Raw genomic sequence first — 60,948 nt, 5'->3', positions numbered from 1 at the left:
GTATTTACCCCCTATAGCATTAACCATACTATAGCTTAGGTTCGTCTTGCCTAAGTTAGCCTCTATACCTTTAACTCCCATTCACCTCTCCAACGTTGGTCCAACCAGTATTATATTACGGTAGATAGTTTCCCGGCGTTCTTATGTGTTCTACTTTAGCTCCTTTCTCTATCTTACTATCTTTACTAACCTCTTACGTGTCTCCCTTTCTCCTCTATATAGGCCTAGGCCCTAAAGCGGCACTATTCTTCTTCTACTTTCTTTACCTGTTTCTCTAATATCTCTTCCCTACTTTAGGGTTATTGGTTTATTCTCCTACAGGGCACCCTAGGGTCCCTCTATAGTTTACTTAGGCGTATCTTAATATACTTTATAATATTAGAGTTACGTTTATTTTGCGTCCTTTATATTACAGCGGCTTTAATATATAACTATAGGGGGGGAATATTGGATTCCTTCTTAAGCAGTGCTGTGGCCGTTCGCTTATACCCGCCTATAATACTCCAGAGGTAGGCTGTCTAGACCTTTTAAAGTAGTTTAAGGAGTAATTTAGGGGGGCCCTTCTTAGTTTCTCTAATGGCCCAAATACTGGATCTGTATGTTATGGTTAGCCGGACAACTGCTATATATAGTAGGCGTAACCTCTAGAAGCATAGACCCTATATAGAATTAACAATCCTAAATAAAGCAATAAACTATGCTTGGCCTTTATGGGCCGCTTACGCCGCATATACGCTCCACCGGAGCTTGCTATCTACCTATACTCCTAATACCCTTAGGCCCTAAACTAGTTAACCCCTAAAGCCTTAAATGCAAATTATATACTAGAGATCTACAAATTAGTTACGTTTTCTTATAAAATGGATTAGCTGGTATTTCTCTAGTAAGAATTAGACTCTATAACGTTTTGCCCATTCTATATAAGTATTATAGGCTTTCTCTAGTATTTTGCAATTCTCTGCGGCTATTAGCCCGTATATAATTAGGTTTATATCGTTAACAAAGCCTATCCCCTAGGTCGCCCCTTCCTTAAAGAAGTCAAGTAGGTTGCTTATAAAGAAAAGGAAGAGTATAGGCGAGAGGGGTGATCCTTATGGTATTCCTATTATAACTGCAATAGGGGGGCTCTGGTATCCGCTGAAGACCAGTAATATTTCTTTCTGGCCTATAAACCCTTAGATAAATTATATAATCTATTCTAGAAAGCCCTTTACCCTAAGGATATATAGGAGACGCTTATGGGGTATATTATTGTAGGCACTACTAATATCTAGGCTAAGCATTAATACTACGAAGTTCTTTTACATCGCCCATGCAGATTTAATAGTGGTAGCGAGTAGCGTAAATACTAATAGTGTTAAGCGGTTCTTTCTTGCCCCTATTTAGCTTTATAGTAGTAGGGCGTATTCCTCTACTATATCTGCCATACGTTCTACTATTACCCTTTCTAAGATCTTACTAAGGGTGTTTTCTAAGGCAATAGGGCGGTAGCTTCCTGGGATTAAGTAATCTACTTTACCTTCTTTTTATAGGATAACCGTTGTTATAGATCTTCCGAGTCGCGGGTAGTAGCCTATAGTAAAGTATACTCTAGCTACATCTATAAGCTAAGGTGCTATAAGTGGCCTACAGGTTTTTAAGGCTTTATTTAGAATCCCATCTAGTCCTAATACTGTATTATTTAAAAGGCGGCTAATAGTTTTAGCCATTTCCTCTATTATTATGTCGCTGTTAACCCACAGGCAAGCCACCAGTATTTCGCCTATAATATCACTAAGGTCTGCTAGAGCCGGTTAGGGGAAGAACCTTTTTATAAAGATCTTTACCTTCTTATTATTGTCGTTTATAGCCTATAATTCTCCTACTCTTTATAGGGGTAGTAGGTATAGGTCTTCTGCTAAGCGCCCTACCTTTTTCTTTACCTATTTTGCTATAGCCCAAAGGCCCTTATTATAGAGGAGGCTTAGGTTAGAAGTATACTCGTTTATAAACCGTCTCCAGTTATTCCTTACTTCTTTTTTTAGGGTATTCTTTAGCTAGTTTCTTATGTCTTTATATCGTCTCTTATCTTTAGGGTTATGGCTACTTATATATTTCCTTCTTGCTCGTCATTAGCTAGCAACCAAAACTGCGCATTATATAGACTATGCGTATCGCGCGTAGGGGCCCAGTTTTAAGATCGGGTAGTGCTCTTCCAGCCCATTTTTAATTGCTGCCTAGATCCTTTTTAGTCTTTAGTTAATTTCCTTAGGGGTAGCTAATAAGCCTCGCTCGTTTAGTATTAGGTGGATTTCTTCTAGGTTTTAAAGTTATTGTTTAACTACATTAAGGAAACTGTCTATCTTAAGCTTCCTTATTACATATCTTTTTCTATTTAGTTGCGCTTTGGTATCTAGGTCTAGCTATATCTAGATAGGGATATAGTCTAGGGTAAGTGCCTATTCTTCTTTGGGGTTGCACCTTTTAAGTCTCTAGTATAGGCCTTCGTCTATAAATATAAGGTTAATTATACTTCTAGCGGTGCCTTATTACCATATAATTACTCCTAGGGGGGTGGCTAGCTTAAGGCCCTAGATATTTATAGCTCTTAGTAGGCACTTTAACTATTAATCTACAGTAATATAAATACCCCCCTACCGCAGGTAATAGAGGTTTATGTCTCCTAGTAAGATAAACTCTATACCTTTGGTTTCTAGTAAGCTTATTACTAATATAATATTCTCTATTTATAGGACCCCTTTAACCCTAGGGTTATATACATTAATAATTTGTACCGGTCCCCTATATATTTAGATTATTATAACTATAATATCTAGGTTAACTGCCTACCATAACCATAAGAATAGGCTAATAGCCTTACTAATCATAAAGCACACGCGTATGGCTACTTTTGGTTTATATAAGAGCTGGAATCCTTAGGGGCAGTATATTAATTATATAAAGGTATTATAATACGGTTCTTATATAGTAAGGATATAGTATTTCTCTAGGTCTAGACTGTCTAGTAGGGGCCTTATAAGGCGGTAGTTTGTATTGCCGCAGTTATACTATATAATAGATAGGTAGCGGACCCCTAGTAAGGGTCCTTTAACTTTCCTTTATTTCTTACTTCTTCTATTTCTACTTTTTCTAGGATATTTAGAGCTTTTATCTCTTATATCTATACCCTAGTTACTACTTATTTTATATAGAGCTTTCCATTCCCGTATCTTATGTTCCTATTAGCGCTTCTATATCTAAATCTATTATTATTACCAGTTCTTTCCCTATTTTTACTAGTCGGCTATATACCCTTTATAGGTTAGCTGCGAATATTATATTTACCGCATTAAGTTTAATTCTTAATTATCCTAGTCTTAAGCCTGCTATTACTATCTATAGGGGTCTTCCTACGGGGCATCCTCTCCCTTATGTCCCCTGTGACCCTTATATCCCTAATTAGTCTAGTAATATTATATAGCATCGCTTCTAGCCCGTTAAGGCTTGGGATAGCTAGCCTAGCCCTCTAGTATTAAAGGTAGAAAACACTAAAAAGGCGCCTGCGTCCCCCTAGCTTATTACCTATTATTTCCATTTATATAACCTAGCGTGTAGTTATTCCCATAGCTATTAAGCCCTTACCTTCCGTCTCCTATATTTAATACAGTCTTCTCTCTCTTACGCCTTATATATGCTTCGGTAGCAGTTTACGCATTTTATTTAGTCTTAATTTAAGTAATGTCTCGTATTATAGGGGCCTATATAGTAGCCGCAGCACATCTATACTACGTATATAGATTAGGTGTGTCCCTATTATATATAGCAATAGTATTATTTTAAGCGTAGTCTATAGTTATAGAGCCTTATATTATATATAAGGCCATTTATAATTATTCCTTTTTAGATAAGGAGTTTTTACATTTCTAGTGTATATATACTAATAATAAGGGAGCTATGCGTTTATCTGGCGTCTTCTTAGTAAGTCTTTAGCGACCCTTATATCCTCTTATTATTCTTATTATATACTTAGTTTATATTTTCCTATTAAAGCCATTAGATTTAGGTGATTTTAAGTCCTAGTATAAGGCGTTCCGTTTATCTTACTATCTCCTATATAATTGCTATATTATCCGCCTAGCGTCTCTTTTCTACCCTAAGGCTTATAGGAACCGCTAGGACTTTAACTAGGTAATCCTTATAGAGTACTTTTATGCCAATATATTCTCCTAGCCTATCCTCTACCCTTATAGCTTATTCCTTTGCCTATTAGTCCTTTAGAATAACTCTAATATCTCCACTCTTAAGGTGTTAGACTATAATAGCGTTATAAACCTCTTTATGTATCTTTATAAGGACTTCTATTTCTAATTATCCCCTAAGCCCCTCTACTTATTCTATATTTGGTTATATTATAATTATATACCCAATTATTAACTTAAGAGGGGTGGGTTCCCTATGCTATAAAAGCGCAGCTACAGCGGCCTAGGTGCGGTTTGCTAGTAAGGGGAAGTTATACTTATTTTTAATTTTACTTAGCTATTAGAGGATTTAATTAAGGGTTTACTAGAGGGGCACCTAAGATTCGCTAGACTAGCGGAGCTATTTTGCTAGCTATATTAGTTCATTATAGCTAACGGTTACTCCCCTATAATTTTAGATACTAGACGCGTCTAATAGGCTTTATATTTTATTAGATGCCTTCTTAATAGAGGTATTTCCGCTTTNTNGTGTGGTATTCGCCCGTCTTTATTNTGGAGGGCCATTGCTAGGCGTAGTTCTAGCGGTCGCGCGCGAGTGCGAGCCACCGTCGTTCGACGTGTGCCTCCCCTGCGATGCATGCATCTCAGGGGGATTCTCTGGGTGTTTTTCAGGGTTCTTTTGGTTGGTTTTGGTCTTTTTGGGCCGGGTGCAGCAAGAGCTCCTTTTGAATAGATCTAGGGAGATAAGGTAATTATTAAGTTATATATATAAAGGCTTTATAATACTTCTATATCCTACTATATTACTCTCTATATTGTATACGGTTCGTTGCCTAATACTAAGCTCCTTAGCAATTATATTAGGCCGCTACCTAAGCTAAAGGTATATAATAATCCGTGCTCGTTTTAAAGGAAGGCCGCGATGTAGGCGAGGACGCGTAGAAACGATATCCATAGCTATAAAAACACTAAAAGTTAGTATATAAGCTCTATTTTATATATAGACTTAAGCCTCACGCGTAAATTAAGTAATTGCTGACAATAAAGTTGATTAACCGCAGGTGTTGGCATCTCCATGTTTTTGGCGCGGGAAAACGGGGGAAATCGTGCCAAGGATTGCGGGAATTTACGCGTACGCTAACTGCGCAAGTTGCTACCCCGGATTCTCCCCTTTCAAGGGTCAGCCCAAACCAACAGAGTCTTTGTCAAACCAAATATTAAAATCTTGGAGACACCTTGCCTCCAGAAGATGCTGTGGCAGCACTTCCTCCGACTGTTATACGATCAGGTTTACGAGCAGGTTTACGAGCAGGGTTAAGGGTTAGGGTTGGATATACGATGACCTCCTATCACGGGATTCCCCAGGACGCAAGCAATCAATATCCTCAATCTCCAAGTCTCACCGCACAAGCTGTTCGACTAACTCATATCGTTGCCGTTCACCACATCCTACTAGCCATTTCGAGCACGGCACAGCAATGCAGAGCTGGATTACATGGGCGCTGGAATTTGCGCAGTTTCCTAACGCTTGGAAAAATTCTAACAGTGATGTGGTTTCTTTTGCTCTACTGGGGTGAACGTTCCATCTTCAGAAATAGTGTAGACAGCTGCGAGTGGAGCAACTGGGAGAATTGGGTATGTTGCAGTATCCTAAACTTTCCAGTTCGAGTAATTAATTATGGACCAAGGCTCCAGATGCTTCGCCTCACAGACTCATATTCATCGCGGATCCTCAACTAGTAGACCCTCACACATACCCTGGCCGACCCTGGCCTCTTTCAACACTCACCGTTCGCCATACAGATATCTACTTGCGCCGCTCGTACTCGCGTATTCAAAAGGTTTTATATCCAGATACAATCTTTTTCTTAGGAGACCTTTTCGATGGCGGGCGAGAATGGTCGACACGGTCAACCACAAGCCCAGAAGTACGATGGAGGAAGTATGGAGACAGTTTCTGGCTAAGGGAATATGACCGTTTTGGCCGAATATTCTTTAATCATTGGGGAGATGGTGGGATGACACCGAGACCTGGTCAGCCAGGACGCAAAATTATCAGCAGTTTGCCAGGAAATCATGACCTTGGGTTCGGAACCGGCATTCAAGCATCAGTCAGAAAGAGATTCAATGCGTATTTTGGAGATGGGAGCCGGATTGACGTTATTGGTAATCACACATTCGTGTCAGTGGATACAGTTTCATTAAGTGCACTAGGACAGCCGCAGTCTGTTGAGGAAATATGGCGGCCCACTATGGAATTTCTAGACAATGCGCAGGCACAGAAAAAACGAGCAGTGATGCGGGAATTGCGGGTACAGCAAGGTCTTGCACCAAATCTACCGTTCAAGCACGCTTTGATAGATACCAAGGATCTGGCGAAGGCTGGGTTGCCGCATTATGAGGAGACTGACGCCGAGTTTCCTACGATTCTACTCACCCATGTGCCGCTGTATAGATCTGAAGGAACGCCTTGCGGACCTTTGAGGGAACATTGGCCACCATCTACCCCACCGAAAGGTCAGACTGAACCTGTTGACCCAGACGAGCGCAATGCGATTGCGGTACGGGGAGGGTATCAATACCAAAACGTCCTCACCAAGGAAATATCCAAGGACATCACAGAGAAGATTGGTAACATTGAGTACGCATTTTCGGGAGATGATCACGATTACTGTGAGGTTGTACACCGCGGATACCCTTCCGCAGGCGCCGGCATCCGCGAAATTACTGTCAAATCAATCTCATGGGCCATGGGGGTCCATAAGCCTGGCATAGTAATGCTTAGCTTATGGAATCCTGTTGACAGCCATGGCAACCAAATACTCACAAAGGAGAGCACCCGCTTTCCTACTGTTCAGACGCACCTATGTCTACTCCCGGACCAACTCGGCATTTTCATTCGCTACGCTCTCCTGTTCGGCTGGACAATCACCCTCCTAACAATACGGGCGGTGCTAGTAGCATTTGGTGGTCTAAAATCCAGCCTCACTGATGCTGAAAGCCCCGTGCTACCTGTCTCCGAACACGCCTCCTCCGCTGAAACAGAGAAAGCAGAACTCTACTCCCGCCGTCCTAGCTCCCCAGATGGCATATCCTCAAAGTCGTCTACATCTTCCGATCGTGGAAAGCTCGCCATCCGTAACTCCAACGCGCGGACACGCAGCGTAAGCCCTTCCGGTGGCTATGGGCTGCCTGCAGCGCAATCGAAATATAATTATCCTTTGATTCAGCATGCTGGATATTTCCCGCCAGCGAAAGGCGCTAGGGAGGTTGAACAGTGGGATACTGTCAATACTAGCAGCAAGAAGAAACTGAAGAAATTAAAGGGATGTGGGCTGTTCTTTGCGGAGTTAAAGCGTAGTATCATACGGGTGGCATCGGTGGTATTCATATGGTATTTTTGGTTGACATGGAACGGGTAAAGATAGCTGTCTAGATCTCATGTTTATCAGATGTAGAATATTATCAGCGATCTAGTATTGAATTGTATGAAAAACCACACAAAAGTGTGGTATTAATATTGCTGGGCATGCAAACCCCGCTCTCCAAGCTTCTTGGAACTCCGCGCCACTTCCGCTCCTCCAACTTTTTTGCCCGGCCCTACGAGAATTTCTCGAACAGAGATGTCCGAACTTGCGTAAATAAATTTATTGAGATATTCTTCGATGATTAACCCTTTATTTTCTCGCATTCCATAGCCAGTATGCCTCCGTCAAACGATGACGACGACCTATTCGCCCGCCTCAATACCCTGAAAAAATCACGCATTAGCCTCTCTGATGCCCCTATTATACCGTACTCTACATCTTCCCCCTCTCCTCCAGCCGCCCAACAGCCTGATGGCGATCTAGCTGCGCGATTTCGCCGGCTAGGGAACCCCACTACCAAAGACGCCAATGCCTCGGCCCCAACTATTGCGCCTGGCGCACCAAGTTATTTGGAGGGGATAGCGGAAGGATTAGGAGGCGACACGGACCATAATGAAGAAGATGAGAAGAGTTTAGAAGAATTACTAAAAGAGCTAGGGCCTGGAGCGAGGTGGGACGTTAGTGGGAAGGAGGAGGTCGAAGTAGAGAAGTTGATTCAGGAGGCTCGGAAGATACTACCGGAAGTCAAGGAAGGTAGTACGGAGAAGGATGGGAAGGGAGAAAACAGTGGTCATTTTGGAGAGGCTGGAGGGGAGCATGAGCGAGATGAGCAGGATGAAGCCGCGGATGCCTTAGACGAGCAAGGTGCAGATGAATATATTGCTCAAGTACTTGCAGAGCTAGAGCTCAACAAGAAATACGGCAAACGAGGAGAAGATAACTTGGCCTCTGAGAGCGACGACAATAGTGACGATGGGCAAAATAAGGGAACCTCTAAGGATCAAGCTGAGCACGAAGGCAAACGTTCTAAAGACTCTACACACAAAGGTGCAGATATGAAGGACGAAACAAGCCTGGCTCTCGGCCTTCCCACGCCTCCCTCTGCACAACCCGCCACTCCCCCGGCTGCTGAAGAAGACGACCTCGACCGTGCGACTGCAATCGAAGATGCGCTAACTGCTCGACTTAATGCACTCTCCCTCCCTTCTGTGCCCTCCTTTTCACCATCTAAGAAGTCCATCAAGGTCACCAAAGCTAAAGCCAAAACCCATTTCTCAGACGAAGATATTGACAGTTGGTGCATTATCTGTAATGACGATGCTGCAGTCAAGTGCATTGGGTGCGATGGTGATTTATATTGCAGACAGTGTTGGGAAGAAGGTCATATGGGGGAAAGCGCCGGGTTTGATGAGAGGAAGCATCACTGGGTAAAATATGAGAAGGGGAAAGGATGAGAAAGGGCATTCGATGTTCACAGACTCGACTCAACCATGGATCAGTTCAATCTCTCAGTACACCGTTGCTTCACTTTATCAGTATCTCCAATCAAGGTCAATTTAACCATCGTAAGTTTCTAGTCCTTCTATTCCCATCATTCGAGATACACCTCAGTTGGCTCGCTGAACCGCACCCTTAGATCATATTCCGACACTCGAAACAATGGCCAGACCCAGGCCTAGTCACACCTATCCTTGGCCGCTGCTCGATGTCCCTTTTAGTCTATGCCGCTGGGAGGTTTCTTGTGGTTATTGCAAAGCTGGTCCCTTCGCCCGTCCCATCTCCTTCAGGAACACGTTTCCGAGAATCATCGCCCATTTGACCTGCAATTATTATACTGCGGGGAAGGGCCTGTCGTGGGTGGAATGCAAGTATTTAATTTCTGATGATTAGATCTACTCCTCTCATTGTTTCTAGATGTTTGGATTGTGAAATTTATCGAGAGCAGCAAGGTATTCTAGGTACCGTATCCAACTGGAGGGCCACGGTACTCCCAGGACGGCCAATTATAGAAACGAGTATGCGGGCTTAAATCATTGGTATCACATTGTAGCAGGACTAAGTATTTTACAGATAACTATACGCCATGTGTTCGATGTATCCAATATTCCATCGGTTCGACGATAGTTGACCTTCCCCTTGGCCTGAAATTCAAATCAGGCCTAAAGGAAATGATCACACGATCAAACTCATGGGCATTGGAGCGCGACCAATTTTGGCGGAGCTTCGAAGAAGAAAAGCTGTGGTTGGCACAGGCTATGTCATTTGACTCGGTTGCCAGCCGGACTTGACGTCCTATCGCTGATGATATCCGACTTACCGTTCATCGACGTACCTTTCACTAAACACCCAAAACTATAAATGAGACGAAATCCCGCGGTCTTTTACGAGCCATACTCATTTTTGTCCTGACAGCTGGCTTAGCATACGACGAGGTGTAGAGTCGTTTTATGAAGTACATGGAAATGTTCGCCTGAGCGTGAGTAGGAGAGGGCCGAATAGTTGATATGTTTTATAAGGCGCTTGAGTATATCCCTTGAGCTCACAGATTAGGTAGATTCAGCTGGCTCAGTTGCTCTCCAGTTGTAGTGGTACCGGCACGTTAGATAGCGATGAATCGGCTTCTATCGCCTAATCTCCTATTTCACTATGAATCCGTCAACTTCACCCACTTCACCTTCACTCGCAGATTACTAAGAGTCTTCCATCTTCCATCCAACCTCCCACACCATCTCATCGCCGTCAAACAGTACCGCGCCTCCCACCATGCCTGCCCACCCTTTCCCTAACCACTCTCAAGCCTGGCCACTCGCCGGCCAACTATCGCTTTGCCGCTGGGAGCGTGCATGCGGCTACTGCACAGAGAGCCCGTTCCCCGACTTCAGGAGCTTACACCTACATGTGCTGGACAAGCACGCCATCCCGGGATGGCGAACCATAGTCGTCAAGGTGGAGGAAGAAGGTGAAGACGGCGAGACGTGAGCCTCCACATACACCCCCCAATACTAGGATAGGAGAAAGTCCAATACAGCCACTAACACCCAGCAGAGCCTGCGACTACCTAACCGCGCATCCCACTCCCCCCCCCCCCCTCTAGGGTTGCTAACCAGAAAAAAGCCAGCGGCCCAAACCCAAAGAGCCCCAATCGAAAGAAACTAGTCCTAAAGGACCCAAACGCCACCCAGCAAGCAGCTAGCAGGCACCCACGACAGGCGCAAACAAACAGTAAGTCCACCCACCAACAACCCCTCCACCACAAACTAACGCCCTCTCCCTCTCTCCAGCAACCCTTCACCAACCCGCGCCCACACCCCCAAAAACCCACCCACCCCTCTCCGTCCTCCTCGAAGTCGCCTACCGCCGCGCCGCACTGCCCTCGTCGGCGGGCTGCCCAGCGCCATCCTTCTGGACGAGCTATACGTGCAGCTGCTGCACACGGCGCCGGACCTGGCCGTCGGGACGGAAGCGCGTGCGGGGGAGACGCCGTAGTTCACGGAGCTGAGAGGGGTGCGAGAGCGGCTTAGGAGGGGGCTGGAAGCCGTGCTGGCGTTTACGAGGGGGGCGCTGTGGGATGATGAGGCGTTGGCGGGGCTGTCGGGGGAGTTGCGGTGGACGGGGTTTTGGGAGTGATGGGGAGGGGGGGTGGTGTCGGTTCTGGGGTTGTAGGGTAGGGAGGGTTTTGGGGAGGCGCGCTCTTCCAGGGCTTGGGCGGTGCTGCGGCTGTTGGGTCTGGGGCGTCGTGGGGTGTTGCGTGGTGTCTTCCCTAGTATCTAACTTATCAACATGCACTATGTACAGAAACACAAAAGCCTCTGTAATCGACATGCCAAGCCGCAGATTCTATCTTCTCATTGCGCGCTCTACGAGCATTTGCGTGTTCGGTGTGAAAGAACAGACGATACGGTTGATGCGAAGAGCGGAGAAAGTAGTCCTGAGAAAGTAGTCCTAGTGCTGATGGTGCTGGAAGTATACGTGATCGGAGCGAAGAGGATTGTGTAAATTGGCAAAGAGCTGAGACATTACTTGGACTTCAGGTGCACGTCCTTTCACGCACTAATAGATCTGATTCCATTCTTGAGCAATGTTGCTAACCGTCTCGTAGGAGTAGGGTCGCGAACCACCATATCGAGTTCATCGAAGTCTATAAGTACGCCTAATTGTTAGCTTAGAGCCTTGAAGAGATTTAGGTCGCAGGCGTGGCTTCAGAATGCTCTTGAAGGCTTCGTAATTCGAAGTCAGTCACATCCGCGCAGTGTTAGGTCGATACATCTACAGGTTAGCATGCTACGCTAAACGCGGCAGTTCGAATTTTCAAGTTGTGGTTTATATTCCCTATCTAGCGTCTGAAAGTTGAGACAGGCGAAAATAGCTTTAGGTGATCAATATCACTACACGTGGGTTATCAGACTATGATCACTACGTCTGTGAAGGGTTCAACATAAATGTATGTTCTTAGGCTTCAGGGTCCAGCATAGATTGCATTTTTGGTGGAATAGGATAATTAGGTATATAGAAGATGTGCTGAAGTCCTCTATTCCACATCTATGAGTGCGAATGCTACAACAAAGGGAGTTGAAGAGCCTCGAATAAGGAAAGTATGCGGGTACCAGACGGTGTGGAGAGCAATGCAGATGTCTAACCGGTGGGTATAATTCTGCAAGCAGTTACCAGCCCCCAAATTTCTCTCAACAAATGGTGATCAACCAAAGTAGGTATGCTTCGTTCCCTGTAGTGCTTTAGGCTTGGTAAATGATGGGTGGGGTATTAATTGCCAGCCCATTCGTCGAGACTTCACCGGTCACGCCCCCACAATTGTCACCGACTGTTTGTTAAATCTTGAACGTGCATGAAAAAAAAAGGAAGTATATGTTCTCGAGTTCGCTACAACCTACTGCGAGTCAGAATACATCCGAGATGGGTTCTATGCTGCGAATAAACTAGGAGGCGCGGGCTGGACACGGGCGACCTAGCCACTTCCAGGAACCCTACGGTCAACGGCTCGGAACGCCAGCACCATCAGCGTGCTTTTGTTTTTCTGCAAACGCGCTTATCTTATTTGTAATCTGAGACATGCGGGAGAGACTGCCATCTGGGTGATTATGCAATTATATGCTGAAGAGATATTGGTTTCATGATATAATATGACAGAACTGCTTGTGGAATCCAAAGCTAGAGATCAAACGAGAGGAATCAACCACGATGAGCTGTGGGTCTCCGAGAATTGTTCTCGCAAAACTGAGACATAGAAGCTGTACTGCAGAGTTAAGTCTAGAACGGCTTGAGCTGGGAACCGTTTGAAATTAATTACATTCTTGTGGAGCAAATGGATGGTACTCTGTATTTTGGCGAAGTGGATAGCTATCTTCAGTTATGTCACACAAAAAGTTGTTTTTTGGGGCGCTAAAAGAGATAAAGCAGGTGCTAGATTTTGACATGCACGGGTGAGAGGGATTCAGGGAGAGATGGGGATGAATATGGACAAGCTTGACATCGCGAGACTCGGGTGAAACCGTAGATTCCCTCTAGATATCATAATTGGAAGGCTTGGTATACTCGCAATCACCCCGACTAGGCCTATGGCAGAGGTATCACAAGCTTGAGGCTGGAGTTGGATAGATGGAAGAATACGTGCGCAGAAGAGGAGCTCGTTCCTTCGTGAGTTGGCTTGCGATTATTTTTCGAAGGAGTGCGTAATTTTCATGTGATTGTGAACTAATGATTCCCGCCTCGGCTTGTGATGGTGTTGAAGTGCGTAGACAGCAGAATGCGGGGAAATCAAAGTCTAATCGGTTAGTTTAACTCAGTTGTGTCTGTATGCAGCTCAAGACTTTGCTAGTAAAGGGGTCATCCATGTTTTCCAGGTGGCTATTGAAGATTGGGTTTGGTTTGTGCGCCATCTTGAGTTGCGGTACTACTATGGTATCAGGCATATATTTTGTATGTGGGTCTTTAGCTGCAGGGAGCCCCTGTAACGCACAGACAATACAATACACTAATTAATATGCTAGTTCGTATAGAAATCTATGTACCTTCTTTACTTCGAGTTGATTAACTTGGGCACTTAACGGTTAAGGACAACGACCAGTGTGTTTCTTTGGCGTGACGCGTTCTGCAGCGGCTGTATACTGAACTTGTCTCTCTATAAAACCAAGAAGGTTGGCAATATCCTTAATTGAATGGCTAGCTAGACGTAGAGTTTAAATTTGGATGCGTTAATCGCGTAAAAGATAAGATGGGCGAGGTGTAGAAGGCTCTATGATTAAGGTAAGTAAATATTAATATTAACAAGATGGTAGACAGGAGAACAAAGAAGAAAGAAGTACATAGATTTCTATACAAACTAGCATATTGATTGGTGTATTGTATTGTCTATGCGTTACAGGGGCTCCCTGCAGCTGGAGACCCACATACAAAATATATGCCTGACACCATAGTAGGACCTAGTCTCCTGACACGTGATCCCTTACCAAAGTCACCACAGTTTTAGACCGCTGTACTGTAACGGCTCGTTCCACGACGCTAAGGCCCAAAAGGCATATTGTTTAATTAAGAGGAAAATTGAACAGCTAGATATCCCTTCGAACGGTGACGTCCATCTCTAAGCTGGTCTGGGCGGGAACACCAGAATTCCTAAGCACGAACGATTTGATTTGGTTAATTTAATTGGCCAGTTCTTATCGATAATAGATGGACGCAAATCACCATGCAAAGGGATACAGACGTCGCGATTTATATAATATATGTAAAGTTATAAAATTTTTATATACTTAATACTCTATCTATTACTTATACGCTTTTTATTTATTTTATTAATTAGGCTTTAACTATATTTTACATTTTATAAATATTATAAGTATTATAGGCGTTATTATAACTTTATTATAATTCATATAAAAAATTTTAATTAAAAAGAGAGCGTTAATTAAAAAAAAGACATTATTATTATATTAAAGTAAAAAGTTATAATAAAGGTTTAATAATAAAAAGAGTTACTTAAACCACCTATTATAATTAATTAAGCTACGGTAATAGCCGCTATTAATTATAAAACGGGCGATGTTAAAAGGCGCATAGATCGGATAGATTTTAATCCAGAGGCAATTTGCAACCGAACGAACCTTAAAGCTCTGCACGGATCTCTACCGTCTACTAAAACGTCAAATCAGGTGGACTCGATTTTTACTGGGTCGGGTCGGGGTTTAAATGGCNCATGTAAAATATAAGGCTGGATAGGTGGGTTGGTGGTCAGAAGGACAAACAATATAGGACTGTATCCCTTGCACAGATAGATACGTCCTATAGAATGTGCACCGTGCGCACTAACCAATAAGCTGCACGCGCAGGCGGTAAGTCGTTCTGCCAGGTAACCAAAGATTTCGAATGAAGCCACGAATATTGTATTTCTGGTGAAGATTATATATAGAGCCTCGATCAAGGGTGTCGAGCCGATTAAGGTGTTCCTGCCAACACGGGCTGTCCTTGTGCAGTGGTATTCGACGGTCCTTGTTGTCGTCGATATTCGGTGAAAGAATACTCGTTTAATGTTCTTGTTGTCGTGCACGGTCCACAAAATATAGTACCTTAACTGGTGCGGGGGATATTTTCTTACGATCCGCTGTTCTCCCCTCCTGTCTCTTATAAGCTTGGCTTTAGGCCTTCTATTTCTACTGGTTTGAGCGCTAAATAAGCGTGGCATTGTGGCTAAGTTAGGACGCAATCTTGGTATTGACATTTTAATGATCGCGTTTTCGTGTACTACCCGGTGACTAGGAATTGGGCTGCATAAGTCAGTCTGTATCCACGACCATAGGAGGATAACCTAGTTGCTTTCCACAAGGATGACCAAGTCCAACCCGTGTTAACGAGTCTTTCCTATGCGTTAATTTGAACATCTTTGGGGCGGATATAGGTCATTCCTAATTTGAGACGCACCTATCAGCGCCGAGGGATAGGCAAATGGGCATAAATTCACAACGAGCGATACCGTGTTAGTTGGGAAGCTCCTCCATTTCCCGACGGCATGGAATATTTTGATGAGGATGAGGCAATTTTGATATCGTTCTTTTTTCCGGATATGGCGGCTCGGCACGTGTCTTGGAGATGTCTCCGAGCGTTGTGGAGCGACTGTAGAGATAAGCTAAGATTACTAAAATCTTTGCGGGACGGAAGGGTTGTGTGCCGCGTGGGAGTTTTAACGGTTGGCATGACACGGTTGATGATGGCTGGGAGATGGCTGGATGGTGGCTGCCGTAGAGTTTCGAACAACATACCGATGTTGAAAAAGACCTAGCTTCTTTCTGGAGCGATGGCCCGAAGAAGAATGTCAACCCCGATAGTTGGCGGGCGTTGCGCAAACTTCTCCTGAAAAATTTCTGCGCTTCCAGGGTTGCCCTCAAACCGGAGTGAGAAATCTACTTTTAGTGGAGTAGAAGCGCGATTCTGGATCGTAGACGCAGTGGGACTTGGGGCATCGTGGCCTTTTAGGTGTATTAGGAGTAGAGCTCCGAAACAAGGGCGCGGCGAACCGTCTTGACGCTATCTGATTGTTGGAATGTTTTCAATACCATGAATTCCATAGGTTGGGTAAAGTGAACGGTTGGGTTGTGCTAGTGAAACGTCGCACGTGTAAAACAGCTAGGAGCAATAGACTAATGGACTAGCCAAACGGAATATGGGTCTCGACACGCCTTCTAGAAGACCCGGCAACCACACACCTATCAGCGGGAGAAAAGCGCAGGGATGGGTTAGAGGACATGCAGGAGGTCTCGCAAGAGGTCTTGAAGAGCAGCCACTGTTGCCGGAGGAATTCCTTTGACGACGACGATGACGACGACGACGACCACCCACCACTTTTTGTGACTTCAAGTGTATCGTCGATAGTGGATGGCAGGCAAGTCAGCATCTTGATCTTGTTTCAACGTCTGTATTGTCATGCGTTTACACCACCGCTGGAGGGTTGAGACACCAGTAGAGAGTGCCGGTGGTCGGCGGCGTAAAAGTCATGGATTTTACACGATAAAATCACTACCCGGCGAACTTATCCCGGTACAAAGGAAGCATTGAGCGTCTTGTCCGAAAAGGGATTTACATCCGCTGCAAGCTACCTAAAAAGGCGTTAGGAGAGGCGGAAGGGCAGTGAGTAGCGAGGATCGACGCTTACGAATTTGATGCAGGAACCTCGGAAGTTTAGAGCGACGCGGCTTGGAGGGAGAGCTGTCAGGGGTTCTTTTTGCTAGCCCAAGTGCTTCGTGACAGATACTGGCGTTCTGACAGAGCGCCCAAAAAGGGAGTAGCCAAGAGTAAGCAACGAAGGAGGAAGAGTGGCATGGTGGGTTGAGGAGATTACACCACCCTCTGGGGGGAACGCGACAGAAGCAAAAGGGCGACATGGATAGAGAGGCATATCGACGGCATCCTCTTAAACGAGTAATAAAGCAGGTCGATATCAATGCTCCGTATTACCACGCGTGCTGGGACTGCAGCCAATTCGAAAGGTGATCAACTGGGCACCCGCTTTCAACGCGTTCATTGGGCCGTTTGACGCCCTAACCTAAGCGTGACAGCGGGGCGCAGGCCATGACTGACGAACAGCTTGACCCAAAGGCAAGGGAGTGATCAGCTAACGCCATGGGAGCCGCCTTGCCTTGCCTTGCCAGCCTGCTCACCCCGCCTTGGAACTGCCGACATGGGATGCACGACACCCGGGTCGCTACTTGACTGCCACACGCTGCCCAGCGAAAAGATACAGGCACGTTGCGACTTTTATGCACTGCAGCAGCCTGATTCGACCACCATTTTTCAAGATTCTATCCAGTCGATGGCGCAGCTGCATGATAAAATATTGATTTTCGCCCACGTGAGATGCGCGAGCACTGACACCGCTGGTACGACTGGCAATTGGGAGTGTCGTTGGGAAGCTGAGACCTACGTTGGGGCTGGACTCTACGCCACAGGGAATGCCGCTCGCCAGTCGCCTCACCGTGCCCACAACTTCATGGGCGGGCACGCGTCTGGGCGAGCGTCCGTGGTCGGCCAGGCTTTGGCTTTTCTCCAGCTGCCTTGCGGTGGTGCCTTGAGACCTGTCAGTGCGTCTCGATGGGGGAGCAGCCTAGATCGGCTAGAACAGGGAGATTGCCGTTGAGTCTGACGATGCATCATGCTATATTACCCTTCTTGGATTATCGTCTTGCCCAATGGAATTCCCGCTGCTCTAGACCCGTCGTGTCGCCCAGTAAATTCGCGGCGTCGACGGGGAGGCGAGTCCTTGCAGCGTCATGCGTAGCCGGTAATAGTGGCAATGGCAATTTGGACAAGAAACGTGCCTGAGTCTTCTCTGCGAGTTGTGTGGGTCGTACTGCGGTTACGCTAAAAATACTGCCCGCTCAATCAGAAGGGCCCAAGGGCTAATCGGCTATCGGCGTTGCGGAGGCGTGCTAAAGCGACGGCACTCGCGACCACTGCCAGAAAGTGCTCTCCCGTTCCTGACGTCTAGCCCCTGCTCCGCCACCAGCTCGCCTGGCCTCTCACCGTGCTTACTCTCGCTGATGACCGACTCTGCGAACCTGCCCTGCCCTGGGCGACAAGGGCTCCGGCATGCTGTGTTTGGGTGTGCTAGGATCATCCGTTTTGCTCCAGCGCGTCGGATCCTAATGTCCTTTGAAAGTAGCTGGCCTATGCCAAGCTCCGCGCAGCCCGCTGCCCCATCTACATTACTCTACCCCATCCCGCATTTCTGACATTCCCTTCGCTTTCGGGTTACTTTGTTCTGTTCTGTTATTCAAACTGCTCCAAACTGCTCGAGTTTCACCCTCACTTACGCAATTGTCCCCTCTATTCCAAACCATATCGATCCCGCCTACGAATCTGGTTTCGTTCCTCCGCGATCACAGTCCTTTCTCTTCGTCTCTATCGTTTGCGGTTTCATCTTCTGCATGAAATAGTATCATCACAAATCTCCTCACCTATCACGCCCTTGACGAAACCGCACAGGTCTCTGCTTCCGGAATCAATCCCGCCGTGACTGCCACCAACTATCACCTGATAGAAGGGACTTCTCTCCTTTTGCCTATAATATCTTTGTAGGACGTCGAGGCCCCGGATGCCAATCAGATATCCGTCAATGTTGCACTAAGTGCAGTCCTAAGCTGTTCGTCGACGAACCTGGGGTTGAAAGGGCTAGGAAATGGCGAATACAACACATCTTCGAGGGCTGTGCCCCGCTCCATTTTTCGACAATGCCAAATTCGGCACAGATGGTGGATGTAAGTTGACAGGGAGCGAAGATATCACCACCCACAAACTAACACCGTCAAAGATATTGGGGGCCGGCTATGTGCGATTGTATCTCACATAGAAGCCGACCTCGCCTGCTGTTTACCCTGCCCAGTAACCGATTGGATTTACCCAGACAGTGAGAACAGTCTCTCCAAGAATCCGTTTTTGGGGTCTTTCTAACATAGCCATATAGCCTTCAAAATATATTATCGAGTTGCCGAAGGAATAAACATCGTGGGACTCGCTCTATGCTTGTTTCTACTACTATCGTTTGTGTTTCTACCTACGGAGAAGACGCGCCGGCATTATTTGAGCTATTGCCTGATTGTAGGAGTGATCTTTATGGCGGTGAGTAATTTTGCTTGAATTTTATCAGCAATGCTGAGTCTTTGGTAGCTGGGATTCGTCGTACCGTTGGGAGTTCAACCTGATCAATGTTACGACGTAATTACGCCAAATGATATGTACTCGAGTCTAACGTGTGCTTTCTCTGGCGCATTCATCGTCGCAGGTGGCTTGTCAATCGACGTCTGGAGTAAGTGCAGAGTCCTTCAAACAATCGAATCCTTACTTATTTTTCACCCCGCTCCAGTCTTCATAAGGGCTCTTTCAATGCACCTCCAGATTTGCTGGGATGTGATGCCTGGAAAGAAGTTCTTCTACGCTGCTCAAATATTGGGATGGGGGATTATCGCCGTCTTTTTCACCGTTACCATGACATTCACGGGAGTTTCATTCAGATTCGGAGATGCTTGCCACGTAAACTCCCTGAACTCGATGAAGGATTTCTGGGGTCCACTTCTTGCAATCGCTGGTATCTCCGCATTGTTCCAAATGGCCACGTCAGTAGCATTCTTCGTCTCCTATCTTGCAAAAACTAACTCTTTCCAGATTCACGTATTGCATCAATGTGTATTTGAAGAATATGTGGAGTGACGAAAGGACGGAAACTCAAAGCAGCGCTGGACTCCCATCCTACACAGCTTCAAGTTTGCGAACGCACTCGGCTCGTGCAGTTTACCGACGAGTACGCAAAGTTGTGTGGCTTCAATGGCGCGGCATTACCATTGTAGTCTTTATTCTGGTCGACGTGATCTTCTTCTCCGTCGTCTTTGTCTACCTGAATTCCATCGAGCAGTCAGCTTCGGCGAATATTGCAAAGGTTGAGCCATGGTTGTTCTGCCTAGTCGCCAATCCGAAAAATAGAGAGAAGTGCTTGAAGTTGGGTCAAGAACAGTTCGTCAACATGCAAACTGTCGTTGCGATCTTGATGATGTTATCGGTATTTCTTCCTTAATTCCATCTATCCTCTTCAATTTAACTAACAACCACCCAAAGTTCGTCGGCATTCAATGCTTCCTACTACTTGCTCGCTGGACTATCTTCAAGGCATGGCTTGAGTTCTTCCGAACGAAATTTGGCTCAAAACGCGAATTCGTATCACTTGACGCAAAACGTTTCTCATCCGACGCGCGAACTTATGAACTTCTCAAGATTGGTAACCCGGCACTAAAATCTCCCGAAACTGCTGTCACCAGTCCAGCAGCTAACGCCTTCGACACCTACCGACGCTCTTTGTCGGGGACGCCAGACTACTTCGACAAGGAGGCACAGCGAGAGTACCAGAGTCCCACTCTCAGCTTCTCAAGTCCTCGTGCCCCATCCCAGGTTGCTATGCGTGTTGAATGGGATCCACGCGCAACACATGCGAGGGGCGGGCTGGGACTGCACCCTCCTGTCGTCGAAGATGATCACGACGGCATGGCCAACAAAATATGAATATTAATATAACCTAGGTAATATAGCCTAGACAAAAGTCACATAACCCTTGGATTGCTATATGCGAGCATTGGAGTTAGGATTGGGATCGATACGAGTCTGATCAAACACGCTGTGGAGACGGCACGGAAGACCAAAAGTGATCTATGACACTATTTTGCCGCCCGCGGGCACATGAACGTTGGAAACATATACCCGAGATGCAAATCGCCATCTCTTACCATTTTCTCACCAGTCGGGGTTGGGGTACTAAGACTTGGGGGTTTCTCGTTACATTTCATGGAACTTGGGTACGGATTGGCCATAGCGACGGAGTTTAATGATTGGAACGTAATCGGGAATCAGCGTGAATACTATTCTCGTCTTTAATTCTTCCCCTTTTCACCATATAACTTCATGTATCACTCGCTCACTCCTTTCGTGGAGCCTATCATCGCCTACAGGGCGAGTCTTCACGGTTCTCACCTACCTGTCCTCATAAAGGCGGGTGAAAGTCCAACGGGGTTCCTACCCTTGGTCACAAACGTGTGCTGTACGTGGAGCGATCCGCAAACCATAAAGTTGTAGAATACCGCGTGCATAAACCGCTCAAATGAAAAGGAGACACGTCCAAAAGGCCATAACAGTCGCTTGCTCTAGCTCTTTGGGTAAAGTGATCTGGGCAAGGCCCCTTGACCGTAAGCAAATTTCGGCGAGTGTCCTGAAATACGAACGGACACCCCTATCCCTAGCGCAGAAACCGGGATTTGGGGCCGTTTGAGAACCGCAACCGATGGTGACTGGTACCTTCTGCCCATTATGTACTCCCGGTCTTAATACAGGTGATTCGATAGCGAGATGCTCACGTGTATACTCATGCCGTGCCTAGGTGTCTTTAGGAACACGCCGGTGTGTTCGTAGCTAAGTAATGTGCAGTTTCAATAACGCAATTTGGCAAGATGGTGCTAGCGACGCATACTGACCCTTTTTTTAGACGTTGCACATCAACTTTTTCTCATCTGTAGACGACAAAGCTATAGCTCCCGTATATCAATTAACTGCCGAATAAACAACCTTCAAAGAACAGCTTCAGGGCATATTCCTCTACATAATTGCAGCTTGTTTAAGTGATTGGTAATCGTTTCATCATTCTAGAGCGCCTTGTTAGGAAAGAGCGTTCGAGCCAAATCATCATTGTTCTTCTTGCTCTTGTTCCTTAATATCTAACTGCTTCCTCTCCTCCATCTTCTCCGGCCAAGTTTTGATCACATCTACTTCTCAAACCTAGGCCATGGTGGTGGACCTGAAAGTCCAATGTTGAATTCCAAGAAAGGCGACTCTCCTGTGCGTTCTGCCTTGGTCAGAGCCAAAGTGAATCCTAGAGAGAATACAGAAAGAGCATGCAGACCTCGAGATCAAATATGTATATGTCCCTAGTGCTGACCCGGGCTGGAAGAACGTGGAAGGAATTCCTAAAGGTAAACATGTCTTTCTTTAGTGAACGTGATACACCTCAATCGTGACATATCATTATCAAATAAAGTTCTCTGCTAGCTAAAACCCCGGATACCCAATCTTTTATTAGAAAAATATGTAAATTCATAGAATCTACATCAAAAGCTTCTTCAGTTAACATCTTCCCAGACCTCTACGCCCGCGCCGCAGTCCTCTGCACGCTCTCCTTCCTCCTGCCCGCCCCCAGCGTCGCGCCGCACCTCTCCCTAATCTAATTCTTCAGCGCTGGGGCCAACCACATCGTCCACCACCCCATCTACACCAATTCCAAGATCCCGCTGACGACGGCGTCTGGGATTCACGGCCCGCAGATCGCCGAATGGGTCATTCTGACTACGCTGGTGTAGAACCACCAGTACAACGCACTCTATGAGGCCCCGAAGCGGAGGGAATGGGTCTATGGCGGGGGTCGTGGTGTACGAGACATAGTATGCTGGGGTACGGGAGTATTGGACGGCAGGGTGAGTAGAGTGCTGTTCCTCCAATCCCTTTTCGCTATCATTCCTCAGGCAGACAGCGCAGCGAGCGCGTCGGCCAGTCAAGAGAATGAGTGCCGCGTTTGGTGGGTGCGTAGGAGCTGGCGGGTTTCACAGCGTCGCCACCCTGATCGGGCTCTCCGAGTTTCCTGAACGACATGCTGGCCCCCGCGTGTCGCGATGTGTCGTGCGGCGAGCGAGTGAAAATGCGGGCGATGCGAGACACGGCATGACCGGCCCCAGTACGAGCTCATGCAGGATGCGCATCCCGGGCGCCCGTCTCCCGCCACTCCCGCATCACGTCGCACAATCGCGCATGGGCACAGAAGCAAGATGCACGCCTCAGCCGTCCCCGATCGTTTTTGCGCCGCACTCCTGGAGGATTGTGTTCGTTGCTGACGATCTTGGTTGCCATTATGCAGGTCGCGCGCGTAGCTAAGGCGATGGGCAGGGATGTTATCGCTTACACTGCCTCGCCGCGCAGAACGCCTGGATTCGAGGAAGGATAAAAGTTTCATTGTGCCAGGCACCAGTGATCCCAACGGGGAGATACCGGGTGCCTGGTATAGTGGGCTGGAGAAGGAGAGTTCGCATGAGTTTTGAGGCAGGATATTGATTTGTAGGCCGTTAGTGTGCCGTTGACGTGATTGGATCCTATTTTGGGCTTCTCTTCTTCTCTAATTTCCTTTGTGGGGTCTGATTTACCCTTTCCCCTTTTTTGTAAGAGAAGGGAAGACGATGCGTGCTTGACGTCGAATGCTTTTAATTGAGCACCTAGGGTTGCCTCAGCGAGCTACCAATAGATTTGCGCATTGTATATGGGACAAAATACTAGAAGGCGCCTCGCTACCACATGGCGCAGAAGCCTTCCCGACTAAATGCTTCTGTGTACAAAGTTCTCCTGATTTCGTTTTTGCTTATACTCCCCAGTTCATTTTTTTCATTTGCAATTTAAGTCACTCTGACTGCCTGAAAGTAAGGAAACACCGCCGAGTTCGCCCTCCTCGCCGCCTCCAACCCCTCTCACCTACGTTGCCAACATCTCGCGCGGCGCCATCATCAACCAGCCTGCCCTTGTCTCTACTCTACACGCTAACCAGCTGCGCGGCGCCGCTCTCGACGTAACGGATCCGGAGCCTTACCACCTGATGACTAGCTCTGGAGCACACCGAATGTGGTCATCACGCCACATGTAAGTGGGAGCAGTGTTAACTACGCGAAGAGGGCGTTCCAGGTGCTCTAGGAGAATTTGAGGAGGCTGAGGGATGGAAGGAAACTGGTAAACAAGGTAGGTAGGAAGAAGGGGTATTAGAGCTCGCAGAGAATGCTGTAGATGGAGCTGAGTGTTGTTGCCTGCGGTGCTTCATTAGCGCAATTTATTTAGCTTGATGGATCCTAAAACCGTATATGTAGAAGCTACTTACATAAATCATTCGTTACGCACCGAAGACCTCATTAATCTGTTATTCTATAAGGCGGGCGTATAGCGTTTACACCAGTTCACTCAGGCTCCTGATCCCCCCACCTCTCCCACACCCCCTCGACATCGATCCCGCAAACCCTCGCCTTCTCCACCACCGCCCGGGCCTTCCCAACAACCGGCACATCAATCATCTTCCCGTCCAGCGTCCACGCCCCCCGCCCAGCCCTCTCCGCCTTCTCATCCGCAACCACGACCCTTACGGCCCACTCGACCTCCTGCTCGCCCGGCGAAAACGCCCGCTGACACACCTCGACCTGCGACGGGTGGATGACCTGCTTGCCATTGAACCCCAGCCCCTTCCCGTTCGCGCACTCCTCCTCTAGCACCTTCTGGGCCTGCGCGCCCGCGTACGCCGTGCAGACGAGATCGATGGTGCTGGGCAGATTTGCGGCGCGCGCGGCCGTCGCGATGGCGGAGCGCGCGTACAGGAACTCGGTCAGGCCGGGGGTGCGCGTCAGCGAGAGGTCGAGGGCGAAGTCCTCGGCGGCGAAGATTAGGCCCGAGAGGTAGGGGCTTGCGGCCGTGATGGCGGGGAGGTTCTGGATCGCTTTTGCGGACTCGATGAGTGCGATTATGCGGATGGGGTTGGAGGGAGAGGCGGGGGAGGAGGGGTGCCGTGATGGGAGGGCTTGGCGAAGCATGTCGGTGACGAAGTGGAGGTCGGAGGCAGAGTTACATTTCGGGAGGACGAGGGCGTCGAGGTGGGGGGATTTGAGCTGCGTGGTGGCGCGCTTGTTAGCTGGAGTGCTTCGTAGGGATTGATTCTCGATTGGGAGTATTGTAGATGCTCGAGAAATGGGCTTTGTATACCACTTCCTGTAGGTCGTCTAGTGCTAGTCCGCTCTCTACCGAGTTTATCCGTACTGCTTGCTCTCGGATCCCAGCAGCTCGTGGTTGCTCAAGTAGATGTCGGAGGCTCTGCCGTGCTTCTGCTTTTTTGCCTAGAGTGACAGAGTCTTCGAGGTCATAGGCTATGCAGTCGACGTTTAGACCGCGGGATTTGTTGAGCATTTTCTTCGAAGAGCCGGGGACTATATTCTTGTTAGAGAGAGGAGTGGTGGATTGGGGAGAGTGGATACCATAGAGGAGGGCACGGCGAATTATTGGAGCGGCCATAATTATAGAGAAAAATTAGAATGATTTACTAGGGAAGGGGAGATATATATACAAATGAAGCAATTGGGGTTGAATGGTGTTCGTTCCGCTCAGCTCACCTGGTGGTAAGCTCGACCCATTTTACCTTTTACTTGGCACAGTCGGCAGTATCGGTCACGTGAGCCGAGCTTTTAGCTCGGTGAGCTTAACTTATCTCATTAATCAGACGGTGGATCGTTGGTACGTACTGCTCCTTATCCAACGAATTCTCCGCCGAGGGTCTGAGAGCTTATAGGCGGTAACGAAGCGTCAAAACATACCAAAAATTGCCCTTTTCACTGCCGTAACGTGGGTGATAGGGTTATTATGACGGTCGGCTACTACCGCCTTCCTGATGTAGATGGAACACCAAAATACTGCCAAAATGCCTCAGAAGTAGCCGTTGGGTCGTGCACGATGTTGGGTCGTGCACGACCCAACGGCTACTTCTGAGGCATTTTGGCAGTATTTTGGTGTTCCATCTACATCAGGAAGGCGGTAGTAGCCGACCGTCATAACCCTATCACCCACGTTATCCTCTCTCTCTACTACATTAAATAACGACGTCGTGGCTATATTATGTGAAATATTATGTATCCGGGTCAGGCTTGGCATAACCTTGGGTTACGCACGACCCCCTAAGGTCCGCGACATATCGTCCAAATATTACCCCCCCCCTTAGGTAGTGGCCCTACTTTTCGGACGCGTTTTTAAGGCCTTGGTTAGTACTAGGTTAGTATAAAGGGCCTTAGCGCGCCTTCGACCTTACTATTGCCTTAATAATCCATTTTCCAACCCTCTCCTATTCTTATACCCGCGCTAGCTTATATAGGGCTTCTAATTTTATATAAAAAGGCCTACTATAATTCTAATTCTATAATATAGGGCCTTATTCTTTATCTTCTCCTTTAATATTTACGCGTTTAGTAGCTTTATTTACCTATACCGCGCTTATATATTTTCCCTTTACCTTTTATAAATATAGAGTTTTTTAAGAATCTTCTTACTTTATAGTCTACTTAATAGTTAAAGAAGCCCCACTAGCCTCCCCCTTCTATAGCCTTTAGAGCAAATTTAAGGCCTAGGCAGCGCGGCTATAAGATATTTATAAGGCCTAGCGCCTAAATAATACTATAAGGGCTGTATAAACTAAAGTAAAAAGAGTAGGAAGACTAGTATATAAGATTAAAGGTAATATAAACGGTGCCTAGGTAATAGAAGATAGGCTTTACCTATTTTTAGAGTAGTAAGTTATTAACTAAGAATTATAGGCTGCTAGCTATTAAAACCGTAAGTTAAAATAAAAAAATAGTAACTAAGTAAAGAAGAGGTAGAAAATAAAAGGTTAGCTAGGGGGGAAGGTAGTTATAAGGGAGGAAGCTATAAAGGGGGAAGAGGAGATATAGGATAAAGAGACCTCAAACGCCTTATTTATTACGGACGCTTTAAGTATAATATTACAACTACTTGGGGAAGAGTCGGAAGAAGCTAGTTAGTTAATTTAGGCACGGTCTAGAATGGAGCCGGTAGAACCATATGACGAGAAATAATAGCCAAGGTTATATGATGTAATCTATATAATCTATATAATCTATATAATCCACAATAAAGCAGATAAAGCACACGTATATTATATATAAGAAGGATTTTATAGGAGTACGGTTGTGTATTTAAAGGACCACAGTCCCTACCTAAATAGTTCCTTCCTTATAGTGATTCTTAGAATATAATTAGAGTTAATCTATTAGGCAACCACTCCACCAGTTATTATTACGTTATTAACTTTATCTTATATTACCTACATACCTAGCCTAATAACAAGCCCATTGTAGTACTTGCTATAAGGTTCCGTTATATAATTACTACCTAGTTACGGTATTAAGTACGGAAAGTTAAATAACATGCTACCAAAAGCAGCCACCATAACGCCATTAATGGCGGCAACTACTTCGAGGTTAGGAGGAGACACTAGTATAGCGGATACTAACTTATAGTAACCTATAACGGTCGGACAGTTATAAGAGGTAATTAACTAGTTAACTACTAATAATGCAGCGTTAGAAGAAAGGGTTAATGGGATAGGAGTAGTAAAGGTTAAGTTACTATTAATAAAGAGGTACTTAGGAGAAAGATTAAAGCTTAAAGAATTCCTTACGTAAATGTACTTTAAGGTTATATAAAAAGGAGCGAAGCTGCCGATACCTATAGATTAAATAGTATATACGGGACTATTCTTATTAGGAAGGGCACTTAAATGGTTTAAGTTTTACCTTACGGAGATATAAGCAAATGGCATAATAACCACCAGTTAAGAGGTATAGTTTATATTTTTAAGCTAGGAAGGGTTCGCGGAGCGACTTATATAAATATTTAGAGACCCGGAATTAGTAACCACGGTAGAAAGAAAACTTTAAGATATTACGTAATAAACCTTAGCAATTAAGTATACAACGTAGTTCTAGACGCTAGTAATATAAGTAGAGTGGAATAATAGGGCGCTTATAGCACAGTATAAGTAAGGACTTAAGGCTAAAGTCTAGGATATAATTATCCTAATAGAAGATACGGACACCCTAAGGGAGTTAATAGATTAAGTGATTAAGATTAATAATTAGATCTACCAAAGGGAACAGGCTAAGAGAGATTAGAATAGAGTTCTATAGTTATATAAGGCGTAGAATACGCATTAACTAAAGTAAAGTTAGAAACTATAGTATAGCGTAAAGCTAATGGACCTAAGTGGTACTAAAGAAGCCTATAAAAGATAGAGTAAGAAACTATAAAAACCTAGAGGTTAAGAATCTAGTAATTACAGGACTAAGGAGCATAGGCTAAACCAGAGATCTTAATAGCAGAAGATGTTTAGGCGAACTCTATAGCAAAGTTAATAGTTTAAGGATAGAGCTTATATAAATTATAGGAAACAAGGTTACTTTATAAGGGATTATAAAGATAGTTAGAGTTACTATATAATAAAGGGAACTAGATTAACGGTAGAAGATATATACGTATAGAGGGATAATAGTATACTACGAGGAACAAAAAAGTGTTTAATTAGAAGTTTCGCATTTTATTACAATAATGCATACCAAATTTATAAAGACGCTAAGTACGGCGCAAGCTATTAGCTATAGGAGCTAGCACCTATAAAATATAGAGGAACTAACGAACTAGTTCGCAAATCGGATATTAAGGATAATAAATTTAATATAGGCAAAACATTTTATAATAATAAGGTAATGAAGGTAGCTTACTAGGAGCATATAAACCTTAAAGATGTTATACTAGAGGTAGAGGATGATTCCACTATAGAATAGGGAATATTAGTAGGGATTAAGACCCCGCTAGACACAATATCTATCACTTCGTAAGACGTAAGAGAAGTAGGATAATAAACCACTTTGGTACTTAATAAAGGCAAAAAGCCAAAGGCTTAAAATTCTTAAGAAGAAATAAGAGATAACTAAGACTTTTAAGATAAGATAAGGTATACCTAAGGACCCATAATAAACAGAAACCAATGAAGTAGGGCAGCAGCTTAGTTCAAAAATATATAAATAAGCTTAAGATAGAGTTTCCCATAAGTATAAGACTCTTAAGACAAGATAAGAACACCTAAGCCTAGTTAAACTAAGGCAGGAGCGACGCTTAAGTCAGAAGCAAGCTTAGGATTAAAGAATTTAAGGGATTAAGAATTTGGAGTACAAATACGGACACCTATAAGTAAGAGGTAAGGGGCTTCTTTATAGATTAGAGAATCTATAGTGCAAATAGTAACCAAACTAGGAGATAGACATATAGACCTAGAAGACTTACTAGGAGAACGTAGTGTTTAACCTAAGGATTAAAATGTTAATACCAAGATTAAGAAGTAAGAGGACTTTAAGGATCTAAGCGTAAGACGCAAACTAAAAGAAACTATAGAAGAATTTAGAGTAAGAATTATTATATAGCAAGAACAGAAACTAGATAAAAAATCTAGCATATTAGGACGTATAAAGGACAGAGCACTAGTACGAAGAATCACTAATAGGCCTAGGGTAGGTATATTATAAGCTAAGTAGCTTACTAAACTAGAAGATAAAGAGGATCTAGGGATTTTAACTAGGTTTAAAGAACGATATACTAAAGGCTGTCACGACGTAGTAATAAGGAGATACTTCTTTACGGACCAGCTGTATACGCTTAAAGGGTTATACTAAAAGTGGTATAGATAATAATATAATAATAAGTAGGAAGACTTCTATATATAGTTAAATAAAAAAGTTGTCTAAGACCACCTAATTACAGAAAAGGCGATAAGTTACATTAAAGGAGCCTTAATTATAATGTTAAAAGATCTAAATGAGCAATTAGAGGACTAGAGAAGCGAGAGGTAAATTATAGTACCTGCGAATAAAGTCGCAACGCTTAAATTAACACGAGAAAGGTTTAAACTTAAGGATAAAGACGAGCCTAGAGTTAACCTAAGACATTAAGCACATTATATATTGGCATAGATTGCGTATATAGATAATATGTATAATATATATAGAGCACTAAAAGACAAAAACCGGAAGTACCTAGTAAGGATATATTAGTTATTAGACAAGGCAAAATATTAAAACGCTAAGTATATATATAGTTAGCACCTAGTAGAAGTACAAGCCTAAGGGGACTTAATACTTTAGCCAGGAAGATTCCTTACGGAAGAATGCCTAAATAGATAATAGTAATAGGAATACCTAGAAAATACGTGTCTATAGTATATAGAAGATAAAAGGTAAACTAAGTATTGGCCTAAGTTGGACTAAGTATAAATAGGATTAAGCAGCTAATAGTTAGGAAAAGTAGAGGCCTACGGGACTAAAGGGAGCTAGTAGTAGAGCCTTAGACCCTTAAAAGAATTTAAGGACGGCACCTAAATTTATAAGTTAAGTAGTAAGATTAACAGTTTAAAGCATTAATAGATAGTGGAGTAATAAGAAACCATATCTTACTAGCAGCAGTTAAGAGAATAGGATTACCATATAGGAAAAAGGAACACCTTTACCTATTAGTAATAATTTTAGGAGATCTAATAGCCTATAGAGGAGGCATTATTAATCTTAAAATAGGACCTATTTAGTTAACTATTAAAGGGAGATAAATTAAGATATCTTTTAATATATTACCATTAGGAAATAATAAGGCAGTACTAGGAATACCTTAGTTATAGAAATATAATCTAAAGATTAATTAGGTTATAGGTTAAGTTAGTATTAGGGATACTTAACGCTATAAGGTGCGATAATAAGCTAAGTTAGTATAGTACTAAGTTAGAGCGATATATAAAGAGACTAAGCGAGGCTTAAGTTATATACTAAAGAGATATTATAAGTACGGTAAGAAACTATAGTTACCAAAAAGTAAGAAGCTATTAGAGTATATAGCATAGGACTATAAAATAGAATTAGAACTAAGAATAAGTCTAAGGTTTTTTCCAATCTATAAGCTTACTAAAGAAGAAGGTAGAGCATTAAAAGAGTTTATCCAGAAAAATCTATAAAAGGGATATATCAGACTATTGTAGTTATTAGCGGGTTATCTAGTACTATTTATACTAAAGAAGAATAGCAAACTAAGGCTATATATTAACTATAGATAGTTAAATAGCATCACTAGGAAGGATAGGTATCCTTTACCCTTAATTAGTGAAATCTAAGATAGAATAGGCAATGTATAAATCTTTATAAAGATAGATCTAAAATAGACGTACTATTAGATTAGGATTAAGGAAGGCAACAAATAAAAGGCAGCCTTTAGGTTAAAGGAAGGACTATATAAACCATTAGTTATACAATTCGGGCTTATAAATATACTAGTAACGTTTTAGAAGCGTATTAACAATATATTAGGGGAACACTTAGATGAATTTATTATAGCATACCTTAACGATATTATTATCTACTTAATAACTAAGGAAGAATATAGGGAACATATTAAATAGGTCTTAAAGAGACTATAAAAAGAATAGATGCTAGTAGCAATTAAGAAATGCAAGTTCTTTACTAGGAAGACCAATTTTATTAAATTTATTATTAAACTAGGCCAACTTAGTATAGATCTAAAGAAGATTAAGGCTATAGTAAATTAGTAAGAACTAGAGAACGTTATATAGTTAAGATTATTTTTAGGGGTTTGTAATTACTGCAGAAGGTTTATAGCGCAGTAGTTAAAAAACATTAAACCATTTACGCGATTAATAAAAAAAGAAGAACTATAGGTATAGGAAAAGGAATAGTAAGAGCTATTTAAGAAAGTTAAGGAGTTATTTACCCAGGAGCCAGTTCTTAAGATCTATTAACTAGGTCTAGAGACAGTTATAAAAATAGATGCATTAGACTATATACTAGGGGTATACTTTATATAAAAATATTAAAATGGATGGCACCTAGTAGTATACTATAGTTAAAAGATAACACTACTAGAGTTAAACTATAATATTTATAACAAGGAGTTGTTAGGTATAGTTATAGTACTAAAGAAATAAAGAGCATTCTTATAAGGTATAGAGAAACTATTTATAGTTAAGACGGATTATAAGAACCTAATAGGATTCCTAATAATAAAGAAACTTAACTAAAGATAGGTTAGATGGGCAGAGATGCTTACGGAATACCATTTTAAGATTTAGTATACTAAGGGTATAGACAATATATAAGCAGACGCTCTAAGTTAAAAAGCTAAACTACAAAGTAATAAAAAGCTATTAGGGGCTTTACTATAAAAAGATATAGATAAACTAATTAGGTATAATTATCCAAAAATTATAATAACTTAAGAGAAACTAGAAAGAGTTTATAAGTTACTAAAAAGCTTTTAGGTATAAAGAATTTTAAAGGCATAGCTAGAAGATCTATAGATAAATATATATAAAAATTAAAAAGCGAAGTATATCCTAAAAAGCATAGCAGAACAATTTATAGAGAATTTTTATAAGGAAATAACTTAAGAACATAATAGAGCTACGGGCTTAGTATTAAGACTCTAAGAGGAGTATATTATTAATAGAATCTAGGGCTTAGCGCGAAAAGTTATAAAGGAATATCTAAATTGCTAAAGGAATAAACTAACGAGGTATAAGCTATATAGAGGGCTACAACCTATTAAAATACTAGAGAGACTATAGGAGGTTATATTATAGGACTTTATTATTAAGTTACTAAAGTTAAGAGACCCTATTACCGGACGAGATTATAACGCAATCTTAGTAATAGTAGATAAGTTTATAAAGTAGGGATACTTTATAGTATATACGGAAGAGATATTAGTAGAAGATATTACTAGAATCTATATTAAGGAAGTGTTTATAAGATATAGAGCACTAAGTAAAATTATATTGGATAGAGATCTAAGATTTATAGCAGTATTTTAGGAGGTATTCTTAGCGGAATAAGGAGTTAGAGCAGCAACTTCTACTATATATTATCCGCAGACAGACGGTTAAATGGAAAGATTAAATTAGACACTAGAGCAGTATCTAAAACACTATATTAATTACGCATAAAATAATTAGGTATCGCTATTACTAATTATACAGTTTACATATAATATAACACCTTAAGAAAAAATAGGCATATTACTATTTAAGGCAAATTATAGATATAAGCTAAGAATATTATTATTATTATAGTAAGCAAAAAAAATAAGTAGTATAGCTAAAGAAAAAATAAAGATATTAATAAATCTTTATATAGACCTTATAGAATTAGTAAAGAGAGTATAAAAGAGAATAAAAAAGTACTATAATGCTAAAAGATCTAAGGGACCAGATCTTAAGGAGGGAGATAAAGTATAGCTACTATACAAATTTTTTAAGAGTTAACAATTAAGTAAGAAGTTAGACTACGTTAAACTAGGACCTTTTAAAATTATATAAAGGATTTCACCAGTTACGTTTAAGTTAGACCTACTAGCTAAGATAAAGATCTACCCTATATAGCACATTGTAATACTAGAGCCAGTATATAGGAATATTAAGCCACCGGTTTATAAAGCAGATACGTATAGAGGACAGGAAGAAGACAAATAGTAAGTTTTAAAGATCGTTAACTATAAGAACGTTGATAATAAAATATAGTATAAGATAAAGTAGATAGGCTATACTAAGACTACCTAGAAGCCGCTAGAAAATTTAAAAAACGCTATAGGAAAGATATAGGAGTATTAGAAGAGATTAGGTTAGGTAGTATTAAAAAAAAGGATTACTAAAAAATAAGTCACCTAAGGGGGACCTAAGAAGAGTAGTTACTAAACTACTTAAATCTATTTCCTTCTTAGCTAGAAAAGGATTAGTCCTTTTATTACCTAGTTCCTATAGACCTTATTCTATAAACTTTTACTCCTTAAAATGGACCTTTTTATAGACCTTCTTAAGACGGATTAACTAAGCGGACGCCGCAAGATAAGACTTAAGGGCCCGTTACTAAGCATCGGCAGCCTCCCGTTCCGCGTTATAAGAATGGCGCAACTCTACCAAAGTAATAGATAGTTTATTATCTAACTGCGTAGTAACAGATTAAATATAAAACCCTAAGATAAATTAATTAAGGAACTAGACAACTATTAAGAGTAATAGGTTATATATATTTAGTATTAGAGATAGAGCAAACGTCGTAGGATAAATAAATATTTGCTTTAGTGCACTCTAAATAAGAGAACGGTTATTGCGAAGATAGATTTACTAACGCAATATAAATTAACCCCTCTTTTAAATAATAAGAACATAGAGACGGTATAATCTTACTAAGAGATAATATTGCAGCAATAGTGCGAGCACGACGGACAGTTAAGGACGAAGAAATTACTTTAGGTATAATAAGCAATAATATTAACTAAATTAATTAGATAGACATTACACCTCTAGTAAATAACTTAAAGATATTAGGAATCTTTAAAGACAAAGATAAAGAGGAGGGAGATGGTGTTACGGATGCTTTAAGTACGATATTATAACTACTTAAGGAAGAGTCAGAAGAAGCTAGTTAGTTAATTTAGGCACGGTCTAAAATGGAGCCAGTAGAACCATACAACGAGGAATAATAGCTAAGGTTATATAATATAATCTATATAATCCGCAATAAAGTAGATAGAGTATACGTATATTATATATAAGAAGGATTTTATAGAAGTACGGTTATGTATTTAAAGGACTATAGTCCCTACCTAGATAGTTCCTTCCTTATAGTAATTCTTAGAATACAATTAAAGTTAATCTATTAGGCAACCACTCCACCAGTTATTATTACGTTGTTAACTTTATCTTGCATTACCTACATACCTAGCTTAATAACGAGCCTATTGTAGTACTTGCTACAAGGTTCCGTTACATTATTTGGTGAAATAGTCTAATACTTAGTTATAAATAGCTATATCTTCGCTATTACTAAGCTTTATATATAGTAGTTAAAAGGAAAGACATTACTGCTACTATAGGGGGTAAAGCTCTTAGTAGTATTAGAGAGTGTCTATTATAATAAGGACCGGATTTAATATATTAGCTTTATTAATTAAGGCCTATTTATAATTACTAGCAGCTATAACATTAAAGGGCTTAAAAAGGTAATTACTTAGTACTAGAAGATAGGCTTTAAGATACTAGGTATTAGCGACTTAGTTAATTAAGGCGCAAGCACAGCAAAAGGGTCGCGCAAGCCTAGATAGTTCTCTTCTTTATAGTAAATCTTAAAATATAATTAAAGTTAATTTATTGGGTAACCTACTCTACTAGTTATATTTACGTTATTAACTTCTTATTTATCTATATACCTAGCCTATTAACAAGTCTACCGTAGTATTTCCTATAAGGCTTCATTATAAACAACCTCTAATTTCTCTAAAAAGATTTTTTTTATTACCCTTTTTTTTATTAAGTCCGAGATTTATATATTATAAATTTAATAATATAAATTAATTCTATTAGATATATTTAAGTTCTAAAAAATCTGACGGTGGGCGCTAGTCGTTGAGTCGGCCGGCATTTCCTGGAGATAAGTGCACTGCGACAACGGCACGGGTAATTGACTCTAGTTGGCTCAGTAAAAGGAGCGCCTCTCGTGGCGGCGCACTGGATAGATCTTCTTCTTTTTTAATTTCTTCTGGTGGATAGAGTCCCACAATTGGAATCTTAGCCTCCAAATCCGACCTTAACTGCGCGAGCTTCCGATTTGACAAGCTCAGTTCTGCTTCAACCATTAGTCTCTGTTCCTTAGCTTGCTCCAGATTCCCTGCACCCAATGCCTCCAGCATGTTCTGGGCCCCAATGTTGATCTTCGCCTCCTTTGCTATTTGATCTAGTAATTTGGCGCGTCTTTGCTCCGACGTAGTCAAACCTCCAGATTCACCGCACACCGTAATTTCAACGTCTCCATTTGGGTTAAGAGCCTGCGGTTCTGGGAGGGAATCGTGTCGAAACTCTGGAGGCGTGAAGAAGTCCTCTTGGCTAATGTACGGGTCATTATATCGCTCCTCAAGATCAGTAATGACCCTGTTGACTGCTTTTTCTAGTATTTCACTGTCATCTAAAGCCATCCTGGGTTCAATAGGAGGGGCATCAGATCTTCCAGCTCGGGCTCGGGAAAATTTGTTAGTGACAATGTCCCAAACGTTATCACCTGTATCGGGAATCTGTGTGGAATTTTGATTCAGGTCTTTGGGATATTCCTCAGTAACCTCTTTAGTCAATGGGTCTAGAACCTCGGTTCTCGGATCACCAGTGGTCCCTGAAGGCTCTGACTCCGTATCACTTTCGCGCTCCAGTGAGTCCAGTTTTCTCTCCTCACTCGACCCTTCCACATTCTTCTGAGACACATTGGAGTCATCGTGGATGTTTTCATCATCTAGTATATAATCCGCGCGAGGGATCGCAAATAGCGCAAGCTGCTGTAAGTGCCTTGACACATGGAGCTTCATCTTCTTAGTTTCCTTCTGGCAGAAATTACAGATCCCCACTGACACACGGGACGATCGTTCAAAAATGCGTAGAACTGTGGAATAACTCTTCAAGTCTAGGCGGACTGAATGTAAATCTTGCATGTGTCTTGCAAACTGTTCATGGTCTTGGAATGATGGATGCCCAGGCGTGTTGCAGAATAGCTCAACCCTATGTTGTTGTATTTCGTGCTCGAACCAGGTATCCCTACTGGAGAAGAAGTGGTATGGAAGATCGCAGCTTGGAAATGTGCAGACGTAAGGCTGGAGATCTGCTAGTACGTGCCTCCTACGAGAGTGATATTAACATCAATTAGAGGCACTAAGTGATAAAACGAATCCATGATAACGCCATTCAGACTTACTTCCATGCGAGATCCGAGGTTATTGTAGGCAGCAAACGGCAGTATTTACACTCGAAGAAAGTCATCCGCGAGCCCTTCTGACGATTCGTTATTGGTCGTGGTGGGACATGTATCGGAGTCTCACGAGTAAACTCGCTAGCAGCAACGGAGGTGGCAGGTTGGGATTCAGGAATAATCATCTCGTCAGGCATAGGTTGTGTTCGGAGCGTCGTGGCTTTAGAGCGGTAGCTGATTTGAGTCTCTCTAGCATGACTCGGGGCCTTTATTGTGGGCAGGCTACTTCTTTCACTCTTGTCAACGATTCTCTTCTTGAGTTCCTCTTCTACAGGCAGAGATTCTGCGACTGGCTGCATATTGTCTCGATGACGCTTCCGATAGAGTAGTAGCTGTCGGCGTTTCGTGATCATCTTTCCCAGACGTATTGCCACCTCTTTATGCAGGGATGGGAACTTGTCTCTCACATAAAGACTGTCGAAAGGCTCGTAGAAAGTTGCTTCGTCTTCTGCCGCATTTCTCAATCGGGTAAGTGGTGCTGGGCGTCGGATCGGAAGTTTGTATAAGCATAGAATTGTCGATCGGATAGAATTAAGCACTACAGGAAGTTGAGAGCCCGAATCTTCCAGCTCTAATGGTGATAAAGCAGGATGATTTTGGCTTGTGGGGAATTGATTGATTGAGGGCGTCTCGGAATCAGAATCGGATGAAATCTCCCATGATGAAGTGTTGGATCTATTGTCGTCCATGCCCGAAGTGCTGATATTACCTTCCCCAGATTCAGAGTCCCAGTTTACTGGTTCATCGGTAACCCCATTTTCAAAAACCTCTTTCGCTCGGTGAAGATGCCTTTCAAGTAGTTCGAGCAGCTTCACAACTTGATCACGGTAGAAAGGCGCCTCCTTCAAGCGATAGTCAAGAGATAGTACGTATTTGTTGCCCGAATGAGATGCGCCCACATTTCCGGCCCACAGCATGTACCTATCAAACTCATCCTGAATGCTAATATCTTTGTCGTTGAACGTGGAGGCTTCAGCTTGTGTCCTGTCAGGAAGTGCTCGAAATGCTTTCTCGCATTGTACATGATGCTGGGAAATCGTCATGGCGATATTGTTCTAGTTCATCAGAGTAGTGAGTCTTTGTGTGAAGTGAGTATCTTCGAAGGTTAGAAGCCCGAGGTTGAAGGCTGCTGGTCAGGTGACCCTTAAAATGGGTGACTATGGTTTTGTTCGGGTATATGGTACTTTTTGGCTCGTTTGACCACATGACGAAAACAAAAACTGCACCTCCGCACGAGGCTGAGGCTGAGAATCTCCTTGTCTAGCACATTCCAAAGTTCACTAGTTTTATTCTTAGGTATTTTCTCCGCGTGGGCATATTATCAAGTAGAGATGAGTGGTTTTGAGATTGCAGGTATCGTACTTGGGGGCCTACCACTGATTGTCACAGCCCTCGAAAGATATGCTGACGGAGTAAGACATCCCAGCCTTGTATCTGATATTTAAACAGTCCTTGGTTGCTAATACAGTAATCTAGGTCCACTTGATCAAAAGTGGGATACACTATGAGACTGTCTACCTAGATATTCAAGCCGAATTGGTTCTCAGCATGGCGATTTTTCGGCAGTGCTGCGAACAATTGCTCCGCGGTTTATTAATTCCGGACTCACAGTTCTGTGCCCTCGTAGAAAAACAAGAGGGCTGGGATGACCCTGATTTGATCAAGAAAATGCAGGTGAGGCTGGGAGATCGAGACTACTATGTCTACTCAAAATTTGTGAAGAGGCTGCGAAAGAGGATTTACTTGCTGGCGGAGAAGCTACAACTCCAAAAGGACTTGACAGTATGTCTATTCGAGGCCTAAACACAGCGGTGCGGAACTGATGTAATGCCTGCTAGCCAGTATTTGTTGTCAATGGTGTTGTGGATCACAAAAAGGAGAAACAGTTCTTCAGAAACCCAATGACCCGCATCAAGGGCGCTTTTGAGGCTGAAAAATTGAAAAAGCTCGTAGCGGAAATCGGAAATGATATAGAAAAACTCCGCGACATGTCCTTAGGCGCCATTGACTTAGAGGAAGAACGCCATGAACGAACATCGATATCTACGTCAGCATACTGGTGGTCTTTGAGAGAACATGCTCTCCGTCTTTTCTCCGCATTAAGCGGGATCTGGCCCCATACTTGCCAATCACATAAGCATCAAGTAAATTTACGAGTAGAGATACCTTCTAGCCAACAGGACGAGAGCGAGATTACTCCTATGCGGCTGTGCTTCTGCCTGGGTAGTAATACCGTTGATAATGTCGGCCGGGACGTCACAATTCACTCTTCCCAGCCTCCAGTTACTCCGACCACGAGCTTAACTCCGCAGAAAAAGTCTACTCGATTCGCGCTACCACCCTTGACTGAGACTCGATATATTCAAAATTGTGATTCTCCAGAAAAAATTCAAGACCTCTGCACTGCCTTGATGGGTCATTCCCAGAAACGTTGCCTCGGATTCCTTCCGGTTCGACAATGGCATTACCACGTTCACGATGCCCGAGATTGGCCTCATTCTAGTAACTTGGTGCCTCTTCGGGGACTGTTTACCGGTCGGAATCGCATCGGAGTGACCCCACGAGAAAGGTGAGATTCTGATCTGCAATCATTCGAAGAGTGAAAGTTAACGAAACCTCAAGATGCGTCTATTCTGCGATGCTTGCACGCATTGTCATGCAACTCTTTGATACACCCTGGCTAGGCCAGAACTGGAGTTTAGAAGATGTGTACGTTGATGGTGGAGCCACCAACTCACAATTCTACATTCCGAAGATGTTTGACCACGCTCAACGTTCATTCACTCACCCAACGAAACGACAGGCTTTCGTCAAGAACCAAATGGTCTTTGCTCTCGGTGTTGCCCTACTCGAGCTCACGTACGGAAAAGATATTAGGTGCTTCAAGACTCCCGAGGATTTAGACGAGAACAACGAGGAGAATGCGTTGACGTTGTATTCAATTGCAGATCGACTCACAAAGGAGATACAGAAGATTGAAACTCCTCGATTCGCTCGAGCGGTAGCTAAGTGCATATTCCCAGCTTCTGACACATATGACTTCGAGCTTGCAAATGAGGGATACCGTAACCGCTTTTACCTAGATGTGGTGCAGCCACTTCAGAGCGAATATGAGATATTGTTTTCCTAGACTGGCCCAGTGTGGCCAACAGGCAGCGTCGCTGGCAGCTCGCTGCTGATGTAAGCAGTCAGTCCAGCGTGGTTTTCAATATCAATACTGCCAGTAATATTGATTAATATTGTTACTAATCAATATTGGCGCGTATTGGCAAATATTAGCGTATTTATAATATTGGTACGGATATTCTTGGCACCCCTTAAAAAAATTTTACACTGTAATATTATATACATAGTTATTATAATAATGGCTTCCGACGCGGGTTTATTACTTTTTATACCTATATTAGACTCCCTTAATATAGAGGAGTTATTAAACTCCCAATAAAAAAAGACCTCTAAGCTATGGGTATATACCTGGCCACTATATAAAGATAAGGCTATACACTACCAGAGAATAAGGCTTATATACTGTAAGCATTATATAGAGATAGTATATTACTTAAAGTCTACTATAAAATTTTAATATTACCTAAGGTCTAAGTATAATATCCGTTCTGAAAAGTAAGAGGGCCCTATTTATATAAAAACTAGTACTTAACTTTATAATCTTTATATGCAGCTCCGCGATATAAAGCAGGCAAATAATATTAATGCGCTTATTCTTTAATCTGCACTTAACCGGGAAGCTATTACTATAGTATTTGTTTTATTAATAGCCGTACAAAGGCTACTATTTTAAATTATTAAATGGCCAGAGTTCTACGCGTTCTATTAGGTTCTTAATCTAAAGGTTAAGGGTTATATTATAACGACTTATTCTACGGTTAATAAAATAGTCTAGGATATATTTATAATATAGAAGGACGTTACACAAAAAAAGCTTTAATTAGTAATATTTAAGGTTTACCTCTTACTAAATATCTAGACGTCCCTAAATAAATATCTTCTACTTAGCGTTTACGTATACTTTATTAATTAAAATAAAAGACTATAAAGAGGCCTTCTTATACTTTATATAACCCTATTATATAGTGAAGAGGATTAGTTCTAAACGCTGCTTCTAATACTTTAGGATTACGGTATCGTGTAGAGACTTAGTACTATTATCGCCGATAATACATCTATAAATAATATCTTATATTATATAATCCAAAAATATCTTTAGGAAGATTATAACATAGAGTGGAAATCTCTATACTAACGAATTTAATATAATAGCCATATTATCCACCTTACTATTAAGGCCTTCCTCTTCTAAGACTTAGTTTAAGAAGATAAGCTTTTATTATACAATATTAAAGATAAAAAAGGAATTAAAGTTAACCTAAACTCTAGAAGAAACTAATTTTAAACCCTTAATATACTTAGCAAACTCTATAATATTATTATATACACCTAAAGCTCACTAGGTTATACAAAAGACTTTATTACTCTTACTTAAAGATAAATCCTATTAGATAATTATATAAGGTGGAATAGCTAGCACCAAATGCTTTAGGTGGCCTTAGAACTTAAGTTAGTAATTAACCTTTATATAAAGAAGCATACTAAGACCTTAGGCGAAGATTTCCTTACTCTATAGAATTGGACTACACTTTATATAACGCATAATTTCCTTTAGATATTTAAGAGGGTTATATTAGAAACTTAGGGCTATAACGCAATAATCTTAAACGTTCTCTTTTTAATAGATATTCTTATAAGGCATTTTAAGCAGAGTTTTGTAAGGAATCTTCTTCTTTTACTTTTAAAAGTTCTTCTAATATTGTACAATAGGAACGTTATAAAAAGAATAGCTTCTTTTATTTTAGGATTTAAATTAGATAGAAGGCGTTTAATAAATACTACCTTAAGTTAGATAAATCTCCATTATACGCTACGGTAATTATCTTTTATCTTAAATATTATACGCAGTATATCCGAGTAAATTAGAAAAAGAAGTGGCAGAAAGCTGTACTTAAAAAGGTTAAATAACTCTAGGAGGATTACTAATCGCAAGCTCTTAGGCCTAAGAGTTTTACTACTCTTTAGCTATCTAGGTTACTATATAGGTAAGCTAGGCCTAAATAAGAACTTAATTTATATAAACGGATTATTAAGGATTTTAATAAGTTTACTTAACCTTAGAGCCAAGATAAGTATAATGACTATATTAGCGATCCTTTAAGTTATATTAAAAAGATTTCTGCCCTTTAATAGTGGTGCTAAGAGCAATAGCGCGTATAATGGCTACGACTATTGCTACTAGCAATTACTATCTTATTAATTTTAGTAATAAGCAATAAACCTAAATAAACCTTTTTAGGAGTACGTTATATAATCTTATAGGAGAGAATATAAATAGGTGTTAAGACTCTTAAACGGGTAAAGTGTATAAAATAGTAGCACTAAACTAAACTCTTAGTTAAGGAAACTTAACTTATTCCTTATACGAAGCTCTAAATTTAAGGATCTATTTATATACTAACCTATTTTGGTTTTATTATATAAGACGACTACTAAGCTTATACGGCACGTTAAGCCATAAATTATATATAAGTGCTAGTAATACCCCTAACTAGCTAGGTATATATAGGTTGCTAATATACTAAATAAAAGCTTATATATACCTAAGCTAGAATAATAGTATTTTGGGGGTTACCCCCCAGCTAGTCTTCCTTTTTATCTTTAATTAACAACGGCGCCGCTACTATACTACTACTACTAGCACCGCTAGCCCCTGCCTATGGCAAGCGCAGAGGTCCGCCACTACTACCTCTATCTTTATCTTATACGGGGCAGCAAGCTACGTAGTCACGCTACTTATAATTCCTATATACTCTACTAAAGTGCCTAGGTACCCAATAATATAATAGAAAAGGGCGATAGCCTAGGTAAGCGCTAAGGCACGTAGCGTATAGGTTACCTACTACCTTACCCCAAGATTATATAAGGATGGCGTTAATATACAAAGGCTAGTGCGTTGCTATTTAATAAGGGGAGATCGCGCCTTATACAAACTCCATATCCTACCCTAGAAGGGCCAGTAACGCCTAAGCCTATAGACTATAGTAGTAGGGAGCTAGCTACTACTGTCCTACTATAAGGACGGGATTGACATTAGCACTAGCGGCGTTAGTGGCGGTAATAGCGGCGTTATAGAGAATAAGAGCCCTAAGTTAAAGTCAGCTTTATACGAACTTCTAAAGCTAGGGTATAAGCTGCTCTAAAGCTATGGCAAACCTATAAAGCTGTAAAGGGCGCCAGCTTCGTACAAGCTGTCCGGAGGATGTACTCACATTATTACTGCTGCTACTATTGTTGTTGTTGTTATTATTATTGCTATTGCTGCTGCTGCTGCTGCTACTGCTACTGAGGTAAAGTAAGGTAGAGTGACGTTTAGAATTAATATTAAAATACTATATAAGGAAGGCGCGCAATCATATAACAACTAATCACGTAATTTAATTTAAAAACTTGCCAATATATGCCAATTCTTAATATAATCTTTTATTTTTAAAATAAATACATTACTATTAGAGCTATTTTATTAAAAGTGTTGCAAATATTAAATATTAGCACTGCAAATATTGGCATTTGCCGATATTTTATTGGCTAAATATTCGCTTATTAAAAACCACGCTAAGTTAGTTAGCGTACGTTTATGCAGCGCGCTGACAGCTCGCTGCTTAAGTGGTAAGGAAGGATCAATTTAGTAATATTTTGAAGCTTTTTATAGAAGTTAAGGATCTTCGGATCTCCGGTTAAAATTCGGGTGGGAAACCCTGGGATATTCATACTAAATTGTATAGTTTTCTCTAAATTCCCCGTCGCGTCTATATACGCGTTTTGTCCACTAAATATTAACCTTTATTATAATAGGAAAATGCAACGGACTTTATATTTTACCTATTAGCAATATAATAGAGTTTTTTTCTTTTACTCCTTTTGTAACGGAATCCCCCGGGAGGTATATATCTAATAAAACGGTAGGAGGTTTTATTTATATCCCATCTATATTCTAGAAGATATAGTTAGACAGGTTAGGGGCAAAAGGTTTTACTAGTGTCTTAGAAGAAATATATAAAAAGCTAGTTTCCCTCTAGAGAAGAACTAGCAATTAGTCTCTAAATAGAAGTGGTTAAAAGTATTTGTCCTTTAATATACAAAAACTTATTCTACCTTCTACTTACCTTTAATATACCTTTAACTTACCTTCTACTTACCAGTAACACTATTAATTAGATAATTATATATTCCGGTTAGGCTAGCCTCTTATAATTCTAATTACTTACAATCTATTAAGAATGTACGGCTATTAATTAATAATAACGGACTATACTCCTATACCCTATAAAGCAACGCCCTTACTGTAAGAGGCTTAAAGAGTCTCCTTAAAGGAGCGCATTCCCTTTACTTATAAAAGAGTAGACTAGAAAGTCACGGCTAGTCCGTCTAACTTTATAAAACCCTTAAAAACGATTACCGCTAGGAAATTATTAGAGAGGTCGCTACGCGAGACCTTATAAAAAACAAAAGAGTTAGGGATATAATTAAGATAAGTATATTAGGACTACTAAGAACAATTATAAGGATAGTTAGGAGAAGTATAAATACCCTAAATACGAAGCGGACTTAAAGGGGCAACGCTATACTACTGTTACGGACGCTTTAAGTACGATGTTATAACTACTTGGAGAAGAGTCGAAAGAAGCTAGTTAGTTGATTTAAGCACGGTCCAGGATGGAGCCGATAGAGATATATATAACGAGGAATGGTAACTAAGGTTATATAACGTAATCTATATAATCTATATAATCTATAGGATCTATAATAGAGTAGATAGAGTATATATACCTTACGTACTAAGGGGATTTCTTAGGAGTATAGTTGTGTATTTAAAGGACCATAGTCCCTACCCAGATAGTTCTCTCCTTTATAGTGAATCTTAGAATATAATTAGAGTTAATCTATTAGGTAACCACTCTACCAGTTATTATTATATTGTTAACTTCTTATTTACCTATATACCCGGCCCATTAATAAGTCTACTATAGTTCCTGCTATAAGGCTTCGTTATATATTTACTACTAAGGTTATAGTATTAATAAAGTTAAACAATATGCTACCAAAAGCAGCCACCACAACGCTATTAATGGCGGTAACTACTTTGAGATTAGGTAACGACACTAGTATAGCAGATACTAACTTATAGTAACCTATAACAGTCGGATAATTATAAGAGGTAATTAACTAGTTAACAACTAATAATGTAGTACTAAAAGAGAGGGTTAATAGAATAAGAGTAGTAAAGATTAAGCTACTATTAATTAAAAGGTACTTAGGGGAAAGATTAAAACTTAAAGGATTCCTTACGCAAATGCACTTTAAGATTTCGTAAAAAGGAGTAAAGCTACTAACACCTATAGATTAAATAGCATATGCGGGACTATTCCTGACGGGAAGGGCACTTAAGTAGTTTAAGCCTTACCTTACGGAAATATAAGCAAACGGTATAACGACCACTAATTAAGAAGTATAGTTTATATTCTTAAGCTAGGAAGGGTTTACGGAATAACTTATATAGATATTTAAAAACCTAGAATTAATAACTATGGTGGAAAGAAAACTCTAAGACATTACGCAACGAACCTTAGTAATTAAGTATACAACGCAGTTCTAAACGTTAGTAATATAAGTAGAGTAGAATAATAGGGCGCTTATAGCATAGTATAAACAGGGACTTAAGGCTAAAGTTTAGGATGTAATTATCCTAATGGAAAATGTGGACACCCTAAGGGAGTTAATAGATTAAGCGATTAAGATTAATAATTGGATCTACTAAAGGGAATAGGCTAAGAGAGGCTAGGATAGAGTTCTATAGTTATATAAGGCGTAAAGCACGTAATAACCTAAGCTAAGTTAAAAACTATAGTATAGCGCAGAGCCAATAGACCTAAGTGGTACTAAAAAATCTAGAAAATAAAATAAGAAATTATAGAAACCTAGAGGACAAGGATTAAGTAATTAAAGGTCTAAAAAGTAGAGGCCGAACTAGGGATCTTAATAGTAGAAGACGTTTAGGCAGACTCTATAGTAAGAAAAATGGTTTAAAGAAGGAGCTTATATAAATTACGGAAAATAGGGTTATTATATTAGAGACTATAGAAGTAGGCAGAGTTACTATATAGTAAAGGGCATAAGACTAGTAGACAATATATATATATAGAGGGATAATAATATACTGCGAGGAACAAAGGAATGTTTAATTAGAAGTTTTGCGTTTTATTATAATAACGCATACCGAATTTATAAGGACATTAAGTACGGCGTAAGCTATTAGCTATAAGAGCTAGCACTTATAAGATATAGAGGAACTAATAAACTAGCTCGCAGATTGGATATTAAGGATAATAAATTTAATATAGGTAAAGTATCTTATAACGATAAGGTAATATAGGCCGTTTACTAGAAATAAGTAGACCTTAGAGATATTATACTAGAGGTAGAGGATAATTCCACTATAGAATAGGGAACATTAGTAGGGATTAAGACCCTACTAGATACAATATCTATCGCTTTATAAGATATAAGAGAAGTAGGGTAGCGAACTACTTCGGCACTTAATAAAGGTAAAAGGCTAAAAGCTTAAGATTCTTAAGACAAGATGTGAGATAACTAAGATTCTTAAGATAAGATAAGGCATACCTAAGGACCTATAACGGACGATAACCGATAGAGTAGGGCAACGGCTTAGTTTAGCAATATATAAATAAGCTTAGGACGAAGTTTCCTAAAAGTATAAGACTTTTAAGACTCTTAAGACGAGATAAGAACACTAGTAAAGCCTAGTTAGACTAAGGCTAGAGTAAAGCTTAAGATAGAAGCAAGCTCGGGATTAAAAATCCTAAGGGGTTAAGAATTCGGGGTATAAATTAAGACACCCACGAATAAGAGGTAAGAGGCTTCTTTATAAATTAGAGAATCTATAGTATAAATAGTAATTAGACTAGGAAATAGATATATAGACCTAGAGGACTTACTAGGGGAATATAGTATTTAGCCTAAAGATTAAAAAGTTAATACTAAGATTAAGAAGTAGAAAGACTTTGAGGATTAATCTATAAAACGCAAACTAAAAGAAACCATAAAAGAATTCAGATAGAGAATTATCGCATAGTAAGAATAGAAACTAGATAAGAGATCTAGCATATTAGGACGTATAAAGGATAGAGTATTAGTACGAAGAATTACTAATAGGCCTAGGGTAGGTATATTAAGAGCTAAGTAGCTTACTAAACTAAAAGATAAAGAGGATTTAGGAATCCCTACTAGGTTTAAAGAACGATATATAAAGGGCTGTTATAACGCAGTAATAAAAAGATACTTCCTTACAGATAAGCCGTATATACTCTAGCAGCTATACTAAAAGTAGTATAGGCAACGATATAACGATAAGTGGGAAGATTTCTATATATAGTTAGATAAAAGAGTTATCTAGGACTACCTAATTATAGAAAAGGCTATAACGCATATTAAAGGAGCCTTAATTATAACGTTAAAGGATCTAGAAGAATGATTAAAGAACTAGAGAAGCGAGAGACGTATCTTAGTACCTGTAAATAAAGTCGCAATATTTAAATCAGCACAATAAAGGTTTAAACTTAAGGATAAAGATAAGTTAAGAGTTGACCTAAAGTACCTAGCACACTATACGCTATTATAGATTGCATGCGTAGACGATATATATAAGATGTATAAGAATCCAAAAGAAAAGAATCGGAAGTACCCTATAAGGATATACTAGATAATAGACAAGCAATAGTATAGGAATGCTAAATATATATATAGATAGCATCCAGCAGAAGTCTAAGAGGAAGGAAATTTAATACTTTAGCTAGGAAGATTCCTTACGGAAGAATGCTTAAACGGACGATAGTAGTGGGAATACCTAAAGAATACGTGTCTATAGTATATTAAAGATAAAAAGCGAACTAGGTATTGGCCAAAGAGCGAGCCAAATACATAAGGATTAAGCAGCCAATAGTTAGGAAAAGTAGAGGCCTATAAGACTAGAGGGAGCCAGTAATAAAGCCTTAGACGCTTAAAGAAATTTAAGGATAACACCTAAATTTATAAATTAAATAGTAAGATTAACAGTTTAAAGCGCTAATAAATAGTAGAGTAACGTGGAACTATATCTTTTTAGTAGCAGTTAAGAGAATGGGATTACCTTATAGACAAAAGGAGTAATCTTACCTATTAGTTACGATTTTAGGAGATCTAATAGCCTATAGAGGAGGGATTATCAATCTTAAAATAGGACCTATTTAGATAACTATTAAAGGAAGACAAATTAAAATATCTTTTAATATCCTACTATTGGGACGGGATAAGGTAGTACTAAAAATGCCTTAGTTACAGGAATATAACCTAAGGATTAATTAGATTATAGGTTAGGTTAATATTAAAAATACTTAACGCTATAAAATGTAATAGCAAACTAAGTTAGTATAGTACTAAGTCAGAGCGATATATAAAGAGACTAAGTAAGGCTTAAGTTATGTACTAAAGAGATACTATAAGTATAGTAAAAAACTATAGTTACCGGAAAGTAAAAAGCTAGTAGATTATGCAGTATAGGACTATAAAATAGAGTTAAAACTAGGAATAAGTCTAAGGTTCTTTTTAATCTATAAGCTTACCGAAGAAGAAGGTAGAGTATTAAAGGAGTTTATCTAAGAAAATCTATAAAAGGGATATATTAGACTATTACAGTTATTAGTAGGATATCTAGTACTATTCGTACTAAAGAAAAATAAAAAGCTTAGGTTATGCATTAACTATAAATAATTAAACAGCATTACTTGGAAGGATAGGTATCCTTTACCCTTAATTAGCGAAATCTAAGATCGGATAGGTAACGCGCAAATCTTTATAAAAATAGATCTAAGATAGGCATACCATTAAATTAGAATTAAGGAAGCCGATGAATAGAAGGCAGCCTTTAGGTTAAGAGAAGAACTATATAAACTATTAATAATGCAATTTAGATTAATAAATATACCAGTAACATTTTAGAAATAAATTAACAGTGTATTAAGAGAACACTTTAATAAGTTTATTATAGTATACCTTAATAATATTATTATCTACTTAATAACTAAGGAAGAACACGGGGAACACGTTAAATAGGTCTTAAAGAGACTATAAAAAGAATAGATGCTAGTAGTAATTAAGAAATACGAGTTCTTTATAAGGAAGACCGATTTTATTAGATTTATTATTAAACTAGGTCATATTAGTATGGACCTAAAGAAGATTAAAGCTATAGTGAGTTGGTAAGAACTAGAGAATGTGACGTAGTTAAGGTTATTCTTAGGGTTTTGTAACTACTACAGAAGGTTTATAGCATAGTAGTTAAAGAATATTAAACCGTTTACTAGGCTTATAAAGAAAGAGGAACTATAGGCATAGGGAGACAAATAAAAGAAGTTGTTTAAGAAACTTAAGGAGTTATTTACCTAGGAGCTAATCCTTAAGATCTATTAACTAGGACTAGATACGGTTATAAAAACGGACGTATTAGACTATATACTAGGAGTATATTTACTATAGAAGTATAAAAACGCATAGTATCCAGTGGCATACTATAGAGGAAGATAATACTATTAGAGTTAAACTATAACGTCTATAATAAGGAGTTATTAGAAATAGTTACAGTACTTAAAAAATAGAGAGTATTTTTATAAGGCATAGAGAAACTATTTATAGTTAAGATGGATTATAAAAACCTAATAGGGTTCCTAATAATAAAAGAACTTAATTAAAGATAGGTTAGATGGGTAAAGATACTTATAGAATACTATTTTAAAATTTAGTATACTAAGGGAACTAAGAATATAAGGGCAGACGCACTTAGTAGAAAGGCTAAACTATAAAATAATAAGAAACTATTGGGAGTAATACTACGCAGAGATGAGGATAGATTAATTAGATACAATTACCCTAAACTAGTAGCAATATAAGAGGATAACGAACTAGGAAGAGTCTACGAGATACTAGAGAGCTTTTAGGTATAGAAAATTCTAAAGGTATAACTAAAGATCTACAGACGGATATATACAAAAATTAAAATATAACGTACATCCCAAGAAACATAGTAGAGTATTTTATGGAAGATTTCTATAAGGGAATGACTTAGGGACATAATGGAGTAATAGGCTTAGTGTTAAGACTTTAAAAAGAATATATTATTAACGGAATCTAAAATATTATAAGAAAAGCGATAAAGGAGTATTTAGATTGCTAAAGGAATAAACTAATAAGGTATAAGCTATATAGAGGGCTATAACCTATTAAAATACTAGAGAGACCATAGGAGGTTATATTATAGGACTTTATTATTAAATTACTAAAGTTAAGAGATCCTATTACCGGATAAGATTATAACGCGATCTTAATAATAGTGGATAAGTTAACTAAATAGGGCTACTTTATAGCATATACAGAAGAAATCTTAGCGGAAGATATTACTAGAATTTATATTAAAGAAGTATTTATAAAGCATAGAGCACTAAATAAGATTATATCGGATAGAGATCTAAAATTCGTAGCAGTATTCTAGGAGGTATTCTTAGTGAAGTAAGGAGTTTAAGCAGTAACTTTTACCGCATATTATTTATAGACAGACGGTTAAACGAAAAGATTAAATTAGACGCTAGAGCAGTATCTAAAATATTATATTAATTATATATAGAATAATTGGGTATCGCTATTACTAGTTATATAGTTTGTATATAATATAACACCATAGAAAGGAATAGGCACATTACTATTTAAGGTAAATTATGGATATAAGCCAAGAATATTATTATTACCATAGCAAGCGAAGAAAATAAGTAGTACAGTTAAAGAAAGAATAAAGACACTAATAAATCTTTATATAGACCTTATAGAATTAGTAAAGGGAGTATAAAAGAGAACAAAAAAGTACTATAATGCTAAGAGATCTAAGGGACCAGATCTTAAGGAGGGAGATAAAGTATAGCTACTATACAAAATTTTTAAGAGTTAATGGCTAAGTAAGAAGTTAGACCACGTTAGACTAGGACCTTTTAAAATTATATAAAGGATTTTACTGGTTACGTTTAAGCTAAACCTACCAGCTAAAATAAAGATCTACCCTATACAGCATATTATAATGCTAGAGCTAGCATATAGGAATATTAAGCCACTAGTTTATAAAGTAGACACGTATAGAGGATAAGAAGAAGATAAATGGCAAGTTTTAAAGATTATTAGTTATAAGGACATTAACAATAAAATATAGTATAAGGTTAGGTGGATAGGCTATAATAAGACTACCTAAAAACTACTAGAGAATTTAAAGAACGCTATAAGAAAGGTACAGGAGTATTAAAAGAGATTAGGTTAGGCAGTATTAATAAAAAAGGATTGCTAAAAAATAAATCACCTAAGGGGGACTTAAGAAGAGTAGTTGCTAAACTACTTAGATCTGTTTCCTTTTTGGTTAAAAGAGAATCTATTTTTTTATCGCTAAGTTCCTATAACCCTTATTCTATAAGTTTCTACTCCTTAAAATAAACCTTCTTATAAACCTTCTTAAGACGGATTAACCAAGCGGACGCAGTGAGACGAGACTTAAGGGCCTATTATTGAGCATTGGTAGCCTCTTATTTAGCGTTATAAGAACGGCGCAACTCTACTAGGGTAATAGACAGTTTATTATCTAGCTACGTAGCAGCAGATTAAACACAAGACCCTAAGATAGATAAGTTAAGGAACTAGACGACTATTAAGAGTAATAGGTTATATATATTTAGTATTAGAGACGGAGCGAACGTTATAGGATAAATAAATATTCGCTTTAGTGCACTTTAAGTAAGAGGACGGTTGTTGCGAAGATGGACTTACTAATATAATATAGACTAACCCCTTTTTTAAATAACAAAAATATAGAGACGGTATAATCTTACTAAGAGATAATATCGTAATAATAGTATAAGTATAACGAATAGTTAAGGAAGTAGAAGAAGCTTTAGGTATAATAAGTAACAATATTAACCAAATTAATTAGACGGATATTATACCTTTAGTAAACGACTTAGAGATATTTTAAATCTTTAAGGACGAAGATAAAGAGGAGGGAAATAGTATTATGGACGCTTTAAGTACAATGTTATAACTACTTAGAGAAGAGTTGGAAGAAGCTAGTTGGTTAATTTAAGCATAGTTTAGGATGGAGTTAATAGAGCTATATAACGAGGAATGGTAACTAAGGTTATATAACGTAATCTATATAATCTATATAATCTGTAAAATTTATAATAGAGCAGATAGAGCATATATACCTTATATACTAAGGGGATTTCTTAGGAGTACGGTTATATATTTAAAGGACTATAGTTCCTACCCAGATAGTTCTCTCCTTTATAGTGAATCTTAGAATACAATTAGAGTTAATCTGTTAGGTAACCACTCCACTAGTTATTATTACATTATTAACTTCTTATTTACCTATATACCCGGCCCATTAATAAGTCCACTGTAGTTCCTGCTATAAGGCTTCGTTACAACTACGCTATAATATTAAAAAAACCTAAATTCCGTATAAAGGAGCCTAATAAGTATAATAGTAATAGTCTCCGGAACTATAATTATTTTATCCGTTAATATAAAACTAAGTTTTAGCTAAATCCAAAATATTACTTTAATAAGTATAATTAGATCTTAATTACTTCTACCTTCCTATATAGCACTATTAAGAGTTTATAGATATGCTATAAGAAGAAACTTACTATACCCTTTAAATTTAGCGAACTTAGGACCTAGTTAGTTAATTAGGTTTAAGACCCTACTAATTAAGGAATAGACTATAATTAGTAATACCACAACGCTAAACAGCGGGATAGTTAGACTGTGGTATAGTTTATAAACTACTTAAAAGAACTAGAAGACAATATACCCTACTTAAATCTATAAAATAACGCTATATAACTTCACTAGCTACTTACTAAGCTATAACCTAAGATTTAATAGGCTATATAAGAGAAGGGCAAAATTCCTACCTTTTAAGAAAAGCTTATCTCTAAAGCTACTTAGATTAAAAATGCTAAAAGAGATTATCTAGGTAAGCGAAAGGAATAAGACGCTAATAATAAAGAGTGTAGGATTAGACCTAGCTTTAATAATAGGGGCAGATTCTAACCTAACTACTCTGCGGAAGGATAACGTAAGTAGGCCTTATAGCCCTAGAGTAACGCTAGTTAACCCTAAAATAATAATAGGTAGAGACCTAATCCGTAAAAGGGGAACTAGGAGATATATACCTATTATAACTGCGGCAAGAAGGGCTATATAAGCCGCTTCTACTAGTAAAAGAAGTAAGAGTTAGCCTAATTAGGAAAAAAGACAGCCTAGTAGATCTTTACTCCCTTACACTAAGCTAGTAAAAGAAGGAGGAAGTAAACTACTGCATGGTTATTCCTATCTCTATTTAAGTTAATAATAAATAGGTAACGCGAGACTGCCTTATAAACAGCGGCGTAAGTATAGGGTTTATTTCTTAATTACTAGTAAAAGAATTAGATTTAGACCTTAGCGGCTTATAAGTACGCACCGTTTAAAGTATTAGAGGCTACCAGATTCCATACTATAGGGAATAGATATTTCCCGTTGCCAGCTAGGACCGTGACGGTCTATAAAATATATAGGAGATACGCTTCTGCGCCGCAGAAATTAAGGGGTATAACCTTATTTTGGGATACTTATAGCTTTACTAAGTTAACCTAGATATTAATTGGCCTTTAGCCTCGTATTAACACTGGAAGTCTTAATCGCGCATTATAGTTAAGAATTAAGAGACTTTCCTAAGCCATATATAAGAAGAAGGGTGGGTATATACTATATATGCTACTCTTAACCCTAAGAATAAAGATATAGGGTATTTATTTTTAGATATCCGGCTATACATAGTTTAGGAACTAGAAATTCCGTAGGAATATATAGACCTAGAAGAGGTTTCTAATAAAGAGGCTATACAAACCTTACCTAACCCTATATTAGTTAAGTATAAGATAAATATAGGGGATAAGCAACCTCCTTTTAGACCACTATATAACTTATTAAAAAACAAGCTGGCCGTATTATATTAGTATATAGTAGACAATCTTTAAAAAGGATGGATTTGGCCCTTTATAAGCCCGGTAGGGGTACTAATTACATTTATACTAAAGAAGGACAGGACCCTTTGCCTCTATATTAACTATTAGGCGCTTAATAGAATTACTATAAAGAATTACTACCTGCTACCCTTAATAGGGGAGCTTATTAACAGGCTATTAGGCGTATAGATATTTATAAAACTAGATCTAAAAGATGCATACTATTAAATCTAGATTAAAGCCGGCGATAAGTAGAAAACGGCGTTTTAAATATGGTACGGCTACTTTAAGTACCTAGTGATACCATTTAGGCTTACTAACGTACTAGTGATATTTTAGGCCTATATTAATAAGGCATTATTAAGCCTATTAGATACGATATATATAGTCTACCTTAATAACATTATAGTTTACTTTAATGACTACGAAGTATATATGCACTATATATAAATAGTACTAAAAAGACTACGGAAATATAAGCTCTATATAAACTTAAAAAAATGCTCTTTCTATATTACTAGCATTAATTTTCTAGGCTTTATCGTTAGTATTAACGGAGTATTAATAGAGAAAAGCCAGGTAGATACTATTAGGGAATAGCCGTACCCTATAACGTTTAGAGAAGTATAGGTTTTTGTTTGTACCAATTTAATAGCACGAGTGAGTTAGATCCAGGGGCACGAAATACGTATAGTATCGTATGCTCTTTTGGATGATGGTAACTGTTAATTCTATTAAGGTAGACTACGTGGTCTATATACTGACGCGCCTCCCCCCTAATTAGTTAGCACGTAGGTGGTTGGTGCACCGAACGCGTAAATACGCGTTCGTATACCAGGTGCTGTAATTATACACTAGCGGTACTTGGAAAATGAAACCACTTATGTACAGCCTCCGTAATTGCCTTAATAGAACTATAAAACACGTAAGGAAATATATAGGAAATCTCCCCCGAGGTGCCGTCTAGGCTACCTTTTAAACGGTGTTTTAAGCTAGCCATAAGTCCTGCTTACGGTCCGTAAAATAAACCGTATAGCCTTTTAACGGGCCGTAGATGAGCCGTAAGTTAGATCTTAAGGGCCGCTAAGGCGCTAGTGCTAAGCAAGCCAATGGCGATTTTCCGTGCCTGGTATGGAAAATCGTAATTGGTTAATTCGACCACCGTGGTATAATATAGCAGAATTTGGCAGGTTACGTAAGTCTACTAAAGTCCACCAAGTCCTACCGCAGCTTTCCACCGTTTTTTACCTAATAGCTTACGGTCCATAGAATAGGCCGTATAATAAGCCGTACGGCCTTTTAACGGGCCGTAAGCGTACCATAGGTACTCCGTTAGTCTTATTCTACCTATTCTATAACTTTTAGGTTAAGCCTATTTGTGTTAATTAGGGTTTTAAGGGCTTAACACGGCTTTGCCTTAGTTATAGCGTCTCCTAGGTTGTTTCTACCGCTAATCCATTTAACCTCCGTAATCTTATGTTGTTTATAGGCTTAATATAAGCATATTAGGTCGACTATGAGCCTCTTTTTTTGTGTCATACCTAGCTTAACTAAGCAGTCGTAGAGGAACTTTAAATCGGTGTATAAGACTAGGGGTAACTGCTCCAATTGTAGAATCTTCTAGACTGTTAATTTGATTGCGGCTGCTATATTAAAGCCATGGGCTAGTGCGTATAGTTTAGAAGCTAGTATACTTCGGGTTACTCATTTGCACTTAATTGAAGACTAGTGCAGTATATTTGCGTCCTAATTGCGGTCCGTAAGTACGATTATAAAGCCGATTTGTGATAATAGGTCTTTGTTATTAGCGAAGGAGGCGTCCGTAAATACTAGTAGGCTAAGGGAGTTTAGGTCTAGTGGTATAAAGGTAAGTCCCCTTGCTGCATTATTAATTTGCCGCTAAATGCGCTTATTAAGCTGCTTAACATTTTCTTCTTACGGGTTTGTTGCCTAGGCCGTAAAGGATAAGTTATAGGCAGATTTAGGTTGGCAGACTATAGCAATATAGGCGCCTCTTGCACACTGTGCAGTGTATTAGTCCTTTATATTTATAGTCTTACGGGTCTCTCTGTGGGAACTAGTAAGGTTCGTAGGCTTTACTATAACAGGCTTTAGGTTTTAAGCTTGGCGTTCCTAAGTTAGCTTAATTAGGTTGCCCTTTTGTGTAATTAGGCCTCTATTAAACTTAATTGGATTCTGCTTAGTTAACTACTCTCGCGGCTTTGCTAAGAATTTAGCCTTTTATAGTTTAGTTTCTTCGGCGTCTATAAAGGTCTAGTCTGCTAGGAATAGGGTATTGTCTATTTAGAGTCTAATAATACTAAGGTTATTTAATAGGCTATATAGGAGGCAGGGGTTATAAGTTAACTATTCTATTTTGAGTTTACTAACGTAGTGCTGGTAGTATATCTTAAACTAATGGTTTCTAGCTTCCGGTACTCTGTATAGGGGTTTTATAACCTATAGAATTATTCCTAGTTGTAGGTTAAGCTTAGAGGGTAGCCGTATAAAGATGTCCCTACTTAGGTAGGTATTAGACTGCACATAGGCTTGCAAGATATCCCGTAGGTAAAGAGCTACGGGTTTGCTTTGCTGTAGGCCGGGCATAAGTACATCAGGAATTTTTTTTTTGGGCACGTTGTTGCAAACGAAAATCGGGGTCTGCAAAACCTGCGTAAGTCGCAAATTTGGCAATTTGCGGCGATTTGCAGCAATTTGCTACAAACACATAGGCTACCTATGCACGCGCCTGCCTTATCTATGTATTTGTAGCAAATTGCTGCAAATCGCCATAAATTACTAAAATTGCGACTTACGCAGGTTTTGCAGACCCCAATTTTCGCTTGCAACAATATGCCTAAAAAAAAAATTTCCTAATGCAGAGGCTCTGCATGAGGCTCTATATAAAGCTCTGCATGAGGCTTTACATAAAGCTCTGCACGAAGCTCTGCACGAAGCTCTGCACGAAGCTCTGCACGAAGCTCTGCACGAAGCTCTACACGAAGCTCTACACGAAGCTCTGCACGAAGCTCTGCACGAAGCTCTACACGAAGCTCTACACGAAGCTCTACACGAAGCTCTACACGAAGCTCTACACGAAGCTCTACACGAAGCTCTACACGAAGCTTTGCACGAGGCTTTTACACGAGGCTCTACACAAAGCTCTGCGTACAGAGGCTCTGCACGAGGCTCTACACGAAGTTCTGCACGAATTCGTGCACGAAGCTCTGCACGAAGCTCTACACGAAGCTCTACACGAAGCTTTGCACGAGGCTCTGCACGAAGCTCTACACAAAGCTCTACACGAAGCTCTACACGAAGCTCTACACGAAGCTCTACACGAAGCTCTACGTACAGAGGCTCTGCACGAAGCTCTACACGAAGCTCTGCACAAAGCCTCTATATGAAGCTCTACACGAAGCTCTGCATAAAGCTCTACGAAGCTCTACACAAAGCTCTACATATAGAGGCTCTGCACGAGGCTCTGCGCGAAGCTCTACACGAGGCTCTGCGCGAAGCTCTGCATACGGAGGCCTCTACACGAAGCTCTACCAAAAGCCTTTGTGTGGTGTGCGCGCGAACACACTACTATCGGGTCCCGCTATATTCCCGATAGCCTCTACACGTGCCTCTGCCAAGTATACCCTATATACACCTAGGTAGCCACTCATTTTTTACCCTTCCTTACATCCTCCCCTACCTAGGAAGACACCAGAACGACAGCCAGCAGACGACCGTCGCCGGAGCCAGACGACCGTCGCTAGAGCTAGACGACCCGTCAGAGCCAGACGACCGTCGTTAGAGCCAGACGACTGGTCGCCGGAGCCAGATGACCGTCGCCAGAGCTGGACGACCGTCGCTGGAGCCAGATAACCGTCGCCAGAGCTAGAACAACGTCAGAGCCAGACGACCGTCGTCAGAGCTAGACGACCGGTCGGCCGGAGCCAGATGACCGTCGCCAGAGCTGGACGACCGTCGCCGGAGCCAGATGACCATCGCCAGAGCTAGACGACCGTCGTCAGAGCCAGATGACCGTCGCCAGAGCTAGACGACCGTCGTCATCGCCACACGACCGTCGCCAGAGCCACACGACAACCGTTCGAACGACCAGCCAGCGAATACGATAAACGATTCGATCGATCGATCGAATCAAGGTGACATAGACAGGTAGGCACAGACAGGTAGGTACAGATAGGTAGGCATAGACAGACAGACAGGTAGGTAGGTAGGTAGGTAGGTAGGCAAGCAGGCAGGCAGGCAGGCAGGCAGGCAGGTAGGTAGGTAGGCAGATGATTTAGAGCCTCCGCGAAAGGCTTCCCCTTAACGCCTAAAGTAGATAGCTCTACATTTTATATAGTTATAATATAAATATATTTAAAAGTATACTACAGAAATCTATGGAAATATGTGATAATTTGGTTATTATATAATATAATTCTAATTTATATAGTTACAATTTGTACAGTTTTTACAATTCGTACAATTCGTACAATTCGTACAATTCGTACAATTCGTACAATTCGTACAATTCGTACAATTCGTACAATTTATATAATTCGTACAATTCGTATAGTTTTTATAATTTGTATAATTCGTACAGTTTGCGTACTATTTATTTATAGGGTAGCATTTTGCCGTAATTTGCTATTAGGTGCTGCAAATTTNTTGCAAAACGCGTAAATTGCTGTTAGGGTACTGCAAACTTGTTGCAAAACGTGCGTTTTGCGCAAATTGCTATCGACCATATCCACCTGCCGCAACCGTACGGTTTGTGGCAATTTGCCGCAAACCGCAACAACGAGCCCCAAAAAAAATTTCCTGATGGTACTCTATATATATTATATATATTATCTATATATATAATCTATACTAATATATAATATACTTAGTATCTTAGGTTAACTCTTAGCTTATTTTCGTCCTTAAGTTTAAACCTTTCTTATATTAATCTAAGCGTTATAACTTTATTCATAGGTACTAAGATTTGCCTCTCGCTTCTCTAGTCCTCTAATTACTCCTCTAGATCTTTTAATGTTATAATTAAGGCTCCTTTAATATAACTTATAGCCTTTTCTATAATTAGGTAGTCTTAAATAACTTTTTTATCTAACTATATATAGAAATCTTTCTACTTGTTATTATATTATTATCTATACCACTTTTAGTATAACCCTTTAAGTATATACAGCTTATCCGTAAGGAAGTATCTTCTTATTACTACGTTATAATAGCCCTTTATATATATTGGAAACACAGGGTGACTTACCAATAACGACTACTCGAGTAGGGTTACAGTGATGTTAGTTGATTCTTGTTAATAGGAATGAGGAAAGGGGTAAGGAACTTAAGGTTCCTCACCACGCTAGGGCCACGTCGACACGTGACGGCAATATGCTTTATGCGACGGCAACTTGCCTCATTCCCAACACTGGCAACTCTTCTTTTTATGGTTGCTATATATATATATATAAACAGACAGTATACAACAATACCAGACAATATGTAACAAAACCAGACAATATATAACAAAACCAGACAATATACGACAAAACCAGACGATATACAACAATGCGGCAGTTGGTAGAATTTGGTGGATAACGCGAAGACGGGTAGGCCGCTAAGACGCTAGTAGTAAGCGAGCTAATGGCGATTTTCTATGCCGGGCATAGAAAATCCTAATTGGTTGGTAGAAGTCTACACCACCACCTAAATTAATTAGGCGTGGCGCTCTTAGCAAGGATCTAACTAATTAAACAACTTTAACCGGCGGTTAAAGTTTTATAAAATCTTAACTTCTTTAAATTTCCCTTTTAACCTAACCTTTAACTCGTATATATAGAGTATTTATATTAATAAACGTCTCTAATGCCTTATTTAGGTTTACCTTCGTCATTATATCTGCTAGGTTATTTTAGTTATTAATCCATTAGATTTTAAAGAGTTCTTAACACTTATAGGACTACTAAAGTGCCATAATATCAATTATAAGATGCTTTTCCTTTATAATACTAAGCTTAATTAAACACTTATAAAGGGAATATAAGTCGGTGTATACAATTATAGGGATAGTAAGAAGTTTAAGCCGGTTTATAATCATCTTAAGGGTAATTCCAATTGCAATTGCCATATTAACTCCACTAACTATTCTATATATCTCTAACGCTAAAACGCTTCAAGTAACGCGCTTACTCTTAGTTAAGCTCTAATAGATAAGGTTACTATAGATTATAAAGTTATTCTCTCCAGTAGATTCGTTCACAATAATAATCTTATATCCTAGCTAAGAGCTAAAATCTTTATTATTTATAAATAATCTATTAATAAATACAAAGAGCTTAGCGGTAGGAAGGTTAATAGGCACATAGAGTAGTCCCCTATTAAGATAGTTTATTTACTAAAAAAGACGCTTATTTAGGGCAAAAACATTATCCTTAGTTAGTTCCTAGTATTAAGCAGCAATAGAGAGATTAAAGGAAGCCTTAGGTTAATAAATAGAAGCCATATAAGCTCCGTAAGCGCGTTACTCCACATATCCTTACTTCAGAGAATTAACATTAATAACGTTAATCTTCTTACCTTAACCCTTCTAGCGTAGAGCAATAGAGCCCTTATTTAGGGAGAGGATACATCTATTAAAGGGTAATAGTATTACTAAGTTAAGTCTTTCCTTTGGCTTTACTATAAGGTTTACCTTTACTAGCTTATCTTCTTCAAGAGCTAAGAATTGGTCGTCTCCTAAGATAATTATATCATCCGTTTATATACCAACAATTCTAAATAGAGTTCCCGTAGTTATAATAAGGAAGCAGGGATCAAATATAGAAGTAGTCATTAAAAGCTTCTCCTTATAGTGCTTACTATAGGTAGCCTACTAATAAGTTCCTACCTCTACAATTCCATATAATGGCTTAAGTACGACTATAATCATATCCTTAGGATATTAGTGGCGAATTTACTCTAGAAGGTATGCTAGTATTAAGCGCTAAAGGCGCGTCTCTAATTAGGTGTAGGCCTAAGTAATATCTTATAGGTAAACCGCCATCCCATTCTTTATTAAGGAGGGAGCTAGCGTAATAATAACTTATTAACTAGCTTATTAAATTATAGGGGATTACATAAGGATTACTTCCTTACCGTTATTATTATAACCTTAAATAACTAGCCTTAACTT

General features: G+C 40.0%; 10 protein-coding genes across 10 annotated transcripts; 6 read left to right on the top strand and 4 right to left on the bottom strand.

Moving 5' to 3' along the window:
* The first annotated feature begins 5,372 nt into the window (after positions 1–5,372).
* Positions 5,373–7,719, top strand: K441DRAFT_639169 (uncharacterized protein). Its single transcript, XM_067646569.1, has 2 exons — positions 5,373–5,813; positions 5,867–7,719. The coding sequence occupies exons 1-2, from the start codon at positions 5,517–5,519 to the stop codon at positions 7,598–7,600; spliced, it is 2,031 nt and encodes a 676-aa protein (XP_067502258.1). The 5' UTR covers positions 5,373–5,516; the 3' UTR covers positions 7,601–7,719.
* Positions 7,720–7,881: 162 nt separating this feature from the next.
* Positions 7,882–9,000, top strand: K441DRAFT_613842 (uncharacterized protein; the record flags this gene model as incomplete). The annotated part of the gene is made up of 2 exons (XM_067645655.1): positions 7,882–8,512; positions 8,594–9,000. The coding sequence occupies 2 exons, from the start codon at positions 7,882–7,884 to the stop codon at positions 8,998–9,000; spliced, it is 1,038 nt and encodes a 345-aa protein (XP_067502257.1).
* A 134-nt stretch (positions 9,001–9,134) lies between these two features.
* K441DRAFT_169113 (uncharacterized protein) lies at positions 9,135–10,072 on the top strand. Its single transcript, XM_067640306.1, has 3 exons — positions 9,135–9,410; positions 9,461–9,561; positions 9,617–10,072. Exons 1-3 carry the CDS (start codon positions 9,268–9,270, stop codon positions 9,832–9,834), a joined length of 462 nt encoding a protein of 153 aa, XP_067502256.1. The 5' UTR covers positions 9,135–9,267; the 3' UTR covers positions 9,835–10,072.
* Positions 10,073–10,658: 586 nt separating this feature from the next.
* Positions 10,659–11,380, bottom strand: K441DRAFT_662357 (uncharacterized protein). The gene is made up of 2 exons (XM_067649023.1): positions 10,828–11,380; positions 10,659–10,768 (listed from the first exon to the last, which is right to left on the bottom strand). Exon 1 carries the CDS (start codon positions 11,366–11,368, stop codon positions 10,958–10,960), a length of 411 nt encoding a protein of 136 aa, XP_067502255.1. The 5' UTR covers positions 11,369–11,380; the 3' UTR covers positions 10,659–10,768; positions 10,828–10,957.
* Positions 11,381–14,417: 3,037 nt separating this feature from the next.
* Positions 14,418–15,393, bottom strand: K441DRAFT_169096 (uncharacterized protein). The gene has a single exon (XM_067640305.1). It carries the CDS (start codon positions 15,273–15,275, stop codon positions 14,706–14,708), a length of 570 nt encoding a protein of 189 aa, XP_067502254.1. The 5' UTR covers positions 15,276–15,393; the 3' UTR covers positions 14,418–14,705.
* A 3,332-nt stretch (positions 15,394–18,725) lies between these two features.
* Positions 18,726–20,596, top strand: K441DRAFT_569020 (uncharacterized protein; the record flags this gene model as incomplete). The annotated part of the gene is made up of 7 exons (XM_067643847.1): positions 18,726–18,804; positions 18,858–18,953; positions 19,011–19,165; positions 19,214–19,352; positions 19,410–19,659; positions 19,709–20,099; positions 20,156–20,596. The coding sequence occupies 7 exons, from the start codon at positions 18,726–18,728 to the stop codon at positions 20,594–20,596; spliced, it is 1,551 nt and encodes a 516-aa protein (XP_067502253.1).
* Positions 20,597–23,604: 3,008 nt separating this feature from the next.
* Positions 23,605–25,257, bottom strand: K441DRAFT_169082 (beta subunit of citrate lyase). The gene is made up of 3 exons (XM_067640304.1): positions 25,129–25,257; positions 24,860–25,080; positions 23,605–24,765 (listed from the first exon to the last, which is right to left on the bottom strand). The coding sequence occupies exons 1-3, from the start codon at positions 25,163–25,165 to the stop codon at positions 24,067–24,069; spliced, it is 957 nt and encodes a 318-aa protein (XP_067502252.1). The 5' UTR covers positions 25,166–25,257; the 3' UTR covers positions 23,605–24,066.
* Positions 25,258–35,731: 10,474 nt separating this feature from the next.
* Positions 35,732–37,661, bottom strand: K441DRAFT_639159 (uncharacterized protein; the record flags this gene model as incomplete). The annotated part of the gene is made up of 2 exons (XM_067646568.1): positions 36,499–37,661; positions 35,732–36,422 (listed from the first exon to the last, which is right to left on the bottom strand). Coding segments are annotated over exons 1-2 (1,788 nt in total), but the record flags the coding sequence as incomplete, so codon positions are not given.
* Positions 37,662–37,761: 100 nt separating this feature from the next.
* On the top strand, positions 37,762–39,991 carry K441DRAFT_697498 (uncharacterized protein). Its single transcript, XM_067652980.1, has 4 exons — positions 37,762–37,964; positions 38,029–38,334; positions 38,391–39,121; positions 39,175–39,991. The coding sequence occupies exons 1-4, from the start codon at positions 37,884–37,886 to the stop codon at positions 39,680–39,682; spliced, it is 1,626 nt and encodes a 541-aa protein (XP_067502250.1). The 5' UTR covers positions 37,762–37,883; the 3' UTR covers positions 39,683–39,991.
* A 1,272-nt stretch (positions 39,992–41,263) lies between these two features.
* Positions 41,264–41,470, top strand: K441DRAFT_568426 (uncharacterized protein; the record flags this gene model as incomplete). The annotated part of the gene is made up of 1 exon (XM_067643829.1): positions 41,264–41,470. A coding segment is annotated over one exon (207 nt), but the record flags the coding sequence as incomplete, so codon positions are not given.
* Positions 41,471–60,948: the final 19,478 nt, after the last annotated feature.

The sequence above is a fragment of the Cenococcum geophilum genome (assembly GCF_001692895.1).
Source record: "Cenococcum geophilum 1.58 unplaced genomic scaffold K441scaffold_30, whole genome shotgun sequence".
In the NCBI taxonomy this organism is placed as follows: domain Eukaryota; kingdom Fungi; phylum Ascomycota; class Dothideomycetes; order Gloniales; family Gloniaceae; genus Cenococcum; species Cenococcum geophilum.
Note: the sequence above shows the minus strand (reverse complement) of the source record. Positions and strands in the feature narration are given on the sequence as shown.

Bases quoted from the DNA above. Each gene is read 5' to 3' on its own strand.
- K441DRAFT_639169 (XM_067646569.1), top strand. From the start codon at position 5,517: ATGACCTCCTATCACGGGATTCCCCAGGACGCAAGCAATCAATATCCT. The intron at 5,814-5,866 runs GTATGTTGCAGT...TTATGGACCAAG, and splicing joins GGAGCAACTGGGAGAATTGG to GCTCCAGATGCTTCGCCTCA.
- K441DRAFT_169113 (XM_067640306.1), top strand. From the start codon at position 9,268: ATGCCGCTGGGAGGTTTCTTGTGGTTATTGCAAAGCTGGTCCCTTCGC. The intron at 9,411-9,460 runs GCAAGTATTTAA...CATTGTTTCTAG, and splicing joins GGGCCTGTCGTGGGTGGAAT to ATGTTTGGATTGTGAAATTT. The intron at 9,562-9,616 runs GTATGCGGGCTT...AGTATTTTACAG, and splicing joins ACGGCCAATTATAGAAACGA to ATAACTATACGCCATGTGTT.
- K441DRAFT_662357 (XM_067649023.1), bottom strand. From the start codon at position 11,368: ATGTCGATTACAGAGGCTTTTGTGTTTCTGTACATAGTGCATGTTGAT.
- K441DRAFT_169082 (XM_067640304.1), bottom strand. From the start codon at position 25,165: ATGGCCGCTCCAATAATTCGCCGTGCCCTCCTCTATG. The intron at 25,081-25,128 runs GTATCCACTCTC...ACAAGAATATAG, and splicing joins TCGCCGTGCCCTCCTCTATG to TCCCCGGCTCTTCGAAGAAA. The intron at 24,766-24,859 runs GTATACAAAGCC...GCCACCACGCAG, and splicing joins TAGACGACCTACAGGAAGTG to CTCAAATCCCCCCACCTCGA.
- K441DRAFT_697498 (XM_067652980.1), top strand. From the start codon at position 37,884: ATGAGTGGTTTTGAGATTGCAGGTATCGTACTTGGGGGCCTACCACTG. The intron at 37,965-38,028 runs GTAAGACATCCC...ACAGTAATCTAG, and splicing joins TCGAAAGATATGCTGACGGA to GTCCACTTGATCAAAAGTGG. The intron at 39,122-39,174 runs GTGAGATTCTGA...CGAAACCTCAAG, and splicing joins GGAGTGACCCCACGAGAAAG to ATGCGTCTATTCTGCGATGC.